The sequence below is a fragment of the Nicotiana tomentosiformis genome, chromosome 12 (genome assembly GCF_000390325.3).
Source record: "Nicotiana tomentosiformis chromosome 12, ASM39032v3, whole genome shotgun sequence".
Classification (NCBI taxonomy): Eukaryota; Viridiplantae; Streptophyta; class Magnoliopsida; order Solanales; family Solanaceae; genus Nicotiana; species Nicotiana tomentosiformis.
The window spans coordinates 4,378,420-4,450,508 of NC_090823.1; the positions used below are offsets into that span (position 1 = coordinate 4,378,420).

General features: G+C 34.6%; 3 protein-coding genes and 1 long non-coding RNA gene across 5 annotated transcripts; 1 reads left to right on the forward strand and 3 right to left on the reverse strand.

Moving 5' to 3' along the window:
* Positions 1 to 7,823: 7,823 nt before the first annotated feature.
* On the reverse strand, positions 7,824 to 14,230 carry LOC104096322 (AT-hook motif nuclear-localized protein 1-like). Of its 2 annotated transcripts, XM_070191915.1 has the most exons (6): positions 13,977 to 14,230; positions 13,049 to 13,509; positions 10,603 to 10,670; positions 10,256 to 10,387; positions 9,121 to 9,282; positions 7,824 to 8,264 (listed from the first exon to the last, which is right to left on the reverse strand). In XM_070191915.1, the coding sequence occupies exons 2-6, from the start codon at positions 13,419 to 13,421 to the stop codon at positions 8,034 to 8,036; spliced, it is 966 nt and encodes a 321-aa protein (XP_070048016.1). In that variant the 5' UTR covers positions 13,422 to 13,509; positions 13,977 to 14,230; the 3' UTR covers positions 7,824 to 8,033. The 2 variants fall into 2 exon arrangements, with proteins under 2 accessions (XP_070048016.1, XP_070048015.1); XM_070191914.1 differs by lacking the exon at positions 13,977 to 14,230 and having other exon boundaries at positions 13,049 to 13,963.
* A 20,139-nt stretch (positions 14,231 to 34,369) lies between these two features.
* LOC104114776 (ACT domain-containing protein ACR8-like) lies at positions 34,370 to 38,805 on the reverse strand. Its single transcript, XM_033660913.2, has 7 exons — positions 38,621 to 38,805; positions 37,736 to 37,781; positions 37,193 to 37,307; positions 36,983 to 37,050; positions 36,205 to 36,771; positions 36,008 to 36,112; positions 34,370 to 35,768 (listed from the first exon to the last, which is right to left on the reverse strand). Exons 1-7 carry the CDS (start codon positions 38,704 to 38,706, stop codon positions 35,406 to 35,408), a joined length of 1,350 nt encoding a protein of 449 aa, XP_033516804.1. The 5' UTR covers positions 38,707 to 38,805; the 3' UTR covers positions 34,370 to 35,405.
* An 18,953-nt stretch (positions 38,806 to 57,758) lies between these two features.
* LOC138903586 (uncharacterized) lies at positions 57,759 to 60,315 on the forward strand. The gene is made up of 2 exons (XR_011412876.1): positions 57,759 to 58,394; positions 59,761 to 60,315. It is a non-coding gene; the product is annotated as an uncharacterized lncRNA (long non-coding RNA).
* Positions 60,316 to 60,372: 57 nt separating this feature from the next.
* Positions 60,373 to 64,313, reverse strand: LOC104114777 (probable LRR receptor-like serine/threonine-protein kinase At3g47570). The gene is made up of 3 exons (XM_009625300.4): positions 63,122 to 64,313; positions 60,966 to 62,966; positions 60,373 to 60,886 (listed from the first exon to the last, which is right to left on the reverse strand). Exons 1-3 carry the CDS (start codon positions 64,311 to 64,313, stop codon positions 60,543 to 60,545), a joined length of 3,537 nt encoding a protein of 1,178 aa, XP_009623595.1. The 3' UTR covers positions 60,373 to 60,542.
* Positions 64,314 to 72,089: the final 7,776 nt, after the last annotated feature.

The following is a 72,089-nucleotide window of genomic DNA, read 5'->3' on the forward strand; positions in this document are numbered from 1 at the left end:
AGTTCAAATAATGACCGGATGTCAAATTATGTGCAAACGACCCCGGAATAGAATTTTGATGATTCCAACAGCTCCGTATGGTAATTTTGGACTTAGGAGCATGATCGAAATTTTATTTGGAAGTCCGTAGTAGAATTAGGCTTGAAATGCCGAAAGTTGAATTTTTGGAAAGTTTGACCGAGAGGTTGACTTTTTGATATCAAGGTCGAAATACGATTCTGAAAATTTTCATAGCTCAGTTATGTAATTTATGACTTGTGTGCAAAATTTGAAGTCATTCCGAATTGATTTGATGTGTTTCGACACAAGATATAGAATTTGAAAGTTCAAAGTTCATTGATTTTGATTTGAGGTGTGATTCGTCGTTTTGATGTTGTTTGATGTAGTTTGAAGCCTCGACTAAGTTCGTATGGTATTTTGGGACATGTTGGAATAATTGGTTAAGGTCCCGAGGGTCTCGGGTGGATTTCGGAAGGTAAACGGAATGGATTTCGGACAAAGTGCTGGAAATTTCTGTTTGCAGCAGAAATCTGTTGCAGAAATTCCGTGCGTGGAGCCAAGTTTGGAAGCTTATATCTCGAAATCTATAAGGAATCTGAACATTTTCAAAACATGAAAGTTGTAGCTCTTTGATTCTAGTTTCCAGAATGATAAACCATTTATCATTCAGACATTTATACAAAATGTTATGATCGATTGACTGAAGCTGCTACTGCAGATTTTTGCTACAGCAGTGTGCATCGCCAGAAATTTCTGCTGCACAGGGCTGACTTTGGGAGCTTATATCTCGCAATCTATAAGGAGTTGGGCGATGAGCAAAACATGAAAGTTGTAGTACTGTGTATCTAGTTTGCAGAACTTTAAACCGTTTGGCAGTTGGAGTTGAGTACAAGAAGTTATGATTGATACACTACAGGCTGTCGAGGAAGAGTTTGATGTTTTCAACATAAGCATGTAATGATCCAAAAGTCCATTTTTAGTTCTAGAGATCGAAATTCGATTTCGAGACTTTCTACATTTTGATAATGAATTATAGGAGTGATCTGGAAAGTTTGGTCTAATTTCATCAAGTCACGATTGAGTTTTAAGCGCGAAATATGAGTTAATTGTTTAACGAGCGAAATTGGTATCATATTGAGAAAATGAGCTCCGAATTGAGTTTCGATTGAACGAATGGGTTCGTAGTTTTATTTGTGACTCATAGGAATAAGAATCGTCGAATTTCGAGTTCGTATGATGGAGTTAGAGCCTTTTTAGTGAAATAAAACTATTGGTGTAAATAGTCCTGGTGTGCACTTTTAGCGACCAGATGTGACACTTTTAGCGACGGGATTAGACTTTTAGCGACCAAAATAGTATTTTTTGGGCAGAAACTTAAGGATCAAAAATGGTCATTTCCTTCATTTCGTTTTGGAGTTTTGGAGCACGGTTCTTGGGCGATTTTGAGGATTTCTTCAAGACTTCAACCTGGGTAAGTGTCCTATATCCAAATGTGATTATATTTCATAAATCCATGGTCATATTCATCATTTATTTCGGATTTAAATGGAAGAAATCAAGATTTTTGCAAAATCTTCCAAAAACAAAAATTTAAGATTTGGAGGTCGAGTTGTTATCGGATTTTGGTAAAATTGGTATGGGTGGACTCGTAATTGAATGGGTTGTCGGATTTTATATGTTTTGCCGAATTCCGAGATGTGGGCCCCACGGGCAAAATTTGAGCTAATTTCGGATTTTTAATGAAAATGTAATATTTTCTTATGAAATTGATTACTATAATTTTTGTTGACTGTATCGAATTAATTATGAATAGATACGAGTCGATCGGAGTCAGAAAATCGAGGAAAAAGCATAATACTTGATTAAATTGGAGCAAGTCGAGGTAAGTGACTTGTATAACCTTGTGTGGGGGAAATTTTCCCTAGAATTGGTATTGATGTGATTATTGAAATGTGTTGAAAGTCGTGTGCACGAGGTGACGAGTGTGTACACGGGTTAATTTGCGAAAGATTATATTTTTAAATTGTGTAGATCACTGTTGCGCATTTATTAAATTATTTTATCTTGTTATATTCTTCATCATTGATGTGAGATATATACTTCAAATTTGTTTGATCTTTTCTTACTAATGGTTTTACATGTTTAGTTGAAACTTGGTTTCTTTTATTCTGTGCATTATTTGAAAGTTGATTTTTTTAAAATTAAATATTATTAATATGAAGTATTTGACATTTTTAAACTTGATATTGAAGCAACGTAGTAAAGATTTTGAAATATTATTTTCCTAAATTAATTACTCCCGAATATTTTTATACTCATTGTGAGGGAGCCGTGAGCTCTTTATTGTGGAAGAATATTATTGATGAATTATTTTGACATGAGCTGTGAGCTCTTTATTGTGGAAAACTATTATTGATGATTTATTTTGGCATGAGCCGTGAGCTCTTTATTGTGGCAAACTATTATTGATAATTTATTTTGGCATGAGCCGTGAGCTCTTTATTGTGGAAAAATATTGTTGTTGAATTATTTTGGCAAGTTAAATTATTTGAGCACTTGAGGTGCAAATTGTGATATATTGTGATATTGATACGCATGCGGTGGTATAAGGTCTGGGTGTTGAAACGCATGCGGTGAGATAAGGGTGGCTTGATACGCGTGGCTAGTAGGGGAACTACTAGAAGTCATGCGGTGTGATAAGGGTGGCTAAAACGCGGGATGCTATTTCGGAAAAATGTTTTCTTTAAATAAATTGTGAAGGCTCCCGCGGTGATATAAGGAAATAAGATATTGTGAATTTATTTATGATTTGGGACTACGAGGCGGTACCTCGGGAGTGCCCTTGTTGATATTGATTTATGGCCATAGTTGCCTTTGATTATTATTGTGATTTTCATAAAGTTGAAGGAAATTCTGTTTTGATTTCCACGAGATATTATTTGCAATTATTTGGTGTCATTAAATGTGACATACTATTTGATTCATTTTCAATGTTATTTTATTTTACTACATTGATAAATATTTTACCATGCCATTATTATATTCCAGTAGGGCCTCACCTGACCTCGTCACTACTCTACCGAGGTTAGGCTTGGCACTTACTGGGTACCGCTGTGGTGTACTCATACTACGCTTCTGCACATCTTTTTGTGCAGATCCAGGTACATTTTACCAGCCTAGACGTCATTGAGTTACCTGCGCACGGAGACTTCGAGGTATATCTGCCAGCGTCCGCAGACTCCGAAGTCCCCTTCTATCATCTTATGTTGCTTCCTTATATTTTTTCTAGACCTTGACATATAGAGACATTAAGAATAAATTCTTAGAAGCTTGTGACTTATTTCTACCGGGTTTTGGGAGTTGAAATAGTTTGAATTGTAGTTTATTTATTTCAGATATTTATTATTATTCCGCATTTATAGGCTTATCTAGTCTTAGAGACTAGGTGCCATCACGACATCCTACGGAGGGAATTTGGGGTCGTGACAGAAATCATAGATCGCATATGTACTATCTAATTGATCATATATTATTTATAATCACCTAAGTAATCTTTAGGATCACTTATTAGTTGTTATTAAGCTTCTTTTTTTTAATGTCAAGTGAGAAATTATGATTGAACCATATAACGCTTACGTGTTATTCGGAAATCTCTCATGTATTATTTATGATTGCCTAAGTGATCGTTGATTGATCGATTATTTGTTATTATAATAATTACTATTTTTATAAAGTGGGAGATCCTAGTGAAGTAATTGATCATTTATGTTTAATCTAGAAATTATTCATGTATAATTTATGGTCGTCAAAGTGATCTTCGGTTGATCGCTTATTAGTTATTATCAATTTTTTTCTTTTTCTATAAAATGGAAGACCCGGCCGAAATCATAAATCACCTATGAATTATTTAGAAGTCGTTCATGTATTATTTATGGTTGCCTAAGTGATCTATGATTGATTATTTTATTACTAGTATTATATTTTTATAAAGAAAAAAATCCTAGTGAAATCATAGATTGTCTACGTGTTACATAGAAATCACCAGTGTATTATTCATTATCACCTAAGTGATTGAAATGCATATATTATACAAAAAATAAATAATACGGGATTGCTATGTGAAGAATAAATAATACTAGAAATTATTATGTGGAGAACAAATTATTCATGAATGAGACTATTGCCAATTTGACTTATCTATACTATATTAAAAGTACGAAACCCCTTAGCGAAATATCGTTCCCTTTTTACCCTTTAAAAATAGATTTCACATTGGATAAAATAATTATTTAATTAATTCCCTAATATTTAGAACTTTAAAATTGACTAAAATTTTGATTATTAAATCTTTCCTTATTTGAGGTAGGTAAGAAGTTCTAAATTTTAGGGCTTTAAATCAATTGATATTTTACCATACATAAATTATTTCCTTGCTTAAACTCTATAAAATACTTATAAATCTTTCATATTACTTTTAGTGGATGCAGATTCTATTGGGATTGGGGGGGGGGGGAGTAAACTAATGTGTGTGTTTTAACGATATTAAAGTAATTAATAAATCATACAAACTTTTATGCCTAATATTTAAAAGGTCACGTATTTAGGACTTTAAATAAGTAATATAATTTTTTCATGTTTAGTTTTTGTAGAAATATCAACCACGAAAGATGAGTAAAAGTACTATTTTTGCAAATTTTATTCTTGTAAAAGTTATAAAAATATCAACCACGAGATCTTGAAATATATAACAAGAAAACTTTATCATGGATAAAAGGTGCAAATCTATGTGTAAAATAGTGGTTAATACTTTAGAAGTTATCCCTTTATTGCACCTAATTTTTTTGTTAAATCTTTATACTGGACTTTAAAACTGATTAATTTTTTTTTATCTTACAGAAATTATTTTTTTATTTGAATACTGTAATATATTCTTTTCATGTTATTATATGTGAACTATAATAGTTCATATTATATTTGAACTACTTTTCACTACAAAAAATATTTTTCTATTTAGTAATTTTTTATGTATAATATCTTTATAATTACACTCAATAATTAAAACAAATGACATATAATATTTTGAAAATATAAAAGATAAACAGGGGGGAGTGAGAGAGACTAGAAAAATAGTATTTGGTAACACTCATGATTCTGCAAACACAAATATCCAAAAATAAAAAATAACAAAATAATCCTTATTGAGATGATGAGCCAATATCAAGAATTTGAATCAATAAAAAATAAATTATTTTCTTATTGAGAACAAAAATTTAAGTTTTTGAATTAACTAATTAACAAAATAATGCCAGACAATTCTTTTCTAAATAGAAAAATATCAAGTTGAAAAAACTCTTAGAGCACATAAAGTTGGCTTTAAAAAAAGAGCATTTTGTGGTTAAAACAATCAAAAAAATAAAAGAAAAACGATGATGTAGTATTAAGAGCCAAATTAAAATAATACTAAGGATAAAATAATAGAATATAATTTATTTATTCTCTCCTTTTTCATTTGTTACAATAGATGACAACTCCATATATCTTTTACATTGTCATTAGAGAATTTTTTTATTTTTATTTTTGTAATCTAGACCGTTAACGCTCACCATATCTCGCTTCAATCATGATAAATATTATGAGAATTCTTTTATTTTAAATATTTTTATCGTCTTTGTAAGTTTAGAATATATTGGATGCAGTTAATATGTCAAGGTATAACATTAATTTTTTTAGCATTTAAGAAATTGTTGCACTTATTTTAGCGTCAACTGCTATTTTCAATAATTTATGTTTCTTATATATTCTATATGCGTCAAATTATCTGTTGTGTTACTCTTTTACCCATTCCTTAAGAAACATTAATTAGGAGGGGGTTGGAGTATTTTACCTTTATTTATGACTTAAAATATAGTCTCTCTTCGTGAAATATTTATTTTATTTATGTGTTATCTCCATTGTCAAGAATAATTATTATTAAGGGTAAAATGGAAAAAATATAATTTATTTTATCTTGAAATTCTAAAATGACAAATAATTTGAGACAACTATTCTTAGAAAGCACGACAGATAATTTGAAACAAAAGTAGTATATTTTTTATTGATTAGCACGAGCCACACATGCAATGCACGTACACAAAAACTAGTATCAACAATGATGGAAATCCAATCTATGTGGTTGGAGATCCCATGAAGTAGGTTCATATAGGTAATAACAAGTCATTAGTTGATAAAATGTGCACTATTAAATCATGTCCCTTTCTATGGGGCTTGTGTATAGTGCAAAATGCAAGGAATGAGAGGCTGAGTTATTAAACTCTTAATCCAATAATCCATAGCCTTTTATAGGTGGTGTATTGCGCTGCAGAATACACTTGACGGAGGACCTATATGAGTGTGGAATGGGGTTGCTCCTATGAAATTTATGACAAAAAATTTCTAGAGCACTCGTGAAAATCAGGCGCGCGTATGACCTATTAACACAAAATCGCGTCAAACAACAAAGTGTGTGCAAGTATAATGTGATAGACAAGACACTAAACTTACAAAAGAATTCTTGGTTCATAGAGTTCTAAACTTCACCAATTGTTATGTAAGTTTAATTTTATCTTATCTAGATCTGGTTCATAGTCCAAGAGACACCAGATTCGACGCATTATGCTCATTTGTGAAAACCCAGAGAAACTTTTTATTTCACTCTATTACTTAATATTCTTTTTGAGTTATATGGGGATTGTTAGAAAAATAATTTTGATAGCTCAAAAAGAAATATTCAAATTGATGTCTAGGTTTATTTTTTAATATTATATTAATCAATCTTTATTATATTAATCAATTGGAATACAATTTGAATATATTTTCAAATATAATAATAATTTTGTAACTGAAATTTGATATTATTCTTGAATAGCCTTAATGACCAATCGTTTCTTTCAAAACCTTATGTGAGGTAACAATCTGATGTCCTTTTTTGGACTACATATATAGTATAATTCTTTGTGCTGAGTTTTTTTTTATTCAATTTTTGTTATTTCTATTCCTAGTTATACTAAAAGAGCTTGTTGAATCGTGAAAATACACCTAATTTTATTCATCATGATGTGGACGAAATATCTTGAAGGACAGTGTCGAGACACGCCTCAAGTTAATTCTTATTCTCCATAACCAATATTTTTTTCCAACAAAATCGTTTATTAGTTATTACCCAAATTATATTTTTATAAAGCATGAGATCCGTGAAATCATAAATTGTCTACGTGTTACATAGAAATCACTAGTGTATTATTTATTATCACTTAAGTAATCGAAATGCATATATTATACGAAGAATAAATAATACGGGATTGCTATGTGAAAAATAAATAATACTACTAGAATTATTATGTGGTCAACAAATTATTCATGGATAGTTATATGCTCTTTTATCCAGGCATTACTAATATACATGATATTTATCCCATATTCTATACCGTATATCTTACTCCGTACTATATAGATTTTTGTACAACTTATATTTACCTCTAATTTTCGGTATTAAATTCCGCATAAATTATACGAAATTTAATACCGAAAATGAGCTTCGGACGCCAGATGGTTAAGAGAAAAAAAAGAACACTTCCCATGCAGGAAACTATAACAGTTCAGAAACATTCCATAAAGAGAAGATGATCAATTGTACCTGTTAAAACCTATGTTGCTCGGGCTCTCCGAAAATGTTGTCAGTTGCGTATCGGATCCTTCAAAAGTATTGTATTTTTGGAGGATCCGACATGGGTGTGACATTATTTTGTAAAGTCTGCGCAACATAGGCTAAAACTAAACATAAAGCCTTTAACTAAGATGAAATTCATTTCTGGGACCAATTATACATCTAAAATTCTACAACAAAAGACCAAAGAAAAGAACTAAGTGGAACACTAGTTCAAATTACTACACAAACCTCGTCGGAAAATGACATGCTCCGGTAAGAGGTTGACAGACAAATTAACAACAAATGGATGTGAGAATTAAGGATCAATATGAACTGTGAAAGGTATACCCTATGCAGGCAGAGTTACATTGATATCAGCTGGCTTATTTCTCGAGTCGGGGGCTAACGACGACGACCAGTTAATTGAGGAAGTTGGCATAATTTGTTTTGCAGAAGATTGATTATAAGTGTCTTCATTTTCTGCACTAGATAGAGGAACAGCAGCTATTATAGGCTCCAATTTGTTTTTCTTGGTCGTCTGCTCGTGTTGATTTCCAGCAAGGAAGCTGCCTACAACAATCTGATTCACAGAAACAAAGAAAGAAATATGCCAATTGTTACAACTTGAAGAACAACTTATTCTGTAGCTTATTTTGGCGAGACATGACGAGAACATTGCTTAATGTTTGCTAGGGAAAAGGTTCGAATTTACCTTCTACTATACGAAATGTCTTGATTTTACCCTTTGTTATACTTTAGGGCAATTCATACCTTCCCCCGTTGGCAAATTATCTTATTTTGCCCTTGACTTTGACGGAGCTCCCGTATGAATTGGATGAATTCCACGTGCCGAACTAGTTCGGGAAAAAGGCCAAAATTTATACCTCTACTTTTAACTATGGTTTTTGCTCCATTTTTTTTTTAAGTTCTTGAGCCGAGGGTCTTTCGGAAACAACCTCTCTACCTTCATAGGTAGGGGTAAGGTATGCGTACACACTACCCTCCCCATACCTCACTTGTGGAATTCCACTGGGTTGTTGTTGTTTTAACTATGGTTTAAGATTATCTACTGTTATACTTCAAGTTAGAGTTATGTTAGGATCAACAGCAAATACGAGATGATTTGCTAATGGGGAGGGAATGAATGCCCTCAAAGTATTACCGATTGTAAAATTAAGATTATTCGCGTTGTGAGGAATATTCTTGACCCTTTTCACTATTTGTTAAAAGAGATTAATTTTTATCTAGAGACATTGTAAATAACACAGTTTTGGGTGGATAACATAGAAAAGAGGATAGATAACATGCTCCAACTGGTCAAACTACACTAAGCAAGTAAGATCTATCAGTCTCAATTGATATAAATCAAATTATTACCACAATATACACAATGCAATACTTAGTAAATAACATACCGAGAATAGGGGAAACAATACCTGCACTGGACTGGCGGCAACTAGTAGACCGGCAACTCCACCTCCAACAACACGTCCATCAGGGCTTGCTAGAGAAACACTCATTCCACCGGACCTGTTTCTCATTCCTCCCGTCTCAGATGGCATAAATGATCCAGTCAATGAAAGTATCTCAAACCGTCCCTACACGAACAATGGAAGAGGACGGTTATGCACAAATTTCAACCAGAGTAAACATGTGCAGAGACAATGCCTTTCATCAATTCGAATATTTTCCAAACAGGGAAGAAAGGTTTAATCCCAGTATTACAATCCTTGCATGATAATCCCAATATAATTTTGTCCTCGAACCAAACAACCACTCAAAGTCAAGTAGATAGAGGCTCCTACATAATCATAGTCAACACATGATGTTTCCCTCTTAATAGACTAGCACATTACTATTTAGAGATAGACTTAACCCATACAAGAAAAGGATGATAAAACTTACTCCCCCTGGAAATTTAATGGCCTAATTCGACTAGGCACCATTATGAAAATGGCCTAAAATGGCGAAGTACACTCATTCTATGGTTTCAAGTGCCAGTTGTTCATGTAATCTACAATTCTAATCAGATTATAAGTATCAGAAAAACGCCTGATGGTTCAGTCACCATTCATATATTGGACCAGAATTTGGTATACTAATAATTTCAGTATTGCTTTCAGCATTTCGAGTACCTAAACAACTCCCTAAGCATGGACTAGCAAGTTGCTTCTAATTTTTTCTAAACAAATGAACTTGAGGCAATGCAAGAAACACTGCAAAAGTAGCCTTCAACGAGTTGGAAACAACATGCTCGAATGTGCATAAATAAAAGTGAAAAGGTCCAAGTTTGCCCCTAAACTATACGAAATGGTCCAGCTTTGCCCTGCGTTAATAGTTGGGGCCAAATTTGCCCTTATTGTCTAACGGTCAATGTATAGTGTCTAATGACATTTTGTTAGGTGTTATTAAATATAAATGAAGTCTAAATATATGGCAGTAATTATTTAAGACAAACAAGTAAATGTAAACTGATATTAGATTACACATTAAGCACAGAGGTAAGCATGACACTCAACAGTATGAATCAGTAGATTAACGATCATAAAAGAGAATAACTAGTTGCAGCACCTCATACGTCAATGTGCCACCGGAAGAGTCAGGTTGACGTAGCGTAACACTTGAAATTACACCGTTTGCTGAGAGGATGCATATTGCTCGAGGTCCTTGTTGAGAGAACGATATAATCTTCATAGTGACATCCTAAAGGAAAACCAAAAGAACAATCAGCAACCTTTCGTGAAGTTCAAAATATAATAGTCACTAAAACATGCTTATATATATGGTAGCCACGAGAAATCCTGCTTATGGAAAGAATTTACAAAATATGATGTATGATAATCAAGACACATTACGCCACCAAACTATGAAAATTCCCATAAAAATCACAAATGTACCAGCTTTGGCTAATATTTTACCTCTCCAGTATTAATGGTGATAATATGGGGTGTAAAATTAGCACCAACAGAGCATGAGACCCATTCACCTACAGAAAGAAACTCAAACATTAATGCTTTCACACGAATCTTTACAGACCAATATCCATCCGAAAACATATGTCATGTTCGGGGGTGAGGGAACTCGAACTAAAGAAAAAACATTCAGCTGCAAAGCATGAAAAATTATGGCCGTACCACCTTCAACCCGCCCCCCTCCCCAACAAAAGGAAAAAAAGGTCACTTGATAATATATGGCAAATGATTTGAAATACTTCTAGGTGTGTAGAAATTCATGTTTACCATGAAAGTTCATTAATTCAGAAGAATTATATATATATATATATATATATATATATATATATATATATATTTATGAAGCCTAACACAAGGAACTTCCAAATACTTTAGTCACTAAGACACATTAGAAGTAAACTTAGCTCAACAATTAGTTCAAGATTCCAAGAACATAATTCCTTCCTTTTATAAGCAATAGATCATGGAACTAATATTAACCCTACAATTTCCTTGTAAGCAGTACATCCATGAGGGTAGTGTATTCAATTATCAAGAAAACAACTTTCAGAATTACACTTCCAAAGACTAATTTTAGTAAAACAGATCAAAATTAGGCCATTTAATCAACACGTCTTGCAAAAAATTAGAACTTTGCACATGACTAAACACAAAGGGAAATCCAAAATTTTAATTAGAACGTTTACAGTACGACTGCACTCATACTCTCTTGTCACAATGAATGCCAACTTAGTATAAGTATATAGTATTTCTTAAGAAAATTTTGACTATATATAATTTAAGAGCCGTGTGCCTAGGAACAGAGGCGAATCCAGGATTCGAAGGTTGCGGGTGCCACCATGTTATGTATACAATATACATGTCAGTAGCTACAAAGACAGATTAGGAATAATGGGTCGGTTTGGTTAGTTTTTGGTTAATTTGAATAGGTCTTTCATTCACAAAGCAAATAAGTTCGATTTTAGTTCAAATTTTTAACGCTTAATTTAAACACATTCTAAATAAAAATGCAAAAGAAAAATAACATTTCATGAAAGAGCTCCTCCAATATAAATATTTGCTTAAAGAGTACCTTAACTACACTATATATTCTTTGTTTGACTAGATTAATTTACTTGTATTGTTCTTTGTTTATTTTTCCATCTTAATTGTTGAGTTATATGACAATTATTTTCAAAGAAAAACGTTCAACATTCAACCTATGATATTTGACTCAAAACGACTATCAATCAAGCCATTTAATTTTTTTTCAAAACCCAATAGAAGATATTGCTCAAATTATATTCCAATATATAAATTAATATCGTTTCATTAAAAATAAAAAAATTATATGCTAGTTAAAATCAATTCAAATTATCTATAGAAAATAATTGTTCATAAAGTAAGGTATAATGATAGAAACAAAATGAGGACTGAAAGTTAAAACAAATGAAGAAGAGAGACTTAGCAAGTAATAAAAGGAGGGAAAGAACCGAAAAAGAAGGAAAAGAGGTGAGGCAGGGGCTCAACTGAAAATAAAGTAAATCTTAATAAGATTGAAAAAAGGGAAAATAAAAGGATCTGCTCCAACAGGGAATCGAACTTGTATTCAAGAGGCCAAGGAAAGCCTTCAAAGGGAAGGCTAAACCAATGACACCCGCTTCCACTTTGTGACTTCTAGGTGCCACTCTATCCATTTATACGTTTTTTCACAGAGATATTATGTACATACTAAGAATTTTAGCGAAGCGAGCGGGTGTCGTGGTACCCCTACCTCATAAGGTAGATCCGCCCCTGCCTAGGATGTCAGGATTCAAGATGCGGAAACAACCTCTTGCAAAAATACAGCTTAAGGCTATATGTACAATCAGTGGCGGACGTACGTGGTGGAAAACGGGTTCAACTGAACCCGCTTCACCAAAAAATAATACTGTGTATATGTATAAATTATGATTAAAGCAACGTAAATTTTGTATAAATATTTTATTTGAACTCACTTGACAACTACTATTTTATGACTAAAGTTATGTACTTCTAAGATTGAACCCGCTTGCATAAAATCCTGGGTCCGTCACTGTGTACAATAGGTCCGGCGTTTCCTTGGACCGAGTGGTGGATGTAGCTAAAATCTAAATAACTAATAGGTTCAACTGAATTCGGCATTTTGACATGGAGCATAAATAAATAAGTGAAAATTACTAAATTTTGAACACATAATTTTAAAAGTGCAATGACTTCAATTATAATATCATAAATGTTAAACCCGTCAAATTTAAATTATAGAACCAGATTTACCTAGAGTCCATGCACAGCAGGAGTTTAGTACAGTAGTCTCGTTCAAAAGTCTTTTTTTTAAACTACATGCCCAATCAAACTAGTTACATAATTGAAACGGAGGGAGTAATATCTTTACCTGAATTTTCAACATCCAGCTTAGGCATATGAGGCTTACTAACCAACCCAACTGGCCGGATTTTCCCCCGTTGTTTCTCCACAGAAAAATCAATCACCGGCGATGGCGCAGGCCCCGCTGACGATATCGGCTTAGGTGACAGTGCCCCATCTGGTCCATACTTTCTTGGTCTACCCCTTTTCTTCTTCACTACCACTATTGCTCCGCCGCCGGTTATGGCGCCGGCCGCCGTGTCAGTGACCGGAGTTTGTGAAATAACCACCATTTGAGCTGCTGATTCAGTGGTGGTTCTAGGTGCCACGTGGTAATCTGAAGGTGCATCTGATCCCACTACTGTTACTCCACTCATACTCATATTCTCTCTTCCCTCCATAACTCAAATATTTTCAACAAGAAAATCACCCCAAAAGAAATTTTTTTTCTTTTTTATTTTACCTTGTACTCAAAAACCCACCATTTTCCTATAATCCAAACACCAAAATAAAGATCACTTGAGAATTTTTTTTTTAACAAAATACTAATTAAAAATCAGAAAATCAAGAAAACTAACAAAAAAATATCATCATCTTCCTGCAGTTAAACGCAAAAAAATCACTCCAAAAATCTTCAAAAATATCAAAAAAATAACAAAACAACACAAAGTTGAATCTTTTACTCATAAAGCCATAATTTTTCTATATTCAGAATGCCAAAAAGCACTCCAGAATTAAGACACCAAAATCACTCCAGAGACCTTAAAAAAAAAATCAAAAAACTAACAAAACAACACAAAGTTTTCACCTTTAACTCATAAACCTATATGCTTAAATCACTCCAGAACTAAAAATAAAAAATTATAGAAACCAGATAATTTTGAGAGGGGTGGGGTAAAACAGACTAAAAAAAAACAGAACCCAAATGAAAAAATAAGTACTTTTGATAATCTTACCAGCTGAACAGAAAATACAGAAGCATTAAACTGGCAAAAATTCTGAAGCTAATGGGAAAAATCAAAAAAAAATTAAGGAATTTTAGCTATTTTCAAGAAATAAAGAGTGGGGATTAAAGGAAAAATATTGAATTTTTAGCTTAAAGAAATGATGAGAAAATGTGAAAAATGGAGTTTTGTCTTTGTGGAGTTAAAAAGAAAAGAAAAAAGGTAATTTGGGTTTCCTAACTTCCCTCAGATTGTCTGAATCGTAATTGAAGGGAAATAATAATAATGACAGAAAAAGAAATTATTAAATATTAGGTCATTAATTAATAAATAATGGAAAGATGGAAAATTATGTATTGTGGTTAAGAAAATGGTTTGAAGTCCGGTGAAAAGAAAATTTTGAAAATAGAAAATTTTAAATTTATGAAGTAATAGTATAAATTTTTTTATGTCATCACATTACTTAAAAGTTAATTCCAAATAACTTTATTTAATTAATATTTATTGATTGATAACTAAGTAATAAATGATAAATAACCTAATATAATAAATTAAATTATACTGATTATTACTGACAATATATAATTTGAATTTTTAAAAAATGAGAAGTTGAAGTTGGGAAAAGTGAAATTAGGTTGCCAATGCATGAAGACAACCATCGCTCTCTCTCCTTTTTTGTTTTCTTACAAAATTGAAAAGAAAAGAAAGAGAAAGAGGGGGGAAAATAAATAAAATATATACCCCTACATTTTTTATATTAATGGTTATTATTATTTAAGGCTTTTCTTCATAAGCAAATAGAGACAAAATGTACTAAATATGAATATAAAAAAGGGAGAACCAAAATAAGAGAAAACATTTTTTTTTGTTGCTTTATTTAAAGTTCTTATAGGGTGGGATTTGACTTGTGAATGTGAATGTGAATAGTGAAAGAAGAAAAAGTAAAAGAAGAAAGATGCTAATAAGCCACAATTTTTGGAAATTTTAATTCAAAGAAACTTTTTGAAAATATTTGCTCAAAAAAATAGATGTTTGGACTATTGCAACTCTTTTGAGCATGTATGAGTGTTATGTAAGTGAAAAGAATAACCTTTTAAAAAAACTTTAATTTCGTAAAATTTTTGAGAAACTTTTAATAATAACGCATGTTTATTTATTATTTCTAACATTTAAAAAAAATGCAAAAATGCAATTTACCTTTTATTTTATTATTTTTCTCTTGTAAATATACCTTATATTCCAATTTTGGTAATGATATTCCTCCTTTTACTTCTTACATCACTAGTGTACTATTTTCTGAGTGCACGTTAATAGCCTTACCATATTTATAGCTTTCTCTTTTATTGTTAGAAAAAAGTGACTGCCTGTAAACCATTTTCTTTACTTTTACTTTCTCCCTTTTTTGGTTAGGAGATTTATTTTTTATTTTTCCTTTAACTTTTTAAGTAGAGTAAGCTGTTAAATATTAGAGGAGAGAAAGTTATAGAGATGAGAATTTCAAGTAAACTTATATTTTTATACCTAAGGAATAGAATGAAATTGCAATTCATGGACGGAGATTGGCCCTAGAGTGCAATGGCAGAAGGAAATTTGACTCTAGACATTTATAGAACTGACCCTTATCTCATAGTTAAGGAGTAAATTTGATTGACTCGACTTTTTGTATCAAACTAATGAAAGCTAAGATAAATATATTTTCATATACAAGTTTATCACATAACCATAATCAAGGGCGAATACAATGTTTCGGCACCAGGTTCATGCAAATTCAATATTTTTGATACAGTGTATATAATTTTATTTGAATATTTACAAAAAAATTAATAAATATTAAATTTAAACTCATTATTTTAAAGTACAATAAGTTTAATGATGAGAATTTTAAAGATTGTATTCATCAAGCTAAAATCTCAGATGTTAAATGATGTATTTTCTTACTTCTATTTTTAATTATTAAAACTAAATTATTTGATTTAATATAAAATATCGAATGCAAATACGTATTTATTCGTTAAAGCTAAGGCAATTCCATAAAAGGGGTTTATGCTTACACGCAAAGCGACCCTTCTAGCTTATGCTAAAACCCCTTTAATGGAATTGAATAAATTAAATCGCCGAATTAATTAGTAGAAATCGTATCATTTTCAAATTAAAGCAAAAGGAAAAATATGTGGTCATCATGATTACTTGATAATATTAAACCAAAGATAATACTAAATTAATTTCACAATATTTGCTGTCAATCTAATATAGAAAACTAAATTCACAAGGTTGATAATTGATGCTCCCTATTTATTATAAAGAAGAAAATTGGCCTTTTGTGGGACCACTGAAGTTGACCAACAATAAAGCAAGTACTAGGGGAAAAATAAATGCTTATGAATTGTATAATTATGTAAAGAGCTTTTAGAAAATAACAATTATTCTTCGAAAATGACTAAAAAAATATTATCTATATGGTGATGAGTGGATTGAGATTATTGTAGGCATGCAAAATTTATTGAATTTAAATTCAATATATAATTTAGATTATATTTTAAATATATTAATTTAAATAAATATTATGGACTAATATAATTGGATTAATTACTTAAGTCCAATAAATATTGACTAGGCTAGCCTATTTAGTTGGGTCACAAATAATGAGCTCACTTCATTAGACCCAATATGTCAGGCCAGTTTGGTGCTATGTATCAAATGACGTGGCACGCCAAGTCAAACAGAAGAGCCAATAGGATCGTGCCACATGTCAAAATGACAAGGCATGCCAAGTCAAATTAAAAGGCCAATGAAATCGCGCCACATGTGCAAGTAACATATTCTGACCAATCAAATGCGGCCTTGTCACGCTCCGATCTGATTGGTCGAAAAGAGTTTGTTTTCATCACAACCCTTCCATCCCACAACTATAAATAGGGGTCTTCATAACCCAGAAAAGGGACCAGAAGTTATAACAAGAAGCAAGAGAGAGCTCGTAGATCAAAAGTCACAAATTTCTCTACAAGTTTCAAGCTTCAAGCAATCAAGTTCAAGTTCAAGAAATCAAGTTCAAGCTCAAGAACGAAAAACAAATCAAGATTCAAGGAGTACGAGTTCAAATCAATGTTCATGCTAGTTGAATTCAATATCATCGTTCGTGACAACAACTACAAATTCAAGATCGAGCTCAAAGGACCTTGAATTTATTTTCTATTGGAAAAAAGAATCAGAGGATCCATAGGGATTGTACATATATATTATTTGAAATAAAATACTACGATTGTTGCAATATTTTTCGGTCTTGATTTTATTTTCTCGACGCAAATTTATTGTCTACAAATTCTAGCACGCTCAGTGGGGCAATCTCTACCTCTCATCTCAACTTTTCAATCACCAAAATTCAAGAACATCGAAATGACTTAACAGAAAATTAACTCCAGATCAACTTCTAGTGAGGCTGCTAATTCCAAGTTCTATGCTGATGTGGAAAGCATCCTCGATGTTACCTTTGGAAGTTTTGGGCCAGTTATAAGTATCAAAGCAAGCTCTTTAGGACAACAAACACTCCAAGTGTCGTCCACGTCAACCCCTATTTTCGGATCTTCATCTTCAAAAGGAGCAAGATCCTCTACAAGCACGACCCAAAAAGGGAACAATGTTATCAAAAGGATCGAAAAGGTCCTTGCCCAACTTAGTTTATCTAAGTCCAAGAAACCTTTCATGCAAGCTTATGATGATGACTTGAGCGTTGGATCTACTTTAGCCTCCATTAATGCGACCTCCAAGCTCTATCCCATTAATGATCCATTTCATTCTTCATCCTCTACGGACATTATGCGATCAATGGTTATTGAAGTTTCTACCGTAGAAGAACAACTCGCAAATTTGATGAAAGCAGTTGAAGTTTTGTCAAAGTGCGCGCAAGATCAAGATGCTAAACTTTCCAAGTTAACAAATAAGTTGAATAGCATAGTAGAAGGAGAATCCATACAAACAACTTTAAATCTTCAAAGGTTACCAGAGAAATGGGACTCCTCCGAAAAGCAAGCAACGACAACTAAGGAGATCCAAGTCTCTACTGAAGGTCTAATTCCCGTTGAGAAATTGAAGGACTTCATCATGGAGACTATCAAAGATAATCCTGAGTCGTCGTCCAAATTATCTCTCACATATGCAAAGCCATATACGCAAAGAATTGATAACTTGAAGATGCAACTTGCAAGCTGGTTATCAACCTCCTAAGTTGCAACAATTCGACGGCAAGGGAAATCCGAAACAATATGTAGAGCACTTTGTTGAAACTTGCAACAATGCTGGAACGTATGATGATTATCTTGTCAAATAGTTTATTCGATCTCTCAAAGGTAATGCATTCGATTAGTACACATATTTAGAACCTGGATCCATCGATAGTTGGGAGCAGTTAGAGCAGGAGTTTCTTAATCGTTTTTATAGCACAAGACGCATCGTAAGCATGATCGAACTTACAAACGTTCATCAACGAAATGATGAGCTAGTTATTGACTTTATCAACCGTTGGAGGAGCTTAAGCCTCAACTGCAAAGATCGCCTTAGTGAAACTTCTGGCATCGGAATGTGCATTCAAGGCATGCATTGGGGTCTTCACTATATCTTACAAGGCATAAAGCCCAAAATATTTGAAGAACTAGCAACTCGTGCTCATGATATGGAACTAAATATGGCCATAAGTGTCGACCAAGTGCTACCTGTCTTTGAGCCTTACGACAAAGAAGAAGAACAAGAAAGCGAGGATGGAGGCAAGTTTTCATTCGAAAATGAAACCGAAGAGTCTATGCATGTCACTACGCTCCTTAACGCATGAGCCTAAATTGCAAGTCGTAACACTCCTTAAAGCACGTGCCTAAACCCCAAGTTATAATTCTCCTTAGTGCATGAGCCTAAATTGCATGTTGCAACACTCCTCAAAGCACGAGCATTAACTGCAAGTTATAAGGGTTCTTAGAACATGAGCCTACATTGTATGTCACGAAACTCCCCAAATGTGAAATAAATCTTTAAGATGTAAAGATCTTCAAATTTGAGCAAAGTCTTCAAGTCACAAAGCTTTTCAAAGTCGAGCAAAGACTTCAAGTCGCAAAGTGTCACGACCCGAAATTCCCACCTTCGGACCATGATGGCGCCTAACATTTCACTTGCTAGGCAAGCCAATGTTAGAATAATATTATCTATTTTTAAAATAATCTTTAAATTTATTAATAATCAAAGAACAAATATGGAAGTAAAGTCTGAAATATAGTGAAATAATCCATAAAAAAATAACGGTGTCTAAATACCATCCCAGAATTGATGTCACAAGTGCACGAGCTTCTAGAATAATACAAATAAATGTCTGAATAAAACAAAACTGTCTGGAAATAAACACACAGCTAAAGTAAAATAGACGGGGACTTTAGAACTGGGGACGCCCTGCAGTTATACCTCAAGTCTCCTCCGAGTAGCTGAAATCCGAGCAAGTCTATGGTACGCCGCTGGGACCAACTCCGAAATCTGCACAAGAAGTGCAGAGTATAGTATCAGTTCAACCGACCCCATGCACTGGTAAGTGCTGAGCCTAACCTCGACGAAGTAGTGACGAGGCTAAGGCGTGTCACTTACATTTCCTGTACGCAATATTAGTAACAACCACAATAATAGAAATAAATCGGGTAACTCGTTTATAATAATTGAAGCCAACTCATCAGTCATAACCAATTATCATTTCCATCAATTCTGTTGCAACGTGCAACCCGCTCTCACAATATATTCACATTCAATTTTGTTGCAGCGTGCAACCCGCTCTCACAATATATTCACATTTAGTTCTGTTGCAGCGTGCAACCCGCTCTCATAATATGGACTTTTAATAAGTCTATTGCGTCGTGCAACCCGATCCTCCAATATGGACTTTTAATAAGTCTGTTGCGGCGTGCAACCTGATATTCTAATATGGATTTTTAATAAGTCTATTGCGGCGTGCAACCCGATCCTCCAAAATATTCATTATAATTAATTCTGTTGCGGCGTACAACCCGCTCCTCCAACATATTCATTTACCAATTCTTATAGAAAAATTTTCCCAATAAATGCAATAATTAATAAAAATTATAAGATAACAAGCATACAATAATTATGATTTAATTACGAAACAAACAAAGGCAAATAGCAAATTATTATAGAAATCATAGAGAAAATATGCAGTTTAATATTTAATATACTAAATGTCAAATAACAATTAAGGCACATAATTTAAATATCATGTAACAATTAATGTAGGAATTCAAGAATTAATATTTGGCAAAAAATAGGAGAGAAACAATTATTATAATAATTAATTCATAATTTAAAACAATTTATGATCTTTCAAGTAAATATGCAAAAAATTAATTTGACGACGTATAGACACTCGTCACCTCGCCTATATGTCGTTCACATGCATTTCACATAGCAAATAATTTAAGGGTTCTATTCCCTCAAGTCAAGGTTAACCACGACACTTACCTCGCTTTGCAAATTCCAATCAATTACTCGACCACAACTTTTCCTTTTAAATTTGTCTCCAAAAGTTTCAAATCTATTCACAAACAATTCGATATACTTAATACAAATAATAGAAATTAATTTCATATGAATTTATAAATTTTCCGGATAAAAATCCAAAATTCATTAAAATATTCGGCAGTGGGACCCACGTCTCAAATCCCGAAAACACTTACGAAATCCAAACACCCATTCTGAGACGAGTCCAACCATACAAAAATTATCCAATTCTGATGTCAAATGGACCTTCAAATCTTAAATTTTCGTTTTTGGAAGATTTTATAAAAATGTGATTTTTCTTCCATAAATTCACGGATTCATGATATAAATGAGTATGAAATCATGAAACATAATCAATATAGGATAAGGAACACATATCCCAATATTTTCCAAAATCGCCTAAAAATCGCCTTACCCGAGCTCAAAAATGAAAAAAGGTTGAAAATGGGACGAATCCCATTTTCTATAACTTAAGTTCTGTTTCTCGGACTTTTACCCTTCGCGAAAGCGGTCAGTGCCTCGCGTTCGCGAAGCACAAATTTGTGATGTCCCATTTAACACTTCGCGAACGTGAGGGCTACTTTGCGAATGCGAAGCTTGCCTACCTTGGCCTTCGTGAGCGCGAGATGCCCTTCGCGAACGCGAAGGCAATTATCCTGGCCAGCCTCTTTCCCTTCGCGAACGCGAAGCTTTGAACCTCAAGCCTTCGCAAACGCGGTCACTCTGTCGTGAACGCGAAGCACAAAATGTGCCAACCCCAATTTGCTCTTCGCGTTCACGAGAGTACCTTCGCGAACGCGAAGAAGAACACACTAGAAGCCTGAAATCTGCAGAAAACCAGATTTCCTAAGTCCGAAATCATCCCGTAGCCCATCCGAAACTCACCCGATCCCTCGGGGCTCCAAACCAAACATGCACCAAAGTCCTAAAACATCATACGAACTTGCTCGCATGATTAAATCGCCAAACTAACACCTAGAACTACGAATCGGATACCAAATCAAAGGAAAATTTCAAGAAAACTTTAAAACCTTTATTTTTACAAGTGGATGTCCGAATCATGTCAAATCAACTCCATTTCTCACCAAATTTCTCAGGCATGTCTTAAATATCATAATGAACTTGTACAGGGCTCCGGAATAAAAATACGGACCTGGTACTAACAATGTCAAGCATCAATCAATTCTTAAAAATAATTAATTTTTAGACTTTTAATTTTCATCAAAAATTCATAACTCAAGCTAGGGACCTCCGAATTCAATTCTGGGCATACACCCAAGTCCCATAATTCGCTGGGACCATCAACGTATGGATCCGAGCCCGTTTACCAAAAAAATTGACCGAAGTCAACTAAAATTAACTTTTAAGGCAAAAATTCTTATTTTCATTAGTTTTCAACATAAAAGCTTTCCGAAAACCCGCCCGGACTATGCACACAATTCAAGGAGGGTAAAAATAATATTTTTAAGGCTTAAGAGCGCATATTCAAGTTCTAAAACATAAGATGATCTTTTGGGTCATCATAGAAAGCTTTTCAAATTCGAGGCAAACTTCAAGTTGCAAAGCTCTTCAACTTTGAGCTAAATCTTCAAGTCATAAAGCTCTTAAAAATTGAGCTAAATCTTCAAATTACTACGCTCATGAATGCACGAGCCTAAACTGCATGTCATGAAGCTATTTAAATTCAAGCAAAATCTTCAAGTTGTAAAGCTACTCAAAATACGAGCTTAAACTACAAGTCGCTAAGCTCCTTGACGCATGAGTCTAAACTGCACTTTCCTATACTCCTGGCCTGCAAGAGTATAAATTGTGTACGACCCACACAAAAAAAGTCTGCTAGGTTGAAAACCTCAAAAGAGACGGCCTAGGCAAAAGTTAGGACATAAAAAAATTGCATATTCTAAACTACTATATGAAGTGATCCTATTCACCAAGGTACGTAAGCAGCTTAGAGTTTCATTCTAAGTTCAGCCGCATGAGTTTAAAAAAATATATACCACCCCAAGTGTTGCTCGAATTGAAGTATGATGAAATATGATCCACCTATAGGAACTTGAAAATCGGACTCACGCATATTCTTTCTGAAAACTTGATGTGTTATCAAATATTGATAGTTCAATGTGGGCAGGACTCAATGGTATATTAGTATCTCCGACGGAATGGATATAGTCATTTTGGAGGAGGCGAAATCTTAAAGTTGAAGTCTTTAAGTCCGTTAGTCTTCAAGTTAAAATTTTCAAGTTCTCTGGTCTTCAAGTTGTAGTGTTTAAGCCCTCCAAGTCTTCAAGTTGAAGTCTTCGAGTCTCGCCAAGTCTTCAAATGTCGCCAATCTTTCAAGTTTGCCAATTCTTCAAGTTTAAGTTTGTAAGTCGCTCTTCAAGATGAAGTGTCAAAGTTCGCCCAATCATTAAGTCCACCAAATCATCAAGTTGAAGTCTTAAATTCTAGCAGCTCTTCAGTTGTGATTCTAAGGTTCCTACATCAAGATATAAACTTTTGGTGAAGTCGCACAAATCTGAAATTGATGGCGCCTCAGAATATAGAGTCGACTTCAAAAATTCATCTGGAACGATCCTCAAAGTGTTTAATTTTGAATTTCGGATATGTTGTAGATCTTGAACTGTAGTTTCTGAGAAGTTAAACAATTTGTGATTCCGAGGTTCCTACATCAAGATATAAATTTTTGGTAAAGTCACACAAATATAAAACTCATGGCGCGTTAAAATATAGAGCCGATTTCAAAAAATCATCTAGAACGATCCTGAAATTGTTTAATTCTGAATTTCGGATATGTTGTAGATCTTGAACTCTAGTTTCTGATAAATCAAACGGTTTGAGATTTTGAGATCCTACATCAAGATATAAAACGTTTGGTGAAGTCGCACAAATCTGAAACTATCAGCATGACAAAAATTAAGGCTAACTTCGAAAAATGACTTAGGGTGATCTACGAAGATTCTAATTTTGAATTTCGGATCTGTTCTACCAATAAATGTTTAGCTTCTGTAGAATCAAACGGACTATGATTTGAAATTTTCTACAGCAAGATATTAATTTTATACCACAAGATGTGTTGGCTGTAAAAAGGGTGATAAAAATTAAAAAATGAAAAAGAAGTTACTTGTCAAATATGCACTAGAAAAATTGGCAAACACTGAGAATTGATATTCACAATTAGAGAGCGTGAATATATATATATATATATATATATATATATATATATATATATATATATATATATATTGCTTAGGATGAGTTGAAAAGATATATTAGCGATGTGGGAGTCAGTAATGTAATTTGTCTCCTAAAGGGATTTTGAAATTGGCCACTTCAAGTTCATTTGGGATTTGAAGACTATCAAACACTCCTTATTTGCTCGGTGATGTGCGGACGACAGCATTCCTATTGACTTAGATAATATCTCTCTTTACGGTAGTGGTAATTGAGCTTCAATTATTTACATAAGTAAACTTTTTTGAAGCGAACATTAAAAGCTCATCAATTTAAATATATAAATCTTCCTAGAGTGGATGAAAGTTTCTTGAACGTATTAAGATTGAAAATTTATATTTGAGAAACAAATTGCGATTCGGGGTCAAGAGCTCAAGCTATTTTACATTGTACTTCAAGCCTTGTTTTAAAGTTCAACACGCCTACATCCCAACAAGTCTTGAAGCGGGGGTCATTTGTAGGCATGCAAAATTTATTGGATTTAAATTCAATAAATTATTTGGACTATATTTTAAATATATTAGTCAAAATAAATATTATGAGCTAATATAATTAGATTAATTATTTAAGTCCAATAAATATTGACTAGGCTAGCCCATTTAGTTGGGCCACAAATGATGAGCTCACTTCATTAGGCCCAATATGTCAAGATTCCTACATCAATTGCAGATTTGATCAGAAGTGATAACAAGAAGCAAGAGAGAGCTCGTGGATCAAACGCCGCAAATTTCTCTACAAGTTTCAAGCTTCAAGCAATCAAGTTCAAGTTCAAGCTCAAGAACGAAGAACAAATCAAGATTCAAGGAGTACGAGTTCAAATCAAAGTTTGTGCTAGTTGAATTCAAGATCATCGTTTGTGGCAACAACTAGGGGTATACATAGGTCGAGTTGGTTCGGATTTTTCAATTATCAAACCAAACCAATGGTGTCAGGTTTTTAAATTTATAAACCAAACCAAACCAATAAAGTCGGGTTTTTCAATCTCGGTTTTTCAAATTTTTTTTTCCGGTAAAGTCGTCATAGCATAAAACATGTAACTTATGCTCCAAATATTTCTTAAGTCCTAGTAAAATACAACTATATAATGTATTTTTCAAGGAGCTAACACAATAATATGAGATAAGTCGCATTATACTAAAATATTCAATAACAAAAATAAAATAGTAAAATTACATAAACAAATATTGCTAATTAATAAGCCATAATGAAAATTAACATAATCTAAAAATACTATATAGGCCATGCTAAAATAAGTATAGCTAATAAGTACTAATATTAATTATATAACTAGCACTAAAGAAAAAGATAAACTAAGATGCATTTTCATTATAAACCAATGTAAACCTAAAATAATTATATAACATTATCGTCATTCCTAGTATTGAATTGAGTTTCTTTTGTTAGCATTAGTACTGATTTGAACTTTGTTTGAGTTACTATATTTATGAGCTTTAAATTTTATTTACCATTCAAGAATGTTAAGTCTAAACTTGAAATAATACGTTAAAAGATAAAATTGTGTAAAAGTTTAAGAAATATTTATAAATTACATTACAATAAATATTTATATGTATAAAATATTTTTAAAAATTATATAAATGTACTATCGGGTTGGTTTGGTTTCGGTTTGACTTTTTTTAGTTAAAACTAAACCAAACCAATTATTGTCGGATTTTATTTTCCAATACCAAACCACATCGATTTATTTTTTCCGGTTTGACTCAGATTATTGGTTTGGTGCAATTTATCAGTTTTCTTTGTACACCCCTTAAAACAACTACATATTCAAGATCAAGCTCAAATACCCTTGGATTTATTTACTATTGGAAAGAAGAATCAGAGGATACATAAAGATTATACACTCATATTATTTGAAATAAAATACTACGATTGTTGCAATATTTTTCAGTCTTGATTTTATTTTCTCCACACAAATTTATTGTTTACAATTATGTTAAGCTAAATCTGAATCTTCTTCCTCCTTTTTATGGACTACTCTTTTCGTCCTATTTTAACTATCCTTTTAGCTTTTTTACGCCCATTAAAAAAATACAAGGTATAGTTTAATGAGTTAACCCTATTAAATGCTTTTTTAAAATTGAGTAGTATTAAAATTTTTAGTACTTGCTTAATATTAAGGTATAGTTGAAATAATTAACAAATTTAGTCTTAAATTCCTAAAATGTTAATTGTTTTGGGATAGACTTTTTGAGCTTAAGCGATAGTTAAAATGGGAAAGGGTGAGTATATTTTATTATTAGTCTTTATAATTTTTTGGGTAATTGAACATGACTTAAAGCTTTTACAAATTCCAACATCATGGGTGCAAGTGGAAGAGATTAAAAAACATATAAAATTTAAGTGTCCTGATAACACTTTGATGACCTGCTACTTTTCAAGAAAAAAATATTTAGGTCCTTAATTATTACTTTGATTACCACTTGGCAATTTAGCATCCTTATGTTTCCACCAGAAATATTAAATTAAATTGCTATATACCATCAATATAACTAACTACCTTAAATAAAACCTCCATAAGTGACAACATTAATGAAATAATACATTGTATATGATAAAATATGATCAATAATATTGATACCACATATATTTGCTAAGAGAATAAATTTTAATTTCCTAATTTTGCAATGCATATTACATAGAGTCGACGAGAAGGACCGACAAACTTCTAGGTTAGCAAATTTTTCAAAGAAAGAATATATATGATGCAATAGAGAAATTTATATATCAGAAAAAGAGCGAGAAAATTAAAGCGCTACGTGAGAGGAATCACAACTTTATATGGTATTTCCACTTTTAAACTCGAATTGATATAATCCAACTAACAAACTTGTGGGATCTGTTGAGTCAAAATTGAACAATTCATGTCATGGGGTTGGGCTTTGACACCCTTAGACAGTAAAAATGCTTTAATTTATCATCATAATCTTTGTAAATTACAATGTATTTGTACAATCAACAAAATATTGACTTTGTGAGCAGTTGTTATTTTCCTTGTTTATTTATTGACTTATTCTTTGACTAATTTTTGTTTTTGTTTTTGTTTTTAGCTAGTGAAGAATTAAAGGAAAATCAATACTGGTTAGGGTACATTTACTCATAATGGTCATATTATAATGTAGAATATTTATCTATCCGATGGTTGTTTAAAAGAAAAAGAGAAAGATAAAAGAATTAACCTAAATAGTTGTCTACTCAGCCGCCTAAATTAAGAATAATCGATAAATTTCATGTATAAAATGTGTATAACCATTTAAAATTAGTGTGTAATCTATGTATATCGATTAGAAAAAATAAGTAGTGAACCTAGCCGGCTATTTGTGAAGTAAATTTAAAAACTAGAAATTTGGTTCTAGCCCGGTTTTGGATCCAATCTAGTTGGGCCAGAGTAGGTGACGGGCTGGACCCGAAAAGGTTAGATGTAGTTTTGGGGTCAAATGCAGACTAATGAACAATAATTTGAACCAAGAGTCCAATTTTTGGGGTGAAATTAAAAAATAGCCAGATTTACAAGTGATAATTGAAAAATAGCCACAGTTTCAAAGTAATCGAAATTTAGCCACTTTTCATGTAAAGGTAAATCTGAACGAAAACACTGTTCAAAATCACGAAAATATTCCAGCATAATATAATGGAGTTCGGATTTTTTACATGTGAACTTGAAGCATAATATACTAGAGTTCTAGTATATTACGAAGGAGTTCCAGTATAATTTATACTGAAACTCCATCATAATATGCTGGAGTTCCAGCATAATATACTAGTCTAGCATAATATGCTGGAAGTTCATACACATGTGCTCCAATCTCCAGTATACTATGCTGGAACTTTCCGTGTGCTGGAGTTTCGGGATAATATGCTGGAAGTTAATACACAAGTGCACCAATCTCCAGTATATTATGCTGGAACTTTCTGTGTTGCAGCAAAATAGTGACTGTTTTTCAATGACTTTGCAAACGTTGACTATTTTTCAATTACTAGTCCGAAAACTGATTAGCATGTGCTATATTTACCAATTTTTACTGTCTGTGAAGGTATGAAAATCCCTTGTAGATAGACTAAAAGAAGAAATGAGTGAATCATAGGAACTATAAGTAGTGATGAAAAAGAAAAAAGTTATGTATTTGGAACTTTCATATGATTTGGTTTATTTTTTGGATTTTTTACGTTGTATAGAAATCAATATAGAATTAGTGTATAATTTATGTATACCGAATAATATATGTATATATTTTTAGTCGAGCGGCCAAATATGTAACTTTTCCGTTGTTCTCAGCAGTATTAATAAGGTGGATAGCAAATCGGAGGAAAGAGAAAGTTTGAAAGGTAAGGGAGAAGAATTCAATTAATCTCCCATTGTTCCTATATTCACAATGGTTGAACTTGAATATAGGTTGGTCAATTTGTTTTGATTTATCGAATTGATCGCAGTGGTCAAAGACGTTGGACGGCACGACACAACATTATCATTTTAAAACCAATATACTACTAAATTGGTGACGAAGTTATCCAAATTAAAATAAAAATAAAAATAGCAACATGAATTGAGTGTTGGATAAGACAGAAGCAAGCATATATTCTCAAGGAAATTGCTGTTCCTAATCGGACAAATTAAAAAGTGCTAATTTGGAGGCATTTACGTTGCCGGATAATCCAATACCAATTTCATAATGGCATCAAAAAATAGACATTTAATATTCTGAACTAGGACGACTTATATGCCGAATTATTAATAGCCGCCTAAAATAGATAAGATTAACATGTGTTATAAAACGATAAAAGAAGAAGAATATTGCAGAGAAAAGGACGGAGAGATAATTCTTATTGATTCACCTTAAATATAATTTTATTTATAACACTCCCCCTTGAATGTTTATTCAACAGATAATGTGCCTCGTTAAAACCTTAACTAAAATAAAACCCAATGGGAAAAAATTCTAGTGAAGGAAAAATAGTACATATGTTTAGAAATACGTTTTTGGGTGCCTCGTTAAAACCTTACAAGTAAAACTCGGTGGGATAAAACCTTGTAAGGAAAAAAGAGTATAACGCGTATTAACTCCCTCCAACGAGAGCATCAATTCACATCCTTGAGCCTTCGCATTCCAATCTTGTGCACTAACTTCTTGAAGGTTGACGTCGGCAGAGATTTGATGAATAAATCAGTCATATTAACTTCAATGAATATGTTGCACCTTGAAAATCCTCGCTATCACATTATCATGCTTATAGTCATAGCAAGATACATATGTGCACAAATTGTACTTAGGATTGTATATGATTTAAGCGATATGAATCCTTCAAGGATTGTCATATAAGTTAAGTCATATAAGCCATATAAATAGATTTCAGGTGCATATCACGTTTTCATGTCATGCTGGACATATAAGATAGATAAAAGTGATTGCACACACTATTGACTTTATACTTTCAAGTATTTGAACTGTAGGTCCAAAACTATATGTCTTTCATATGAAACAATTCTATTCGAATTCTGTCTCTTTCATTTGACCAATATTTTTGTGTCCGTATTCAACAGACTTAAGATCCCCATCTATACTTAGCGCTATCATAGATGTCGCCGACGAACATTTTATATCGGTTCCAATATTTTTTTCATAGAGACATAACAAAAGATCTCTTCATTCATATTTTCAGGTACCTGAACCTCTCCTGAAATTTTATGAAATGTTATGTCATGTGATCTTCTAGATCACTTGTCTCCTTATTATGATCATTTGCTCATCTTCTTTATCAAGAATTTTATTTGAAACCGATTTGTCTATACGCTTTAAGCGTACCATAGACTTTGTCCTTCTAGGACTTATTCTAATGGGAGCATTTGTAATGAGAATATAGTTACTTTCTTTGGGTCCGCAAATACGTCTAGTATTATTTATAATATATTGCAGATGAATTATCTTTTTATGAACTTCAAATTCATATTATCTTATTCGAGGATCTAGATGTACAAACAATAATTAATTCCGTAACTTTTTCTAAACTGTTTATCCTGTCTCCCCCTTATGTTAGAAAAATTAACTTGCTTCATTAATTTTGTGCGTTATGGTATTAATCAAAATATACATCGCACATCAATAATAATAAGATGGAATTATTTGGTTCATGACCCTCGGCCATTTGTGAGGGGAGAATATAATATACTTTCGTATATAATGTTTATCAAACCCATACAAAAAACTTTGTTCTCATGAGCAGTAATTTAGCTATTAAGTGGATGCACTCAATAAATTATTTTGCTAATTGTGATATAAACTAATTTATCAAGATGAACTGTCTTGAATAGAAAATCTGAAAATTATGCTCTAAATTAAATTATTGAGCAAGTTAACTCGCAAATATCAAGTGGTGGGTTAATAATAAGAGCACATGTAACCATCTCATAGATGCATCTTATGTGGTATACATGGTAGGTGAATGAGCATATATTCACCTTTGATATTTCCAGCATTCATGGGATTTGATTTCAATTTTAGTTGGTCTATTAATTAAAAACAACATAAGAGAATTCGTAAAGAACTTTCTAGTTCTTTAATATTTACCCATGTGAATTCTCTTTTATTTTTGCACATCATACTTAAGTTAACATGGCTAAATCAATTATGCCAACCAGATAAATTATCAATATTGATAAACTTTAGGTTTACACCATGACATGTACAATTATCAAAAAACTTCAAGTTTATTATGATATGAATTTTTATAATTTCCACTTTATTGTGGCATTCTTTTATGTGTGTAGTACAAACTGAAGAATAAAGCATGTAACTTTTCACCTAAATATTACCTCGATACAAATTGTAGTGATAGAAGATATTAAATTTTTTCTTTATTTATTGTCCCAATATGACCAGCCGCTTTCGCGAATATTTTAGAAACTCAATAAGTTTCTTTGAGAGTTGAGACTTAGTACACTACAATGCCTTATTGATAATCAATTTTATTCCTCCAAAATAGTAATAATTGGCTCTTCTAGAGCTCTCAATTACTTTTGTACTATCACATATTCATCAACATTCATATGGTAAATATCTCTTTCAAGGAGAAAGTTATACCATTATGGTCATGGTCAAAATTATTATAGGCAAGATATGTTGCTTCCATTACTTTTACCATGTAATAACCACATTGCCGTAATATTTTGGTATAATCACAATAGGTACGTGATCAATGACCATTCACGCCATAATAATGAAATTATTTTCTTATTTCATCTCAAACCTCCTTCTAGAGGTGAGTGTGATATATTCACTACCACTAGCACGTTCATATTCTTCCAAGAATGAATATGTATTCATAAATCACATGTTATCACATCCACATCATGAATGGACCATAGTCATCTATACGTGCTTTACGAAATCTCATGTCAAATCGATGACAAACACTAATTTCACAGAGTGAAGGATTATTTTGAGAATCCTTATTGTTCTCATTACCACAATGATGACGAATATAATTTTGTCTATTGCCACGTCCACATCCATTGATACCTTTACGGTAATAATTTTGTTTTCTTTCAGACTTATTACATATTGTTGCCACATTCTCTTAAGGGAATGAGAATAAACCAAATTCAATGGGACGGGTTTCCACTTCCTGTGCTCATAATCGTATATGAATTTGATCATGGCAAGACATAGAAATTTTACCACTTGGGTGGTTATAATGTCTCACAAACTCTATTAGAGTTATAATCAAAATTTATTGTTTTTGCTTATATTTAAAATCAAATTATTGAATTTCAAGAATTCAAAAGAGAAAAATAAGGTAAAATACTTACCTTAAATCTAGATATTATTCCTGAATAGAGTTCATGGAACAATTAACAATCATTATGCTCAATATCATGTACAAGTTAAGCACCATGCACGTATCCCAAAGCCTCTACTCAATTGGTTAGAGAGCACCATGCACGTATTCCAAAGCCTCTACTCAATTGGTTAGAGTCTCGTGTTGATAACGTGCTATAAAACAATAATAAAAAAGAAGAATATTGCAGAGAAAAGTAGGGAGAGAATTCTTATTGATTTGAGATGAATTACAATGGAATAGAACACCTTTATTTATAGGGAAAAGTGGCTTAGCCACCAAGTAACAAACCCTAAGATCTCTCTAAAATATAGACATTCACCTTAAATATAATTCTATTAATAACAAATTAACAATATACTTATACTCCCTCCGTCTCAAATTATCTATCGTAGTTTTTAAAAATAGTTGTTTCAAATTATTTGTCATTGTAGAAATTCAAGACTAAATTAATTATTTTCTTTCATATTTTACCCTAAATATTAATTATTCTTGAAGACTACAAACACTTCAATTATGAGTAAATATTAAATGAAGAGAGATTATATCTAAATACATAAATAAGGGTAAAACAGTAAAAAACTTCTCCTATTTAATATTTTCTTAAAGGACGTGTAAACGATAAATACGACAGATAATTTGAGACAGATGGAGTATAAAAGAACCTAGGACATAGTTTCTTGTCAACTATAGAAATGACTGGCCAACTGCTTGGTAATTAAGGCTAGTAAATCCTTCGGCAAATAACTAGGGTTCCTATTTTCAGAAGAGACCTACTAATAGGGACTTCCAATTAATCACTGACACTATGAAAACTAAGCTAGCGGGTTGGTAAACTCAATTCCTAAACATGGCTGGAAGAACCACACTAGCTAAGTCTTCCTTGGGGAGCATTCTCAGCCATGTCATGCAGTATATCAAGCTGCCAGCTCAGGTGTGCAGCAAGATTGATAGAATACAGAGAAACTTCATCTGGGGTACCACTCCCATCAAGAGGAAGATGCACTTTGTAGGACGGAGGAATGTCACTAGGCTTAATAAGGAAGGAGGCCTAAATGTGCACAAAAATGACTTTAAGAACTCTGCTATCCATGCAGACCTAGCCTGGAGGATGTATTAGAATTCTGATGCTCTGCGGGCTAAGGTACTCTTCCATAAATATTGTACTAGTAGAAATCCTAGCAGGCACATAGCTTATAGGACCTGGCAGAGTGTCAGAAATGGGTGGATGGTGTGCAGTAAAGCTACTATGTGGATTGTTCATTTTGAGGATAGAGTCAACTTCTATAATGATAGATGGATTCCAAACATGGAACCCCTTAGGACTCTTGTCTGTGGCCCCCTGAACAAGGGGAGAAGAGAATCTGAAGGTTTCTTCTTGTCACCTTAATGGTGAATGGAGACTCCATAACCAATCCTTCACTTTGACTGATAATGCAGTGACCACCATCCATAATACTATCATCCATCCCAACTCTGGCGGAATGGACAGGTCGGTCTGGAACTTAACTTGGAATGGAGCCTTCCTACTCCCTTATTAAAGGCCAGAAACCCAACAAGAAAATAATAATAGGAAACAATTCACATGGGTCTGGAACCAAAAGCTCCCCAATAAAATCAAGTTCTTCTTGTGGCTTGTGGTTCATGGTAGACTCCCTACTAGCCAACACCTACACTCAAGGGGGATTAACTTAAATCCCTTTTGTTTTTTCTGCAATAAAGAGGAAGAAACCATATGCCACATCTTCCTCAGATGTGATAATGCCAAGCCTTTCTGGGAGGCCCTCTCTTTTTGCAAAATAGCAGTAGTGTATGTATATACAAAATTGTTGCAGCCCACCACCAATGAGAATCCATCTTTCATAAGGTAAACCAGCAGAAATTCAATAATTTCCTAACATGGGGGCAATTGCTTCCCTTCTGTCTTTGGCAAATCTGGCTAACTAGAAACAATAGAAAAGAGGCTATCCCCTACAGACACACTATAGCTAAGGCAATTGAGTTCCTCCATGTAGCTGGTGGAGGCTCAACTAAAAGCCCTGAACAAGTGATTAGTGTCAAATAGGAACGACCAAGGAGAGGATCTTATAAGCTAAATACAGATGGTGCAAGCCTCCTAAAGGGTAACACATGTGGCATGGGAGGGGTGGTGAGGAATAGCAATGGGGACTGGGTAATGGGGTTTAAGGGAAAAATTACAAATGCTAATACCACCCATGCAGGACTAACAGTTTTTATGCAAGGTCTAAAGCTGACAACATCGAACAACTTCACTCCATTGGAAGTAAACTTATACTCAGCAGAGGTAATCCATATCATTAACAAAGACCACTTGATTTATGATGCTATGGTTTATGAATGCAGGTCAATGCTAGCAGCACTGGGGCATCCACCAGTAAAGCATGTCTACAGAGAGGCAAATAGGGTGGCTGATGCATTAGCGAGGGAAGGAGTTAAACAACAAGTGGCCGGCAACAACTGTTTGGTAGTTCCTCCGGTGTTTGTCAATGAAATACTATGGGCAGACATCCTAGGAACTATTTTTGAAAGGAAAATAAGGGAATGTAATAGTACTAATGTAGCAATAGACTACACTTTATTTCTGGGGGATGACAATGTCACACCTCAACCTTTTGTAACCAACCTTAACTAGTTAATATAGTATCTTGTTGACCAAAAAAAAAAATTTTGATTGCAATCAGTACACAGTACATTGAATTTCACAAAATAAAATATATACTAGATTCTTCCTCTCAGACCAAAATGGATAACATCAAGAAAGGCAATTAGAAGCATCTAAATGAAGTCAAACATTAAAGGCAGCATATAAAATTAGCAGTTATATACAAATGTAGTGTCTGAAACCAATTTCTCTGTCTACAGCCTAACCTTTCTAGTATATCACTGTTTGTGCCCCTGCCTCTGCTCCACCAAACAAATTTTGTCACCACATAACCATTCTCCACCAGCTTAAATGAAACGACATGAACAATAAATATTTATATAGCCGGCCCCAAGTTGCTTGAGATTGAGGCATTGCTGTATAGAACGACATGGACAGTGAAAATTTATGTAGCTGAGCCCAAGTTGCTTGAGATTAAAGCGTTGTTGCATTACCAATCCACTGCCTGCTTAAATGGAACGACATAGACAGTAATAATCCATGTAGCAGACCCCAGCTTGTTTGGGATTGAAGCATTGTTCTTGCAATACCGCCCACTATCTGCTTCAATGAAGCGACATAGACAGTGAAAATTCATGTTGCCAACCCCAACTTTCTCCAGACGGGGGAGTTGTTGTTGCATACCCATCCACTGCTTGGTTAAAAGGAGCACGTAGACAGTGAAGATTCATGTGTTGAGTTGCTTGGAATTGAGTCGTTGTTGTTGTACACCCATCCCTGGCCAAACAAAATTTATGTTACATTGCTTTTGTCTCCTGCTCTATGTTTCAAATTCTAACTGTTCCTAGCTATCGCATATGGTAGGCAAAAAGTGGCCTCGATTACCATCCGCCTATTATTAAAACAACTAATGACTTTACAGTAATCTTTAAGCTATGTACACAGGCCACCGAAATTAGTTGTCCTTTGAGACTTCCATAATGTGAACTCGGAGGAATATGAACTTCTCGCATTCTCTTTTTGTAAGTTGGCATGAGAAGATTCATTCTTCTTGCTTCAATAATATAACTTGATCAACCCCCAAGTTGTACTGAAATTAGGTGTCCTTTGAGACTTCCATTGTGTGAATTCCGAGGAATATGAACTTCTCGCAATCTTCTTTTTGGTAAGTTGGTATGATAAGATTTATTCTTCTTGCTTCAAGAATATGAATTGATCAACCCCAAGTTGTACAGATTCCTTCTAAATATGCTACCAAGTGACAGCAACATAGCCCCACCTACACCAGCTGTCGGCTCGTCTGTATCAACCTTTTGATGATTGATCAATGGAAATTCCTTCACTTTCAAGTCACTCCATCCAATCTTTTGCCTAACAGCCTCAATGATATTTGAATCGGCTGGATTCCCCCTTGCATCTGTTACGTAGAACATATTTAGAGCCGATTCCCCTGTGGTTGATATCTCAGCCCTTGTCACATTTAGGCCATTTTCTCGGAAAGTTCTCGTTACATTGGCCAATAATCCTTGTTTGTCTCCAGTGCTTAGCTCAAGCCTCACTCCCTGAGATCAGAATTGGAGTACTATGTTAGAAGCACATCCTAAACAGAGGCGAGTTCACTACTTTTGCCTCGAAGTACTTATCATATATAAAAATGATTTAAATGTGTAGATATAATAGATCACATCCATTCTGAACCTGTTGACTCTAGACATTGATACATTTTTTATTCTAAACACTCTTTAGGAAATGTATAATTGAATGTTTGTTTTCACAGAGTGAAAATGGAGGAGCACAATACCTCAGATGTTCTTCTTTCAATTGCAGCTCGTAGACATAGAATAACACGTTGCTTTTCAGCATCCGAACTAATTGGGGTTCCATCCGTATGCCTAGTAAAGAATTCCTGAGGCAAAGATTGTAACAAAAGTTAAGATAATGTACATTCATCCAACATGAATTAAAAAGGCAAGACAATTCGGTTAAAGGAATATATACCAAGTATGCCCTATCCGTAGCTGTATTAGCTGTGGCATGGAACACGTCATACTGCATGTCTGTTAACGTGCAAACAAGATCAAATAAAAGCTTAGTTCGATCTTTGCACTGAATATTTACCACGGAATAACCCTTTTCCAAGCAGTTCATCACCGATACTATCGGGGCGTCATTGCTAGTCCTAATCACTGGCTTTCTTTCATAATCACGGTCCGCATACATCATTTGGTGAAGTCTTCTTTCTGTATGTGTGACAGCCATAGACACTGATGTGTTAGCGCTATGAATATCATTATCCCCCTTAAGCACATTCCTTAGACGCACTTCGATTCTGTCAATCTTCTGGGAATCCTCAACGGGGAATCCCGTATCGCTTTCCTTTACATATATCAGGGAGGCAATTCGACCATTGTGAGTCCACACTTTAGCTTCAACAACGTTGCACTGTAAATCTGATAGTACAGCAAAAGCCTCAGATAAAAGGCCAATACGATCGGTGCCAGTTAATTCCAGAGCTGTCAAGCCATCATAACTTTTCGAACTTGCATAATAGGTTCTCCCAAGTGACTGTTCAACAATAGCAAAAAGTTTAAATTTAGCCTAAAGAATCATATTCAAGTATCTTCATAATCTATGTTGAACCGATATGCTTATAGGCAAGTATTTCAGTACGAGTAATATTTAGTATATTTTGAAAAATCTCCACCAACTACCCACATACATGTCGCAAAAATTTAATATAATGCAATTACTGTTCAAATTACAACTATATAAATACCTGTTTGATGTAATTGATGACACTTTTGTCCGTTAACTTGTTACCATCCAAGTCAGTAACGTGAAAAACTGCAGATCACAAAGAATACAGTAGATATCAACACAAGTTACTGGAAATTTTCTTGAGCCCATAACTAAAGGCAATTAAGCAGCTAATGTATGCCAAATTTACTAACATGCGCAGCCAAAAGGTTTAATAAATTGCACTCACCGTCCATAAACCATTGACCATCGCAAGAGATGTAAGCTTTCTTTATTGAAAGATTGAGATCCGTGAGAACTTGAACTGCTTCAAGAAGAATTCCATGTTTCCTCGCACTATCAATCTGTAAATGATCACGACATCAGAACTGAAACGATTAAAGACTAGTTAAAACGAATTTCAGTATAGTTTACAGACATTCTGACTCAAAATTGAACTCCAACTATGTACTTTGTAAAGTATAGCTGGTTCTAGATCCCGATTAAAGAAAGGGTGTGCTAACTTGACAATTGTATTATACAGGCAACCTCAACTAATTCAAGATCAAAGCATAGTTAATTTATTTTTTACAAAAAGGAATAGTTCTCGAAGGTGGATAATGGGCCCATCCCTCTACCCTTTTCCACTGAAATACAGACTTTTGTACATGATAGCGTTCGATCCGTTAACCACACATCATGTGCTTCTTACCACTATACCAAAGTCCGGCGGCTTGAGGCATAGTTAATTGACTAACTAAAAAATTCAAGGACTACAACAGAGGTGGCTTACCATAATGCAGGTGGCATTTGAACAACCAGCATTGTCGATCATGACTCTGCAGCAGAATTAACAAAGACGAATCAGAAAAAAACACTAACTAGAAATATATATTGCAAATTTTGAAATTTGGGTTATTAAGTACTCAGACTCTTGCAGAAATGCAGGGTAAGACTGTGTACAGTAGACCCTTGTACTTCGGCCCTTCACAGGAGCTTAGTGCACCGGGCTGCCCTTTTAAAGCATTCTGAAATACATTATAAAATTTGGACCACGCGCATAGCGGGACTTAGTGCATCGGGCTGCCCTTAAGTACTCCCTCTATCCAATTTATGTGATGGATGTTTCTGTGCTAGAAAATGATACCTCTTATATTTTCAGAACAGTTTAACTTTAAAATTTCTATTTTAGCTTTAATGAAATTGGTTTATAGCAACACAAAATATTGACATGTTCTAGTAACAGGGCAGGGGTGTAATATTGACAACCTACCCTAAAAACAAGTATTAGTGGCTACTTCCACGGCTCGATCCTGTAAGCTATAGCCTATAGGTCACATGAACTGTTGCTCCAAGGCTCCCTTTATGACATGTTCTAGAAACAAGTTTTAATTGTTTTTCTTAACCACTGTGTCGAGTCAAATAACATCGCATAAATTGAGATATAATCTTACTGATGAAACTTCTGAAAAAATTCTAACAAAATCAACGAAATTTCCGAGAGAAACTTTTCCAAAAGAAAAAATGAAAACTTGCATAATTTGAGCAGAAAAACAAGGTTTAAAACAGAGCAAATTCATTGTAGTGATGAAACTGAAGCAACTATTGGGTTAAAAAACATGAATAAATTGGAGAAAAACACAGGAAAAAAAAGAAGAAGCGAAGGGGATATAAATACCTGGGAGTAGTCATACGAAAAACAAGTTTTTCATATTCATCCAAAACCGTAGGCCATTCCATATTCTTTTCTGTGTTCAATTTCATTTCATGTAACTTAATTTCTTCAGTAACAGAGATAAACAAACAGTTTCAAATCCCCTTTTCAGAACTGAGAAATTTCTCTCTCTCTCTCTCTCTCTCTCTCTCTCTATATATATATATATATATATATATATATATATATATATAACAACAAATCAAAGAACTCTTCTGTTTCATTTCCTCCCACATACGCGCACTTATTTATAGAAAATACTGTAGTATTTCTTTTTCCTAAATACTCCTCTCCGCATAAGCGCGCTTTTTAAATTGGTAAATAATCATAATTAAAACATAAATAAATAGGGAAATATTATTTTTTGGATTTATGTAGTGGGCGTTTGGACATAATAATTGTAAAATTTCAAAAAAAAGTAAAATTATTTTTTTAAGTGAAAATGATATTTGAAAATTAGAGTTTTGTTTAGACATGAATATAATTTTGGGTTGTTTTGAATTTTTGTGAGTGATCTGAGTGAAAATTTTGAAAAATAACTTTTTGAAGTTTTTCTAATTTTTGAAATTTTTTAAAATTCATCTTCAAGTAAAAATATAAAATTTTATGGCCAAACACTAATTTTGAAAAAATTAATTTTTTTTTGAAATAAAGTGAAAAAGTTCTTTTGTCCAAACGGGCTCGTAGTTTTAAATTTGGATAAGACAAATTGTAATTGTGCTGCTAATTTTATAGTGAATTTGGCCTAATTTGTTAAATACTACTGAAACTAACTCAATCTCTTAACCACTCTATTTAAACTATTATCTAACTAGTCCTAACGTAAGCACATTGTGCATATACTTTTTTTGATGAGTAACTTTTTTTAAATTACATAAATATTAGATTAAAAAATATATTTGAGTTATAAAATAAGAGCTTAAGCATCTAAAATTAATGATAGAACAATTGATCACAATAAAAAATTATTAAAATAATTTATTCATATTAATAATTTTAATAGTAACAACAAAAATTCAAGAATTTATTTGTGCGATTGATAATAAAAAGGAAATAAGAGCTTTTAAAGGATATATTCCATGTATGTAATATAAAAGATAATTATTTAAAATTGAGGGGTATTTATAATATACATTATATATGTTTGAAAACTTTGTTCAATTATTTTGCTTCAATAGTATATATGCCTCGCAAAACTATTTTTTCTATAAAATTTATTTATTTTATACATAAATCCATAATATAGAGTAAAACAGAAAAAACTATAATATTTAAAAAGTATTTAAAAAGATAACGGTTGATAATTTAAAGGGTAAAATAGATTTTGAGAAATCTGATCGAATGATCTTATGAGTGACATAGAAATAGTTAACTGACTTTTCTGTTTAAAAAAGTTACTAAGTAATTTCGAATAATTGAACAATCATTTGAGTACGTGACTTGTCACATGCCATGACTAATCTTGCTTCACCTCCTTGATCTAATTGAAAATTGGACATGAAAAATTACATCAAAATGGACATGTTGATGTTGACTTATAAATTGTGTCACACAACATGACTAATAATTTTTAACTAGAAGTCACGAGTAATTTTTTGTGAAAGTTTATGAATTGTTGAAATTGTGACTAGTTAAAATGGGGAACTTTACTTGCTCTCCACTCAATTAGAATCTAATGAACTGTCAAAGGGCAAAGTATATATACTTTAGATTGACGTGGAACACAACCATCATATTCTAAATTTCATTTTCGGTAAAAAAAAAAAAAAAAAAACCTTTATTATTCTCATTTTCAGTTATTCGATTTTGTTGAAAAAATGATTAGGGAAATTTGGGGAGGTAATTAACAGTTAACACATGGGCGGCTCGACATACTTGGGGGCCTAAAGTGCAATTACAATTAGAGGCTCAAATTTTTATAATCGATTTCTTTAGTAATTAGTTTTAATTGATAATATAGCTAACCGATTTAATCATTCTTGAGACGTTATTGATCTTATGTAAGATTTTATATATTTTTATTTTAAAAAATTTCTTTCCGTTGAGGCAATTGTTAGGTATTTGAAAAAAGAATCAAATCTTTTTATACAATTAAGTATAGCGATTAGAGTATTATATGCTACTTGTATTACTTTTCTTAATACTTTTAATTCGAAATATAAGTCTAAGCCATCAATATTAGAGTGATTATTATGCTTTAATAACCACAATATAAAAAATGCAAAACGAAAGTTATATCATATTTAAGAAAATCCTAAAAATATGTTTACTTTACTTGGGAGGACTTTTCCATCGGTTAACCGTCGAATTAAATTCAATGATAAATTCATAAAATGCTTAAATATTTAAGAAAAGAAAATGAACACATAACATATTCTTTTTAAATTTGGGGCCCTCAAAATTGGGGGCCTAAGGCATACCCGCCCTACAGCCGGCCCTATTATTAACATATTTTACATATTAATTAACGACATTTGCCGAAATTATGGCATTAAGCACGTCACAGAACCGCTCTTATTTGACTTTTGCGTTGTCACGGTTTTCGGTCGGTTTTTTCTTTTTAATTTTGTTTTGCTTTGACTTTTGAAATTCCCTGTGAATATTCATTTATTCCCTATTAAAATTTCGTTACAGTTTATTTATTATAATTCTTACACTATGATTCATGCCATTACTGTATTGTTGACTTGATAATAAGTCTTAATTCATTTCATTGATTAAATAACGTGGTCAGTGTGAGATTTGCATGTCCCATGGTATATTATATTCTCCGAGTTTAAGTTAGATACGCTGATAATACAAAAAATATTTATATTAATCAGGTCACCTGAAATATAATTATATATAAATTTACTTGATAAGTATTTATTGTTAATCAATATTAAATGATATGTTACTCGCTATAATATTAAATTTCATTAATAATATATTACTTTTATACTATCGGTATATATAATTTTACGGTCTTTGATTAATGTTATTATATGGAAAAGATCGCGATTTTCTCAAAGATTAGAGATGTTATTGATACTATGTTTCTTTTTTTGATGTATCGATTGAGATCGTGTTTCTTATTGTATCTGTAGTGCGCACTATCGCCCTGAATCTAAACTATGGACGCCCCCATTATATCTTTGTATGCTTTTGTTGCCCGTTATCATTAAAATTGTGGTATACTTTTATATACTAGTATTCAATTTTGTCATGGGATACAACTTCACGAGTATTACCTTAAACATTTTCGTGCAACCACGTTCTTTTCTCAAGCTCTCCTCTAGCTCAAATTGTTAAATTGCTTTTTTTTTTTTGGTCTGTACTTTGTTAATTTGCTTAAGTATTGTACGTAGCATGACAAATGGCATATGTAAGAAAATTCTAAGTATCAATGGCATAGGTACGTACATGACGATACACTGAAAACTTTTGCATAATAAATGCATTTATGTTACATAACCCATTGATTTTCAAGAGATACGATTAACTTGATGCTCCAATTTAATACTCTCTCTATTTCAATTTATGTGAACTTATTTGATTGCGCATGAAGTTTTTTTTTTAAAAAAGAAAAGACTTTTGAACTTATGGTGTAAAGTGAGACACATATAATTTGTGTGGCTATAAATCATTGCATAAAGATAAATTATTTCCAAATAAGGAAAGATGTCATTCTTTTATAAACGGACTAAAAATGAAATATGTTCACATAAATTAAAACGGAAGGAGTAGAATAATGTTGACGAGTAAATTTTTTAAAATTCCTCTATTTACTGAAATAATAAAAAATGACTTTTTCGGATTTCAAAAATAAATTTACTCTCACTATCTAAATTTATGTGTATTCTTTACAAAAAAGAATTTTTATTTTTTATATTTAAAAAATTATTTAACTTTAAATACTCGTTATTTTTTTAATAAGATAATTTATAGTGACACACATTTCTATTTCTTATTTTAGATTATAATTTTTTTTTTATTTATTTGTTATACTTCATGCGTAGTCAAACATAATCATACAACGAAGAGAGTAATTAGCGTTGTTTGCTTTTCTGCTTTGATTCAAAATTTTGGTGGGAAGTGAAGAGGCATGAAATTCCCGCCAAATTGGTCATGGTTTTGATCCACATAAAATATTTGACGTGGATATTATGCTTGGCCTGCAAATGACCGAATTCCAAAAACAAAAAGGCCAAAAAGAACAAAAAAAGAGATACATAAGAAAATATCATCCACAATCAAGACGGCTTTTTCAAGAAACCAAAGGGCAATGTATAAGGTACGATGTGATTTGTTAAAGATACCAGACAAGTGGATAGGAGTATTTGATATGTGGATTCCCAACTCAGACTCCAGGTCATATTGACAAATTATATGATCTATACATGGTGGCGGAGTAGTAAAAGCAGTCGCTAATTCTTGGAGTCCAGAACCCATTTGTGGTTTTTTTGAACAAGTGTGACGAAAATGTATGTTTTAAAAAATAATAATATTTATATATATGTATAACGCTCTTTTAAACCGCACTATATACATAACGCGGTATATAATCGTGTTATACCTGTTTTGTGGACCCACCAATAAGTCTTATGCGTTTAACTGACATAACAATAATTCAAATGGGTATAGCGCTTTTTTAAAGAGCGCTATACATAAAAAAAACTAAGCCCACCAAGCTAGGCATTGCCTTATTTAAAGGCGTTAGGATTTTACAAAAATCCATTCAAAAATATTCCTAACTCTCGTTCAAATTTTTCTTCTTGTTAAATTCTCAAGTATTTTTTCATAATGTCTGAAGAGCGAAAAGTAAGAGTTTCATTATATTTGGGGGGCGAGGTTGTGGTGGCGAATAACTCTGTGAGCTATAGTTTATCTCTACAGTGTCATGTTAAGTTGTCACTTATAATGAAGTACGATAGATTGGTATTGTTGTTATGTAATAAAATGAGTGTGACAAAACGTTTGGTGAAACTTAAAGTAATCGGAAGATATCCGTATTCTGTTACTCCGCAAGGGGTTGTTTGTTACGCTGACATCGACGATGATGAAACTTTGAGGGATTTTTTGAGGACTCCGAATGAATACCGGAAATTTCTTGTGATAAAAATGTTGGAAATGTACGTCAAGGTCGAAGACGTTCGCAATAATGAGGTTGCTCATAGTAGGGATAACCCTCAGTCATCGGGTGATTATTCTGGAGCAGTTTTTGCCGGACAGGTTCCAGGTGAAAGAGTTTGCCCTGATTTAAACTTATCACCACGCGCGAATGAGGAGCGAGGAAATAATTTCTCTCATGCTTTACATAATTTACAAGACGAGTGATAAACTTCAATTTTCCTTAGTATTACGATGTATATTTTTGTTGTATTGAATTTGTATTAACACTCATATATTTCACATAGGGTATCGGCTAGATATGACTTTTATAAGTTATGAACCCACACCCAGTTGGAATATGCGTAGTTCTGGTGTGTTAGATCATGGTGGTCCATCTGGGAGTCATCACCAACAGGATAATGTCCATCAAAGAATGGCAATACGTTACGACTTGTAAGTGAAGTGATACAACTATATGGAAAGTATTTATTAATTTCAGTAGCTTATTATTTTGTTGTTTGTGCAGTGAAAACGAGCAAGTTAAATCGTCTGTCCTCACTCAATTGCCCGAAGACGACATATTAAATCGGGATCTGGCAGGTGCATAGAGTGAGGAAGAGAACAGTGATTATGACAATAATGCCGATGATTCCGGAGACGACACACCCTTCCCTCGTGAGGATGGTGACGAGGAGGAAGAGAATGAAGGACCTGATTTGATGAGGGAGTATGCTACATCCCCCGTTAGACCAAGAGTGTACGAGTCCCAAGTGTCGTTTCATTCAAGGAAGATTCCCTACCTTGATAACTTGCCAAGTATGCCGGATGTGAATGCTCTCATAAGGGATTTTGATGAAATTCGGACAGCAATGTGGGATGATTCTAGACCAACGGTACTAGCAAAGGGCATGCTTTTTCCTGATAAAGTGCGCCTAAGCAGGGCGGCGAAAATGTACAGCGTAAAATAGTGTCGTGAGATGACGGTATGGGAGTCAAGTCCGGATGTATACAAGGTTGTTTGTCGCAGATGGTTTGCGGGTTGTCATTGGATGCTGCGTGCGAGCAAGAAAAACACAGGTCTGTGGAAAGTGGGTAAATATATTCCTACCCACATATGTGAAATGGATACATTCAATATGAATCACTACAATTTGGATATTGACTTGATTTCTCTTGTCCTTATTCCACACCTTGAAGCGTCCATAAGGTATAAAATCAAAGAGTGCATTACATCAGTCCACCAGGAATATGGTCATACCATTACCAAAAGAAAGACATTTCTCGGGCGCAAACGTGCGTTTGAAATTGTTTATGGTAACTGGGATAAGTCATTTGCAGCTCTACCCAAGTACATGACCGCACTGCAACACTTTAACCCCGGGACGATTGTTGAATGAAAGCTTGAGCGTAGTCTAGAAAAACCAGAATATATATTCAATTACGTGTTTTGGGCATTTAAACCAGCAATTGATGGTTTTCCGCATTGCCGGCCGGTAATATCCATAGACGACACTTATGTCTATGGAAAGTATGATATCAAGCTGTTGATAGTCGTTGCAGTAGATGCTACTGGACAAATATTTCCTCTAGCTTTTTCTATTTGTGCCCATGAAAGCCAAGAGACGTGGACGTTGTTTTTGAACCATTTGAAAGAGCACGTTGTCAAACATCGTTCCGACATTTGTCTAATATCTGATCGGCATGGTGGTATCTTAAGTTCTGTAGAGAACTTGCCTGCATGGCAAGAACCTTATGCCTACCACCGTTATTGTGTGAGGCACTTTAAGGCCAAATTCCAAAAGGCACATCCCAACAAAGATCTGTATGATTTGATGTGGATGGCAGCAACAGACCACCAAGATCATAAATTTCGGAGGCGCATGGAATCTATCAGGCTGGAAGACGAGAGAGTTTATCATTGGTTGATGCGATATGAGCTTCACAAGTGGACTTTGCATGCGGATGGTGGAAGACGATGGAGAATTCTGACTACAAACGTGTCAGAGTCTTTCAACGGGTTATTGAAGTCAGCCAGAGGATTGCCTGTCACTGCCATGGTGTGGATATCGTTCAAGTAGATGGCAGAGAGGTTTGTTGAAAAGGCTGCAGCTGCAACGTCATTGATGGAAATGGGTGTTGAATTTATGCCACTGCCGATGAAGAGATTTGAGAAATGTAGGCGGCGAGCACATTGGCATTCATTTTTGCAGTATGATCACGACATAAATGCTTTTGAAGTTCGCACCGCTATCCATCAAAACCGGGGGAATAATGTACATACCATAAATGAATCTAGAAGGTTATGCTCTTGTGGGAAATGATCCATCTACCACATGCCGTGCTCACATGCCATCGGGTGCTTTCAACATATAGGTTTAGGGCCAACCAACTATGTTGATAAACAATATAGTGTTGCTGCTTACTTAAACACCTATAGTGGGCAGTTGAAACTAGTGGGTGCTGAGCATTATTGGCCGCCGGAACCATTTAAAATGGTGTGTAACAAGGACTATTTGCGTCGAATACAGGTGCAGAAGAGAACGTGTATACGGAACCACATGGATGTTAGCGATACCGTTTATGCGCGCAAATGTGGTATATGCTCGCAAACAGGATACGACCGTCGAAAATGTCCTTCGGCTGGTTTGGGTGGCGATGGTAATCAAGCTTGTGGTGGGTGTTCTTCTAATGTGCCCAACTATCAATGAGTTTATGTTGTAATAAGTAGTTGTTTTGTTTATGTTGCAAGATGTATCAAATTAAATTATGTTTCCATTGTTGTTTAATCTTATTGATATTTAACATTTTCCAGTTGAGTAAATTAATGCATTTCTCCCTTCTGTTCATGTAATCAAAAATAATATTGGATTAAAAAATGAAAAAAAATATGTGAATATATTTGATAAATATAGTTCAAAAATAGTTGAGTTAAAGGTAGATTTATGTTAAATATGTGAATACACATAGCCCGGTTAAATACTACATTATGTGAATATATATAGTGCAGTTAAATACTATGTTATGTGAATATATATATCGCGGTTAAATACTACGTTATGTGTATTGTCTTATCGAACTGAAAAGTTGCCCGTCTGAGAAAAAGCTATTTTGTATCTGTAATCATCTTTAGCACGCAAAGCATAGTGCGGTTAAATACTATGTTATGTGAATATATATAGCGTGGTTAAATACTACGTTATGTGTGTTGCCTTGCCTATAAATAACGGGCGCATTCTAGTTATTTTCTGCGCTTAACAATAACCAATAGCAAAACTTTCCATAAAAGCAAAGTTTTTTAAACGCTTTAACAAATGTATGAACGCCTTTATGTACCAAGGTGCCAGTACGGCAAAAAATATTTGATGAATGACTGTTGGGATGATGGTGAAGTTGGACGCCGCTACTGGACGTGTGTGAACAAGTTTTATAGGGTTCCCGACGAACTTTTTGCAATTTTGAGGTATGGATTGATGAACCATGTAAGCAGGAATGCTACAAACGTTCTTTACAGTATCTTCATGATTTGATCTTAAAATAGTGTGAATATGAAAAAGAATATAAACGAGAAGTTGTGGAGTTGAAGGAGAAACTGAAAGAGGCAGAATTAGAAAAAAATAAGATGGAAGAGAAATTTAAGTGGTTGGAGTAGAGAATAATGGGCGGTAATGACTAAACAATGACATGTATGTGTTGAGTGTACTACTTTATCTTTATGTTTCCCGTGTCAAGTATTTTCATTAGTTGTACTGAATTTAAATTATGTTAAGTTGTTATGTTTTGTGTTTATGTTGTAGTACTAAAATAAAGAAGGAACGGGGAAATAAAAATATAATTCGCATATTATGTAAACATAAAAAATTATTGTTATTATTTACATAAAATACAAAAAAAAATTAAAAAATCAATGTGTCCCCACAACCTGTGTGCTTCAATGCAGCTGCTGGCCTGAGGTGCATCCCATCCTGCCCGGCTACACTATCAGGATCATCCTCATTACGACGCCTCTTTATAGCAGGATGCGCTGCAACATGATCATCAGTAGTGCTGGCAGGATCGGTAGAAGCGGTCGTCGGTCCAGTAGAAACCTACAGAAGAATAAGTCAGCCCAGTATAAGAAAGTATATATTAAGTCACAATAATTTAAATTGTCTTACCATAGTTTCGTCGGGCTCCTAAATATAATCATTCGTTGCAGCCATGTCAGCATCGCACAAATGGGCCTCCGTGACAGGCGGGGATGAAGCCTTAATAAGAAAATTAATAAAGTTATGGAAAATAAATGAGAAAATAAGAAACAAATTTAAATTTAATACTAATAAAAACATACATGCGCCTATGATGATGAGTCATAACTCAGCCGGCGTCCACTATCCAAATCTCGGGTCGGCCGATCCTCAGCAGCGGTCGATGACCCTGAGAAGTATGCTTCCCAATCCTCTCCAGTAAGGTCCGTGCCCGTGATCAATAACGGACCTGACGGGGTCACCTACGAAGTCCCTGGAGTGAGCTGCATCCCAAGGTTGTATGCCGGCATGCCGGTGGGATACTTGTCTGGCTCATGTAGGTCACCCGGCAGATCAACATCATCAACAAGGGCCTCAACGCCCCCTTGCTGGGGACCACCTCCTCGCCACCCACCACGACCCCGTGCGGCAGCCCTGACTCATGGGGCACCCCTACCTCGAGGGGCACCCTTGCCTCATGGGGCACCCCTCCCTCGCTGGTACTGCTTTGGCGCCACATAAACAGGGTCGTGTCCCAAGCGCTGATCCTATCGAGCTAGTTGCAGTGCCCGGGCAGCCACCTCTGCAACCTTCCAGTTGTAATCGTGCAAACAGGCGCTCCCTCGCCGGCATGCTGCTGCATCTGCAGTCCCATCTGATAGACTATATGTAGGCTATCTGCAGCCTCATGGGGCACCCCTCCCTCGCCGGCATGGCTGTCACACATACACTAAGTTACAGTTATATAATTAATAATAACAGAAAACATACCAGGGCCTCGTGCCACCCGGCGTATGGAACATACCGACCGCTAGCTTGATGAATGGGATTCCCGATAAAAAGCCGGGTAACGCGGCGGTACCAGGGCATATAGAGCTGAATAGTCTCCGTCTGGATCTGGGGGGAGAGGGCAAAATTAGGTCAGCTCGGTCGTCCCAAGTATGGACCTGCGCCTCTAGCCATGCTACATATACGTCGTCCGTCCTGGAACGATCATCCCGCTGATAATGTGTGGCCTCCTATGTAGGCCCCATCGGTATATACTGCGGATGGCCAAACTGGCGAAGTACCCGCTCCCTGGCATGATGCTCCACAATATCGAGGCACATGAGCGAGACGTAAGTGCTCCAAATTAGTCGGCCGACCGAGCAATAATTGGGCATGCCACCTATCAAGTCGTTGATGTATGGCGTCCAGATGAACTATCAAATAACAACAGAAAACGTGAGTATGCGCAACACATGTGAAGTTATACCAAGTAAGTTAGGTACATATTTACACGTGCGCCCTCCAGCATATCCAACACATCCCTGCAAAGGGGGAGATTATGCCGAGCCTCGTAATCTCGTACATATCCACTCCGAAGAACCCACCTCCCAGCTAGAGGGAAAAACGGAGGTGGTACATCTAAAGGTAATGGTGGTAGAGGTGGCTGCAACTGCAGGAACCGCTCCCATGCCCAAACCTAACATACAAAGTTGACGTAAAGTTTAAGAAAAGTTTTGACTAGATAGAATTGGAAGGAATGAATAGTGTATTCGAATATGTTGTCACCTGTAGAAACGAAAAAAAATCCACATACGTCATGTTGGGTGCCTATGCTCGCCCGGCACAGATGCATGTACAAGTAGGCGAGAACAGCAGCACCCCAGCTGTACTGGGGTAAATTATCTAGCAGCTGAAGATGATGAAGAAATCGTAAGCTCACTAGGTTCCCCAAAGTGTTCGGGAACAAGACCCCTCCCCCCCCAAACAGAAGGAGGAACATCAACCTCGTATACCGGTGAATATGCAGATCATCTGTCTCTTCGGTGATGTCAGGGTGCAATATCTCCAAATGATGTCGAATAGCTGTCAAACTCATGCGACTAGCCCCTGAGTGTGCAGTCTCATCCTGTGGCCTGAAATCAGTGAGCTGCTCCAGCATGTCCAAATACTGCCCACACGTTATCTCTCTCATGGGTTGAGGCAGTGCAACGGCTAGTCCATCAACATGCATCCCATATAAAACTTCCACGTCCTGCAGCGTGATGGTGGTCTCGCCAATGGGCAGGTGGAAAGTGTACGTCTCCGGTCGTTACCGTTCTATCAGGACCGTGATCAAACACCAGTCGAGCTGCAGCCGCCCGATCTCCAAAATCCTATAGAAGCCCGTATCCCACAGGCGCTGGACTACACGGGGATGGAGATCTCTGTCCTTCATAAAATCCCACATGTCGTCCACTCTCCTAGCGCGGAGAGTCTGGGCCAGTAACTCTCCCTCCCACACGTAGGCGGACCTATGATCGCCATATAACACTAATAGGCAAGTCCATGTCGTCTACTGTAAATTAAACAACATTAATTGTATGTTTGATCTATAAATTAAATAATTATTTTTTATAATTATACAATATTTAATTGAACAGAGTATATATCTATGGGTTCCAAGCTCGATATTTGATGCCCTGTAGGACCAAGTTATCCTGAGTTCTTGTGTGTGTCAATTTTATTATTTTCGTAATTTTGTATGTTTGTTTTGTAAATTAAATAATTAATTTTTATCATATTTAATTGGACAGTGTATATATCATTGGGTTCCATGCTCGATATTTGATGTTCATTAGGACCAAGCTATCCCGAGTTCTTGTGTGTGTCAATTTTATTATTTTCGTAATTTTGTATGTTTGTTTTGTAAATTAAATAATTAATTTTTATCATATTTAATTGGACAGTGTATATATCATTGGGTTCCATGCTCGATATTTGATGTTCATTAGGACCAAGCTATCCCGAGTTCTTGTGTGTGTCAATTTTATTATTTTCGTAATTTTGTATGTTTGTCAATTTTAAACTACAGGGATTCTACACTAAAAGGCTCTACATTTTACTACGCTAAAAGGGCACTAGTCTTTAAGCAAATAAATAGTCTAAACTGGATAAAAACAACAAATATATTTTAATCACAAAATACTAATATCTTAGTCCGGATAAAAATAACATACTAGTTTAATCGCAAAAAAAATAATACAAACAACATGGAAACACATTCAAAACAACTAATATGCATTATTATACGAGTTTCGACATAAACTAAATCGAAATACCTCGATTTATGTTTTTCGGAAAGTCGATGAATTAAAAATTTGAGCCCGAAACGAGGAAACCACAACAATAGAAGGCTTGGCTAGGATGTGGGACCTACAATCTTATCTTTTTGTGTGACAGGTGGAGTTCACTATAATTTTTTTAGAAGGAAATTTGGGGGAGGGGGGTCGTCTGGTTCGAATGTGGGAAAGAAGGAGGGGGACCGTTTATTTATGTATATATAGCGCGGTATATAACTGCGTTATACATATATAGCGCGGTTATATACCGCGCTATGCATAACTATCTTATCAGCCCTGTATAGTGCAGTTTAAAAAAGCGCTATATATATATATATATATATATAGTGCTCTTTAAAAGAGCGCTATATATAAAAATGTCACTCTTTTTTTTAAACACACATTTTCGTCACACTTGTCCAAAAAAATCACAAATGGGTTATGGACTCCTAATTCTTGCATTAGAGATCTATATATGGTTGCGGAGTTGTAGAAGCAGTCACTAATTCTTGTATTAGGATAGATTGTCTACAACACAGTGCAACCCTTACCCGGATCCTGCATGAATGCAGGATGCCTTGTGCACCACGCTGCCCGAAAAACGTATCTAGGATTTCTAGTACATGGGTACACTACTAAAAAAAGAAAAAAAAATATATTAAGTGAGAATTGATCATTATTCCTCTTAGTAAATAACTCAATCTTCAACCAAGTGCATCATTCAACCTTCTTGAAACATGAGTGCTAACCGTTAATATTATACCAATTTTAGAAAATATATACATAAAATATCTAATTTTGCGGAAAGATCATGGGTTCACGTGTCCCATAATTTTGCCTATAAATCCGTTCCTGGCTGCCCGTTATACATGGTGACGAGTAAGAATTTAAAACTTATGAGTTTAGGATTCTAACTATTTTATTTTACTAAATTCTAAATTAATAAATTATATATATTATATAAATATTTTAAGATAAATATAAAATTTGAACTAAAATTATTAAATTCGATCAAACTTGTCGATCTCAAACTCCGCCCCCTGTCTCTACATTAAAGTGTATGAAAACATGTGGATGCTAAACAATGTTTCCCTTTAAAGTGACTTTAGAAAGCATGCATAGCAAATAGTGAAATAACTAGGCATGTGCTATGGAGAGTCCGATCTTCAAAGTTTCTAAAAACTTGCTCATTTTGACCATAAATAATAAGTAATCCATTTTGATATTTGAAAATATTCAACTCTATTTAGAATTTTGACAAAATATTATATAAAATTTGACAAGTACTCCAAGTGACACAAAATTTAATTTTTTTTTGGTCAAGTGAGATCAGTGGCGGAGGAAGAAGCCGAGCTAAGGGTTCGGGCGAACCCTATAGCTTTTGCTCAAATAGTGTATTTGTATTAATAAATTGATTAAATATGTATACTTAATTAAATTTCTATAAAAAAAATAGCTGCTCTTATTAACATTGTTAAAGTTTGTATTACTATATTTGTGATATGTGATAGATACGGAGCTTAGTGAATATGAGTATATTTGATATGTGGATGCCCAGCTCAGACTCCAGGTCATATTAACAAATTTAATGATGTGTAAATAAAGTGTAAAAAAACATGTGGATGTTAGGGATGTTTCCTTTTTAAAGTGATTTTACAAAAAATGCCTAGAAAAAAGAGGAATGACTAGGCATAAGACCATAAATAATGTTTTGGTACTTGAAAATTGTTTACAATATTTGAAATTCTAGTGAAAATATTACTATAAAATTTGGCAAGCACTCCAAATGAAATGAATCTTCAACGTTTTTGTCCAGTCAGATTAATGTCCAAACATAAATTTTAAACTTTCAAATACTTTGCTCAACTTTACTTCAGATAATATTTTATTCAACAACAAATGCCACCCATGCAAACTAGTTACGTTTCTCAAGTTGTTCGGTTTTGTATTATTCTAAATAAAGTTATAATTTTTATATGCTATTATAGTAAAATAATTTTTATATAGTTTACTTGAAAGATAAATAAATGCCACCTATGCAAGCTAGTTGGGTTCCCTTGAAGTACTCTTGTGCCCCCTTATGTTATGAAAGAATTGAGCTAATTGGTAGGCTGGTTTTCAAAGCCAGCAATTGGCTATCGGATTTTGTCTCGCAGCTAGAAGATCGCTTTGGGTCATTGGAGCATCACGGAATGTAAAGCAATCCGTCCTTACAACATTTGATCAATAATTATTTTTTCAAAAAATTGTCAAGGTAGCTTGCTTCTAAGTCGTTGCACTAGATGGGCATGTAGTCGTAGTAGTCAGCTGTCACGATCCAAATCTCCCTCTGTAGGATGTCGTGATGACACCTAATTTTAGGGACTAGGTAAGCCTAACATTTACTGAAATAATAACAATATTAAATAACAACTGACAAATACGAAATATGAATCACTATACAATACTTACAATCCCAAAACCGGTAATACAAGTCATAAACTCTACTGAGTTACTAGAAAGCCTATAAATACAATTGTTTTGAAATAGAGATAAAACAGTGCAAATACAATATCAGAAGGTGACTCCGAAACCTGCAAACGCAACAACAAGTTTACTTTGAGTCTCCACAGCAAGATCTGTACTGCTAGCGATCGGTCAACTGACTCCATATTACTTGGCTCTGCACAAAAATATACAGAAGTGTAGTATGAGTACACCACAGTCGGTACCCAGTAAGTATCAAGACTAGCCTCAGTGGAGTAGTAATGAGGTATAAGTCAAGACACTCACTAGTCAAATAACCTGTGTCATACTAAAATAATCGAAAACAAATAGCAGTGATAACAACAATAATCCACTAGTGCTATAAACAGTAAGGCAGCAAGAATACCATAATTATTACTTAGACGAATAAGAAACACAAGATCAACCAATTAAACAAGTCTTTCACATATAATCTCTTCAAATAAATACCCTCCAAATATATTTGTTCAAATAAGTATCCTTCGAATATAAAACTCTTTCAAATAAATATCTCATATCATAATCATAAAATACGATTCTCAATCCCCTTTCATATTCTCACGGTACCTCGTGCCCATATCTCTAATCATAATCACACGAAAAACTCTCGTGCCAAATATTTCAATACATAAGATCCGCACGATTAATTTATTTTTAATAAAGTAAGGTTACAATTTTTAAACCAAGTAAGAATTCAACAAGGAAATGAGCTTATTTTAGAAATAGTTTGAGTAAATAAAAATGACATTTCAATTTAAATAAAACATCAGATAATCTATTGCTTCAGATGTAAAACTTATTAATTTAAAATATAATAGTAACTTCTTTTATTTAAAATAACTCAATCATCAAAAACCGGTAAAAAACAGGAAATATAAATCTTTAGAGTCTCGTACTAAAAAGCCCAAGCCAACACAATACAACAAAGAATACAAACACATAGTAAAATCAAATAATACATCACGACATATCACAAGGATTGGCCTATCGCGGAAATACAAAATAACTAAAGACAAGTGCAACCACAGAGAGATGTCAATAAAGGGCATTCCCAAGATACCGTCTCGTAGTCCTAAAAGTAAATGCTCAACATGGGATCTTCCGAGATACTGTCTCGTAGTTCCAAAAGTAAATATGCAAGACAAGGGATCTCCCGAGGTACCGTCTCGTAGTCCCAAAGTAAATATGCAACAAACAACAATGCCCCCAGGCTATCACAAATCATCACAATTCAATTCCCGACATAGCCCACCTTGCCACATGCACAATAATAAAGTAAATGCCCGCCTTGTCTCGCCACACACGCATAATAATATTCCCACCTTGTCTCGCCGCATGTGCATAAATCAATAGTAATAATAGCACGCCAAAAATCTCGTGCAAACACCCGAACAAAACCTCCCAACAATATAACGTGCCAATATCACATCTCATAAATTGCACCTCAAGTGCTCAAATATTACAACATATCACAGATTTGCACATCAAGTGCTCAAATATTACAATTTATCACAAAAATCAACAATGCATTATTTTCCACAATAAGGAGCCCATGACTCGACCATAATGTGCACAAAATCTTAACAAAAATATCCGGGAGTGAACAACTCAACAAAATAATATTTCACATAAAAATCAATATGGCAATCACACCAAATCATCATATAAAAACAAATCCAACAAAACAAGGATTTAGGCAAGACAATTAAAGGATATAATAAGTGTCAATAATTTCTAATTTAATACATAAGGGCGTCTAAGAATTTTAACCAATATAATTTGCACATATAAACCAAGTACGTACTCGTCACCTCACATACATTGTCTTTTTTGTAATTACACAAATTGCACATAAGACTCAATGCCTAAGGGGTATTTTCCCCACTAAAATTTAGGCAAGATACTTACCCTTTTAAAATTATGCCGATATTCCAAAATCGCCTTCTTCCTTGAATTGACCTCTGGACCGCTCAAATCTAACCAAATTAATTGTATAACTTCATTAAAATTCATCGGAAACAATTTGTATAATTGCTGACTTAAAAATTTATTCTAAAAAGTCAACGCGGAGCTCGCCTCTCTGAACCCGATATAATTTTCACGAAATCTGATCACCCATTCCGATACGAGTTCAACCATACCAATTTTATCAAATTCCAACAACAAATCGTCCTCCAAATCTTGAATTTTCGTTTTTGGAAGATTTTTCAAAAATCTTGATTTCTTCCATTTAAATTCGAATTAAACAATGAATATAACCATAGATTCATGAAATATAATCACTTTAGGATATATAACACTTACCCTCAGTCGAAGTCATGAAGAAATCCTCAAAATCGCCCAAAAATCAAGCTCCAAAAATCTCAATTGAAATGAAGAAATGACAGTTTTTCAATCTTTAAGTTTCTGCCGAGGTTCGTATTTGCGGACAAAAATTTCGCATTTGCGAATGAACACTACCTCCCATGAACACTGTTCGCAAATGCGACAAATTGTTCGCAATTGCGAGTGAGCAGTATTTTCGCACTTGCGAATGAATATTGTTTTTGTAATTGCGATAAATGGTTCACAATTGCGACAAATTGTTCGCAATTGCGAGTGAGCAGTGTTTTCGCACTTGCGATAAAGTGTTCCCAATTTGCGAATGAATATTGTTTTTGTAATTGCGATAAATGGTTCGCAATTGCGAATGAACAGTACCTCACCAGAAACGAGCAAACTCAAACTTCTCTGAAATGATCCGAAAACACCCTGAAACTCATCCGGAACTTCCCGGACATAAACCATATATGAATTTCAATCATAAAATATGCTACGGACATGCTCACGCACTCAAAATACTGAAAAATGGTCGTCTTGACCCGATGCTGACTATGGTCAAACTCTCAAATTTCTTAACTTTACTAGCCTCTCAACTAATGATCCAAAAATATACCAAATCCATCGGGACCCGTCAAATCATACCAACAAGTCCTAAAACATCATACGAACTTAGTCGAAACTTCAAATTACATCAAACAATGCTAGAACCACGAATCATACCCCAATTTAAGTTTAATGAAACTAAGAAATTCCAACTTTTACATTCAATGCCGAAACCTATCAAATCACGTCCGGTTGACCTCAAATTTTGCACACAAGTCATAAATGACATAACGGACCTATACAAATTTTCAGAATTGGATTCCGACCCCGATATCAAAAAGTCAACTCCCCGGTCAAACTTCCTAAAAATTCAATTTTCGCCATTTCAAGCCAAAACCACTACGGACTTTCAAATAATTTTCCGGACACGCACATAAGTCCAAAATTACCATACGGAGCTATTGGAATCATCAAAACTCCATTCCGGGATTGTTTGCTCAAAGTCAACTCTCCGATCAACTCTTTCCATTTAAGCTTCTAAATAAGAATTGTTCTTTTAATTTAATTCTGAATCTTCCAAAAATCAAACTCGACCACACTCGCTGGTCATAATACATATTGCGAAACTTCTCGAGACCTTTAGTTGCTGAACGAGACGCTAATTCTTAAAACGATAAGTCGGGTCGTTACATCATCCTAGAATGTCTCTTTTCTTTACTAAAATAATGAATGTGGAATGACGTCGCTCCTTGATCCGCTGAATAATTAAGTCTTTCCTTCTGTTTTATTTTTATTTTTTCTAATCTCTCATTTTCTCACGTGTTTAATTTTTTTTTTTTTGATTTGCACCGGGTGTCCAAGTCTCTTTGAGTCCCGACTAATCCCGGGGGTGCACAGGCCCTCGGCAATGTGTTTAATGTTATATAATTTTACTTCCTTAATAAAAATCATAGCTCACATGTAGGAAGTGAAACTATTTATACTGCTGCCGATAACAATGAATTTTTGCTCTCGTGCCCACAGTTTTGGTAGATTGTACTTTGTAGTAGCGGTGGAGTAGAATTTCAATGTTACCAGATATTGATTTTAGAACAATGACTTTAAATACTAATAATTGGCTTTTAAATTTAATATTTATGTTATTTAATAAATTTTTTAATATAAATATATTGTTTGAGGAAAAGTTACCGACACAAATACATTGAAATCGTTTTTTATTAAAGTTTGATTATATTATCTGCCGAGAAATGATTTAACAATAAATCCTTACAATTTTTTCTGCGTCCTGTGTTAAAATCTGTACTTTATTCTTACTAGAAATATAATTTCATAAATTGCAGTACTCTACTTTTGGAGCCTCTTTAGCGTTGTAAAACATGCTATTTTATTTCTTATTTAAATCACTCCTGGCGGGAAGCAACTTTTAACTCTGTTAACTGAATTCCACCATCTAGTCATTGGAAAACAATCTCACATTCTTCAAATTGAAAGTTAGTTGGTTGGATTTGAAGGAAAGCAGCCACAATCTCCTCTCTAATCCTCAAATCGCACAACGTCAGGTATGAAATCCCCGAACTCTTCTCTGTATTATCAAATTTACGAATTGAATATTTTTCCTAATCACAATTCACAACATCTATGCATGTTAGAAGGAAAATAATCAGGCAAACTTATTGCCCATAAGATGTTTGCTCAATTGCCTAAATGAGTCCCTTTGCTGTGTGAATGATCTTTTAGTGGAATTCTGAATCAGTACGGTTGAGATCTATTTGTTTACATTGTTAAATGGGGAGTCATGATACAGTTTGAGTGTAATTGAGATCAGTTGTACTGAGCCTTAAAAGAATCTTAACAACTGAACTTTTTTTTTCGTGCTTTGAAATCTGAAAAAATGAACTTCGAGTAGGTGAATTTTGTGCATGATTTTTTGTAAACTTTCATAAGAAGGTACAATACTCTAAGATGGGGGTGGTGATGTTTGGCATATTTCGATATGTGTTGATGTTACTTTACCCATGTTTTAACCACTTCTTGATGTTATTTGATCTTTAAAATTCCCAACATGGTTTAATTATTGGTTTTATGACTAATTAAGTTATGTGTGACGATTTAAGGTGTTTGAGTGCAAAATATGAAGAAAAGGTGGTCTAGCCAGAGGAACAAGGGTTGGATGCGTCGCATCCAACCTAGAAAAACATCATCTTTCGTGCACCCTTAGCAGTGAAGTCGGCCCATAGCGTCCGCCATAGCATCTGAAACTGGGAAGTAGAAGAGAAGGGTGGATGCGTCGCGTCCACCCTCACATGCAAAGTTAAGAAATGGAGGACGAGGCGGATGCGTCGCATCCACCTTAGCATCAACCCCTGAAGCCGATTTGGGCTAGGGTTAGGAGAACTCTAGCCCACGAATTTTTGGACGATATATATATAAAGCTTAAAAACATTTTTTTTGGGAAAAGCGATGGGATTGGACAAGAAAGAAGCTACAACCAAGTTCAAAAACCACGGAATTCGTCTTGAGTTCTTATTCTCTCTTTCTTTTATTGATTCTTATGCACTCTTATGAAATTTTGGATGATTGCCTGAATATGAGTGGCTAAGAATCCTATTGTTCTAGGGTCATGGGTATACATGAATGTTGATTTTTGAAGTTTAATTTGACTACGTTGAGTTTATCATATTGGGTTGTTTATTTAATTCTATTTTTAATTATTTTGCTGAGTAGCTAACAGTGAAATACTATCTACGAATCTAGAGTTGAACTCGAAAGTGGGAACCCTAGATTGCATATAGAAGTAAATAGAGTAAGTTCTCATACCCGGGCATCGGGGAACGGATTCGCGATTAGGATAGAGATATACCTAATTGCCTTACTCGGTTGCAATACAGGAATTGTAAATGCGTTCTTGTTAAACTTAATTCCATAGACATATAGGTATTAAGTTAACTTGAATAGGTTTGTAAGAACTCGACAGATTCTTACAAGTGAAATTAACTCTGTGAATCAACAATTCCGATAAATCATTTAGTTATTTTAAACCAAGAATGCAACATGAATGTTAGATGACCCGTGACCCTGGAATATTATATCCTATTGATTGTTATTCAAAACTATTTAAGTGTTGTGTTTATTTCTTAGCAATTCATTATTTGATAGTCTTTAGGTAGTAATTTAGAAAATTATATATTTTGTTAGAAATATCTTGAATCAATAAGCTATTCGAGTTTGAATTAGTCAAAAGTTAATCATAAGTCTTCGTGGAAACGATACTTTATTCACTATTTTATTACTTGACGACCACGTATACTTGCGTGAGTGTGTTTGGACCCGACAGGTGGGGTTTGGTGTATTTTCTGATGTGAATTCTCTCATTGTGTGAAGTTTCCTTTCCTGAAATTCTGAATTATTAGTATAGACATGTTAGTTTGCAGTGATAGTAGGGCATAATTGGAGGTGACCTCCTAGCTGTTAGAAATATCTGTCGTAAAATTTGATGGTTTGTCGTCTAAAAAGTTTTGCGATGCATGTATTTCTGATGGTCTCTTTCCCGCCGATAATTCATATACTCTTCTGATGACTTTTTGGCAGATATGGCCGTAAGAATTTCGTGTAATTCCAATATTGTTGCTCAACCTAGACTGACCGTCGGAATTTCGCGTACTTCCAGTAGTGTTGCTCAACTTAGACGTCAAGTTAAGAGGGGAGAAGTATACCCTCAATTCTCTATGTTATGAAAGAATTTTAAGTACTTGCTCAAGATGCAATAAGTTTAAGTTGCATCTTGATCTTCTTTAATCTCCTACGACATCTTTCATGTCAATCCTTCCTTATGGAGATTTGACACAAAAATCGAAGCTAATCAATATCTTAATTATAATTACAACAACAACAACAACAACAACAATTACTATGCCTCAGTCCCAATCAAGATCCTAACTATAGCAGATTAATTAAAAGAACCGGGCAAATAGATTTAACAAAAGGAAAAGTCCCGCCTTGCCTACAAATAGATGTTATGAATCAAACCAAACTATAGCCTATTTGAGGCTAAATATTATTGCAAACATTTGTTACACACGAGATGATTTGGAAGAGAAGATTCTTATAAGAATTTGCTCAACATGCAAGAAGTTGAGTCTTGATCGTGTTTAACCTCGCTACAACATCTTTCATGTCAATCCTTCCTTTAGGAGATTCAACACAACAATCTATTGCCACTTTCATGATGGAAACCACACAGTCTAACTTTTTCATTAAGTGATTATCCTGTGGCTTTATTAAGTTGGCATCGACAATTTCCATTACTGCATGTGAGAGTGAGTTGCTCACCCATTGCTTCAAGCTAAGATCTTCATCAAACATTTCATCATTAGGCTTTGTCCTTGTAAATGTTTCCATTAACATGATTCCATAACTATAAACATCGCCTTTTGTTGACACCAATCCCTCTAGTCCATACTCTGTAATCAGTCAATATTTAAATTCAGCATTTACCGGTGGGAAAGAGAAATATTCAAAAGCAATTAACAGATTGCTTACCTGGTGCAATATAACCTAATGTAGCTAAAGTTTTTGTGAATGAAGCACTCTCATCGTCAGAAAGCAGTTTCGAAATGCCAAAGTCACTTAAGTGGGCAACCATGTCCTCATCCAACAAGATGTTACTAGGCTTCAAATCACAGTGAATCACGGGCAATGAGCAGCCATGGTGGAGATATTCCAAGGCACATGCCACATTTATCATTATACCTAGTCTATGCTTGATGTCTAAGAAGTAGTTGTGCGAATACAACCACTTATCCAGGCTCCCGTTAGGCATGTACTCAAGTATCAAAGCCTTAAATTCATGGTTGGAACAACTAGTGATGACTTTGGTGAGATTCCTATGGAGAATGTTGCGCAAAACTTGGCATTCTGTATCAAAATTCCTAAATGCTGCTTGCAATTGCAGATTGAACACTTTAGCTGCAATAGGAGTCCCATCTCTGAGGATGCCTTTGTAAACAGAGCTGAAACTCCCAGAACCAATCAAATTGCTCTCGTTGAGCGAATCAGTTGCTTGGAGCAATTCATAGTATGAAATTCGTTCTCTTGTTGAGACGTCATACGATGATTCAGCTGTTTGCTGAGGATCAAGTTTTTTGCCTCTTATGTACCTTATCCATACAAGCACAAACGCGATAGGCATTAATACAACAAGTGGAATTCCGATCAGTAGAATTAGAACAAGTACTTTTTTCCTCTTGGATCTATGCTTTGCAGTATTAGTGGGGCATGGCAGAACACGAAATCTCGGAGAACCACACAATGCTTCATTGAACATGAAAGACTGACTGGAGAGGTTCTTGAACGGACCGCCCGAGGGGATTTCACCAACCAACTTGTTGAAAGAAACATCAAAATACTTAAGATTTTGAAGCTTCTCCAATGACTTTGGAATTAATCCTGAAACATTGTTATGAGAAAGGTCTAGAAATTCCAAAGCCGACATGCTGCTCATTGAGTCAGGTATTGATCCTTGCAATTTATTGTCTCTCAAAGACAGGTGTATTAGATTTTGCAAGCTACCAATTCCTCCAGGAATGCCATTTGAGAGTGTATTCATTGATAGATCAATATATATCACGGCCTTTAGATTTCTGATTTCCGGAGGTAAAGAGCCACCCAAGTTGTTTGAAGATAAGTCTAGCTTCAAGAGATTTATTAGGTTCCCTATGCTTGCTGGTATGTCTGAACGGTATTTGTTGGAACCTAGAAATATCTCCTGAAGGGAAGTTAAGTTCCCTATACAATTAGGAAGAGATCCTGAAAGTTGATTTTGGGTCAAGTGTAAATAACCCAAGTTCTGCAATTTACATAGATCGATTTGAGTAAATCCAGAAAGTTTATTGTGACTCAACTTACAACTCTGAAGGGATCTCAAGTTGCTAATTGTTGTGGGAATTGATCCAGTTAAGCCATTTTCAGAAAGATCAAGCTCTAATAAGCTACTTAAGTTCCCAATTCCTTTTGGAATTTCCCCTTTAATTCTGCAATCAGTAGCTCTAAACCTTAGAAGAGAAGTGACAGAAAGGTTCCCTAGTGAGGCTGGAAGCACACCATATAGAGGGTTTGAAGATACAAAAAGAAATTTTAAATCTCTACAATTTGACAAGGAAGTCAAGAAGCTTAACCTAGTGTCGCTCATTAAATTGTTTACATCCAAGCCTAGGGACTGTATACGAGTCAAAAGACCGAGGGAGTTGGGAATCAAACCGGTGAGTCTATTGAAAGAAAGGTCTAGACTAGTCAGTTTGGAACAATTGGAGAGAGAATGAGGTATAGTCCCAGAAAGATTTAAGTTGCTCAGATGAAGAACTTCAATGTTGGGTAACGTAGAACCTATGTCTAATGGGAGGGTTCCTGTCAGATTATTGAATATAAGTTGAATTGATCTCATCCCTGATATGTTAAAGATCTCCATTGGTAGTGAACCAGTAAACTTGTTGAAACTCATATCAAACAACTCAATGAGATTGCTTACTTCTTTTGGTATTTCACCTGCCAATGTATATATGTATGTATAATTAGTAATTAAGATTTAAGGAATATCTTGCTAGTAATGATTTAACGTAGTTTGTTAAGTTCACTCTAGCAAGCTATATAATAGCTGAAATATCTTAGTATTTCCATACCCCTTTTGACTACGTACATACCTGTAAGCATATTGTCAGCAAGATCTAGAATTTGCAATTTGGTCAAATTGCCAACCTCCCTTGGAAAGGATCCAATAAGATTGTTGTGAGCTAGTACCAAAACCTGCAGCGAGGAGATATTGAATGTGGAGACTGGGATTTGACCAGAAATATGGTTTGTCTCCAGCCCTAAAATAACCAAATTATTAAGAATCCCGATTTCACTATGTATGGGTCCATCAAACTTGTTATAAGATAAAGACAATAGTTGAAGGTTTGAACAGTTTGGCAAGCTTAGAGGCATATGACCGCGTAGCTCGTTCTTACTTAGATAAAGCTTTTCGAGCATTGGAATATAATCACACATGGCAGCAGGTAGATTTCCTGATAAGGTATTTTTTGTAAATGCAATGACTTCAATTCCAGAAATGTTGAAGATCGAGAATGGTATAGAACCTGTAAGTTGATTTGATTCTATTGACAATATTTTTAGGGTTTGAAGTCTTCCAATCTCTTCTGGGATGTTTCCTTCAAGGAAATTTTGAGAAAGTTCTAAAGTCATCAACATTGAGGCATTCGAGAGAGACAGAGGGATAGAACCGGTAAACTTGTTTCCACCTAAACTTAAAAACCTTAGATTTTCAATATTTCCAATCTCTTCTGGGATGTGGCCCTCTAAGGAATTGCATGTCAAATCCAAAGTTTGAAGCGTGGAAATATTAGAAAATAAAGAGGGGATGGAACCACTAAAACTATTATTCCTTAGAGTTAGAACTTGAAGTTGGTGTAAGACCCCGAACCAGGAAGGAACCTCCCCGCTAAAGTTGTTAAAACCAAGTCTAACAAACCTTAACCGATGCAAACGTGCCATTTCTTGAGGCAAATTGCCATAGAAATTGTTGCTACCCAAGTCGAGAGAAACAAGAAATGTGAGATTTCCGAAATTAGGGGGAATTCTGCCTGTAAGAGCCATGTTGGAAATGTTCAATGACTTCACTCTATGGTGGCGAGGACCACATGTGACTCCAATCCAATCGGAAATAGGAGTGGCTGGAGACCAACTTTCATATAACAAGTGAAAAGGATCTGCAATGATTTGGGATTTCAAAGAAAGAAGAGCTAATTGATCAGTGGTAATGTTGGTGTGACTCATGGCTAAACTAGCCACAACCAAGTGAAAGAACAAGAGAAAAGAGGTGAAGGCTTTCTCCATTAGTACTTTAGAAATTAGAAAGAAGTAGGCGTGGCTATGTACAATGGGCAATGAGACTTTAAATATAAGTTGATCTCCTTGGTATCTTCTGCGGATGTTTTAGTTCTCGTTATCCTCTCCTTATTTAGCAACCACAGCAATCCTTTTCCTTGAGTGTCCCCAAAGACTTGACTCTAAACTCTTGTTGGAGTAAGTAGAGGTGCAAAGTCTGGCTATGCATTATTCTCAATCGTCCTCACACGGAAAAGAAATTAAATTGGACAATACCGGGTGGGGGTGGGGTGAGGAATAAAGAAAGAAGAGTTCAGAATGATATAACACCAAAGATTTCATTAGCTTTTTCGATATTGCTTACTAAATTTCGAAAAGGAGGAGGATAATTATATTATACCTTAGAAGATGTTTTTATTTTGTTCATTTTTCCAGAAGTACGTTGAAGCTTAAATCCACTGCATGCACGGTTCTTAATAGAAATTTATAAGATGTAAGTTTGATGACCACTTAATCATTTCAGATTCCAGACAAAGAGACCACAAGTTTTTGCTTCTAATCTAATTAAAGAAAGCATCAGTTGGTTCCCCAATATTATCGAGTTAAGAAAAGGACTGTCAGTGAGATGATACATGGACTAGTAGAAAATTTTAAGAGGGTATTGTGCATCAGGCTCAAGAAACTATGATTTCCCTAATAATCGAGTTTAACAAGCACGTAGTTATCTTTTGAATGACTAGATAGTTGTATAAATTAAAGGGATCTCCGTATTTAACAAGCACATCAACCCCCTTTCTTTGAGAGGTCCCAACTCCCAAAGACTTGACTGATGTGAGTAAGGTCTTGCTTTTTATGTTTTCTTTTCAAAGAGAAAGACTTTGATCAAATCCAAGTCTTCTTCCGCAAAAGCAGTCCGGAAACTTGGTGTTATTCAAAGAACCTTCAAACACAATGGGATGAATATGTACATTGGGCGTATCCGAAGAGTACATCGGTCCCTTGATGTGTAAGTCTTGCGAGACAAGAGCTCCAGGCGTCTGCCAGAGGCGGATCTAGGATATGAGGTTTACAAGAGTTACTAGGTTTCCGAGAACCCATATTCGATGCTCTAGGTCAGCCCCTGGCGTCTCCAATGACGTTGTACGAGTGCCTAATTACCCGGTGCGAGCGCTGATTCTTATTTTTTTAAAAACATTGATCTATGTTCGTTGTTTAGTCGGTGTAGAATCTATGGAATTCAAGTTTGCAGATCGCCTCTAAAGAAAAATCAGATAGAATTCTTTTGTTATTTTCCAAACACATGACTAGTATTAGGCTAGCTATTGTCTTTGCGCGTTCACTTTGTAATACCAATTTCATAAATAAAGAATGGCAGTGAAAGGCACCTAAATTTCTGCATTATTACAGGTATAGGTCACTTGGAAGATAAACAGACGCCGCCCATGAAGTACTCTTGGTACCTACGTTATTTAGCTCGCGCGCAAGTTATAAAAGAATTCTGTTTTTAGAATAAGGGAGGAAAGAGAAAGAATAAAAAAATGTGGATTTAACATTCGAGATCAAGTTCGAATTAACTAAATATTAATAAGCTTATTGTTGGGATGGTTTTCAGAGCCAGCAATTGGCTGTCGGATTTCGTCCCGTAATTAGAAGATCGCTTCGGGTTACTGTGGTATAGCTGAATAGAGGGCAGTCCGCCCTTACAACATTTGATCAGTAAATTATTTAGAACTTCGGAAGATGGTCAAGGTAGCTTGCTTCCAAGCCACTACACTAGATGGACATGTAGTCGTAGTAGTCGGCCTAGAATGCCTCTCTTCTTTACTGAAATACTATTCCGAATGAATTGGGAATTGCGTCGCTCTTAGATTAAAATAGGTAAGTAGGTTAATTTTGTAAATTAGTTTGAATTAGGTGTGTTAAATAAAAATGGTTAAAATTGAAAGTTAAAGGAAGGAAGAAAGAAAGGAAAATGGGTTGCTATGTTGACATTCCAATTGGGCCAAACACTTCAGCAGCTCAATCTATAAAGGGGCATTTACCTATCTATACTAAATTATAAATTTATTTACCCTTCACATAAAAGTTATCACTTAATTACATTAACATATACAATTTATCATTTATATACAAAATAATGTGTTAATTCCAATATTACTCATTTCCTCTCCCTCTTCTTCCTTCCCCAAATTTAAATAGGATAGTTATTTGCTGCAACATAAAAGTTTCACCAAACAGCTTCCAGTAAAATTCCAACCAAGTAATACCATCAATTGGGTTAGCTAAGCTTATAATTTACAAGAAGAATCTTTAGCTTAAAGTTTATAAGAACAATTAATACCATGAAACACATCTGGCTCACATGGATTTGTGGATATTATTCAACTGTAATTATGCCACAATATCACTTAATCATTGCTACTATCAGCACTAGTTTCCTCTGCATTTGTATCAGCTACTGTCTTCTTTTTGGACAATCCAAACCTTGTGCATAATTCTCCCTTGCATAATAAAATTAAAATTGAAACGTTATCAAATAATAACGCCTCTAAAGTAAGAAAACGTCTTATACATGAAACTGAAAACCTTGAATACGTTGAGCTACAAGTCTAATTACTAACAGATTCCTAAACTCTTAAACTATTGGTATTAGAAATTCGACTGTACACGGCAATTTGTTTGGATTTTGCAATTTTTTTTTGTTTGGATTGGGTATTGTTGCAAATGATTGAGAATATTCTTTGGAGTTTGTATTTCAATTTTAAGAGAATTTGGTGAAGATTCGAGGTGATTTTGGTTAAAATTTAGATTGAAACTCGAAAAAGAAGACAAAAATAAATTATATTATTTTGTATGTCGAGTATAGAAACGGTATACAAAATATCTACAACTTACATAATTGTATACAAGTTGTATATAAATTGTATGCAGGGCCGGCTCGATGTTAAGGCTGCTCAAGCCATTGCCTTGGCCCCAAAATTCTAGAGGGTCCCAAAAATATTATACTATATTATTATGTATTATATATCTTATGCGATTACTGTTAAGAGTCCAAATTTTAATATTTGTTTATTTGGTTAAGAATGCACATATGAGTGAGTAAAGAGCGATAAATCTCCGTCTTGTTAGTAGTATATTTATTTTCCTCTTCCGTTCTAATTTTTCCTCCTTTATTTCACATGACTTTGAGATTTCTCTTTTCAATTTCAAACTTTGTTTCTTTGTTTTAGCTACTTTCTCATGTTTAATTGACCCATTAATTAGAACAGAAGATTTTTTGTGTCTCACTATTACTTGAAAATTGTGAAATAGACCTTCTAATACAATTTGGCTTTAGGCCACCAACTTCGTTGAGCCGCCCTTGATTGTATGTACATTGTAGTTTTTGAGCGGATTTTGTACAAAAAAATTATTATTTATGTTGTAGATAAATTGTAGATTTTGATCGAATTTGTATATATTTTGTAAAAAAGTTTAGTTACTTTCTGTAAATATGAAAACTTAAATAAAATCGGGTAAATAAGTTTTATATCTTGTTGTTGGTGATAAAAATAGCAACAATGGAGGTTCAATGGAGTTTCTAAGGAAGGAAAGATGTTAGGTTAGTTCCAAGTTTGCCGAAGATGTTTATGTCTAAACCATACAACATATGAGTTTGGAAAGATTGGGCTCTAGTTAATTCATTTTGTTTTGGGCATTTTCGTCTTGGGCCTATGAGAAAGCTGCGGAAAGAAGTTTCAGATTTAGGTTGTAAATATTATTTTGCTTATTTGTACTTATCCTTTAGTTTGTTATAGTTTAGCTAATAAATTAGGAACACGTAGCATAAACCGTTATTTTTAAGATTCCATTCTTATTGTATATAAACAACAATCTGTATAGTACATTTCATCCGAAAAAAAAGATATACAGAAAAAGAGAATTTTCTCAATCAATCTTCTTCCTGTTTCGTCATGGTATCGAGCCCTGCTTTTCCAATCACAATTTCCTATTGCTTATTGGGGGGATTGTGTTCTAACTACTACATACTTGATAAATAGGTTTCCTTCCAAAGTTCTTTCTTACAAAACACCCTATAAGATCCTTTTCAAATCCAAACCTAGTTACTCTAATTTGAGGTGTTTTGGATGTCTATGTTTTGTTTCCACTATCTCAAATCACAGAACAAAGTTCCAACCAAGGGCTATACCTTGTGTTTTCTTGGGTTATCCACATGGAAAGAATGGGTACACAGTTCTCAACCTTAGGACTCTAAATCCTTTTGTTTCTAGGGATGTTGTCTTTCATGAAGAATTCTTCCCTTTTTCTTCCATTAAATCCAAGGAGTCAACTGACTCTTTTTTACCTACTACACCAATGTCCAGTACTCTTACTTTCTCCCCTGATTTACCTCATCCTTCTACTAAACATTTAGAACTGCCTAATGAAGATCCACATGTGCTATATTTTCCTGATTTTCCACCTTCCAGTCCTACATCATCTCCTTCTCCCGTATCTCACTCCCATATTCCTACTGTTTCACCTTCAGCTATTGAACCCATGTTGGACAGTCTTATTATAAAATCCTCAAGGCCACACAATCCTCCTCCTTACCTCGAGGGCTACATTTGTAATGCTATTCAATTGACCGATGTACGTGGTTCTTGTTTCCTCTCACCCGCAACACCTTCTAGTTTTCCTTTCAATGACCTATGTACATCCAACCGACATCTCCTCAATTCCCTTTCCACTATCCAGGAACCAACCAGCTATACCCAAGCAATCCATCACCCAGGATGGTAGGAAGCAATGGAAAAAGAGATAGAGGCACTTGAGCTCAATCACACATGGGAGGTCATGGAATTACCTCATGGTAGAAAGGCATTACCGTGCAAGTGGATGTATAAAGTGAAGCATAACTCTGATGTAAGTGTGAAAAGGCTAAAAACTAGGCTTGTAGTTAGAGGGGATATTAAAAAATAAGGAATATATTTCAATGAAACATTTTCCCCAGTGGTAAAAATAACCACCATCAGATGTATTCTAGCTACAATAGTTAAGAAAGGTTGGGGAATTTTCAGTTGGATGTGAATAATGCATTTCTGCATGGGAATTTAAATGAAGAGGTGTACATGAAATTTCCAGTTGGGTTCACTCCTCCTACTCCTACACATGTTTGCAAGTTAAAGAAGTAACTCTATGCGCTTCGTCAAGCATCCCGATAGTGGTATGCTAAATTTACAGCAACCCTCAATTTTAAAGGGTTTTCTCATTCTCTAAATGATTATTCCCTATTCTTTAAAAGGTCTAACTCATCTATCTCTATAGTGGCCGTCTATGTCGATTATATACTCTTGACATGAAATAATTTAGAGGAGCTGCATGCTTTGAAAGTATTTCTACATCAGGAATTCAGAATAAAGGATTTAGGAAACTTACATTATTTTCTTGGAATGGAAGTACTGCGTGAATCTAAGGGACTAATTTTGACTCAGCAGAAATTCACTCTTGATTTGTTGCTAGAATTTGATTGTCTTCACAAACCATCAGTCTCTTGTCCACTTGATCTCACTATTAAATTGTTGGCCAAATCTGGTACTTCTATCAAAGACCCGATCTTGTATTGCTATTTGTTGGGAAAGTTGAACTGTTTAACTCATACAAGGCCGGACCTTTCCTTCACTGTGCAGCATCTAAGCCAATATATGCAGGATCCACGAGTTCCTCACATGCAAGCAGCCATTCATGTCCTTCGATATTTATCAAAGGATCATTGTCTTGGTTTATTCATGACTTCTTCTCATTCGTATCAGTTGCTGGATTTTTGTGACTCCAATTGGGGAACGTACGCAGAATCGCGCAAATCTGTCAGTGGTTTCTACATTTCGCTTGGATCTTCTCCTATTTCCTGGAAATCCAAGAAACAAACCTCAATTTCTCTCAGCTCTACAGAAGCTGAGTATCGATCAATGCGGCGTGTAGTCGCAGACCTCACCTGGTTAGTCAGGCTCTTTGATGATTTGTATATTCCTATATCCCTTCCAGTTCCTCTTCACTCTGACAGCCAAGCCGCGACCCACATAGCTAAAAACCCTGCCTTTCACGAAAGAACGAAGCACATAGAGCTTGATTGTCATTTTGTTCGTCAGCAGTTCATGGCGGATTTGATTTCACTCTCATTTGTTCGCTCCTCTTCTCAGCTCGCCAATTTGTTCACAAAGCCTCTTACATGCCCTTTTCATCTCCGATTGTTGGGGAAGTTGGGAGTCCTTTCATCCTCCTCCAACTTGAGAAGGGGTGTTGGTGATGAAAATTGAAACAATGGAGGTTCAATGGAGGTTCTCGAAATTTCTAAGGAAGGAAAAGGGGTTAGGTTAGTTCCAAGTTTTGTCTGAAGATGTTTATGTCCAAACCATACAACATATGTGTTTGTAAAGATTGGGCTCCAGCTAATTCATTCTGTTTTGGGCCTATGAGAAAGCTGTGGAAAGAAGTTTTAGATTTAGGTTGTAAATATTATTTTGCTTATTTGTACCTTTAGTTTGTTATAGCTTAGCTAATAAATTAGGAACATGTAGCATATACCGTTAGTTTTAAGATTCCATTCTTGTTGTATATAAACAACATTCTGTACAGTACATTTCATCCAAAAAAAACAAATATAATACAGAAAAAGAGAATTTTTAATTAATATTCTTCCTGTTTTGTCACTTGTATATATACAAAAAAGTCTCGTCTATAAAATCCATGACCAATTCACCCCAGACCCAGTCCACTTTGCCTGGTCTCCAAGAGATTACCAAACGACCCCGTTTTGGACCTGGGAAATCTCAGCCATCCATCAAACCCCATTTAATGGCCCTGAACTACCCCCCCCCATTTTATATAAAACTGTCTTAAACCCCCTTCCCCCCAAATACCGTCTCTTACAAGCCCAAATGCCTTTCATCTCTCTTCACTGTGTATCCGCCATTTGCCGCCGCCGGAAATCGCCCACGGCGGTGGCCAACCTCTAAACATCCCCAAAATTTCAAATACAAACTCCTCTTCCTCCTCTTTCACAATCTCTAGCTATTTTCTCCTACAAATCCCTCAAGCATCACGAATAGTAGATCTAACAAAGGCCGAAAAAACCCTAAATCTGTCCTTTTCTAATTTCTCCTCAATCTCGGCTCGTTTGAACTCGAAACCTACATCAATTGATTGCTCTTGATGAGAGCGATCAATTGATATTAGTCTTGGTTCATTTCACGGACACCGGAATCCAGTCAAACCACCATTGACCCATTAGTTTTCCCCCCAAATTGGTTTTACCTTTTTCTCTAACTCGTTGGATTTTCTGTGTATATCCTCCTTGCCGTCTCTTTCATTTACCCATTATTTCAGTTTCCTCGTGTCTTTGATTGATTGTTTGAGCATAATTATTTGTTAGTGATTGCATACATGTTTGTCACTCCGAATTTCTGATTGTTTCACCACATGAATAAGTATTAATGGGTATTATCATGTATCTCAGTTCCACTGAAATCTTTGGATTCATTTGATTATGGATTTTAGTGTTTTAGATGATCAGACTTAGTTTGTGCTGGATTGATTTTGAGATTTTATTAGTGATGCACATGTCTTATATGGTTCGATTGGTTTTGTTTTGGATTTGGGAGTGTGGTGGTGGGCTAGGAACAAGGCCTAGATGTAAGCCCAATTCAAGTGGACTAATATATAGTGGAGAACCCATGATGAATTATCTCTTCCTTGATTTCTGCCAAGATTCTTTCCCCTAGTGTGGTTGGAACGACTCCTGTCTCC

Bases quoted from the DNA above. Each gene is read 5' to 3' on its own strand.
- LOC104096322 (XM_070191915.1), bottom strand. From the start codon at position 13,421: ATGGAGGGAAGAGAGAATATGAGTATGAGTGGAGTAACAGTAGTGGGA. The intron at 9,283-10,255 runs GTGCTGCAACTA...TTGTTCGTGTAG, and splicing joins GTGGCACATTGACGTATGAG to GGACGGTTTGAGATACTTTC. The intron at 8,265-9,120 runs GTATTGTTTCCC...TCTGTGAATCAG, and splicing joins TTGCCGCCAGTCCAGTGCAG to ATTGTTGTAGGCAGCTTCCT.
- LOC104114776 (XM_033660913.2), bottom strand. From the start codon at position 38,706: ATGAAATTGAACACAGAAAAGAATATGGAATGGCCTACGGTTTTGGAT. The intron at 37,051-37,192 runs GTGAGTGCAATT...TGTGATCTGCAG, and splicing joins TGGTCAATGGTTTATGGACG to TTTTTCACGTTACTGACTTG. The intron at 36,772-36,982 runs GTATTTATATAG...ATTGTTGAACAG, and splicing joins TCATCAATTACATCAAACAG to TCACTTGGGAGAACCTATTA.
- LOC104114777 (XM_009625300.4), bottom strand. From the start codon at position 64,313: ATGGAGAAAGCCTTCACCTCTTTTCTCTTGTTCTTTCACTTGGTTGTG. The intron at 62,967-63,121 runs GTATGTACGTAG...ATACATTGGCAG, and splicing joins TGCTGACAATATGCTTACAG to GTGAAATACCAAAAGAAGTA. The intron at 60,887-60,965 runs GTAAGCAATCTG...GACTGATTACAG, and splicing joins ATTAGGTTATATTGCACCAG to AGTATGGACTAGAGGGATTG.